Source organism: Cantharellus anzutake, assembly GCF_015039405.1.
Source record: "Cantharellus anzutake strain C23 chromosome Unknown EI90scaffold_177, whole genome shotgun sequence".
Classification (NCBI taxonomy): domain Eukaryota; kingdom Fungi; phylum Basidiomycota; class Agaricomycetes; order Cantharellales; family Hydnaceae; genus Cantharellus; species Cantharellus anzutake.
The window spans coordinates 83,566-147,793 of NW_024067127.1; the positions used below are offsets into that span (position 1 = coordinate 83,566).

Below are 64,228 nucleotides of genomic sequence, written 5' to 3' on the forward strand. Positions count from 1 at the left end.
GCAAAACAAAAGAAGGGATATGTTTCTTCATTTTCAGGGTGTGGGTGTGGGATGGGATACATGATGGTTACCCGTTCCTTTGCAGCATTTGCACGCTGTGGATTTGCACCACGCTCTTTATAGCTTTGATAATCATATCTCTGCAGAAATGCTAAATAGGACAGATTGCCAAGATTATGAGGCCGCAAGCTGTATTTCTCCCTGAGTGTCTTGAACTCTCGTGTTGCATTCTCAAAGTCAAGTGGGAGTGAAGGCCTTGGGAAAAGTGGGACAGATATGTAGGAGCATGTGGAATGGTGCATCTTCAGGCCATGGAGAAGGTGGCAGACCTCTTGTGCAGAAAAGTCTCGCTCAGTGATGAGGGTCTGAAGTAGCTTCAGATATACCCCTTGCACCCGGTCTGAAGCATTGGACCTGTCAAGGATGGCTTGTAAGACTCCATCATATGTTCGAGATTTGGATTCAGCCTTTGTGACATATTTTGCAGCATATGCCAGAACAGCACTGAAGCTTGTCATGGGACGGAAGTCAATGTTTCCATGCCATCCCAGGATGACAGTATCATTGTAGGAGTTCAGGATTGGGTCATTCCTCCTTGTACAAAGATCAATGATCCGTTTCTCATCCTTGACAATTTTAGTGAGCTCATCAAGGTCCTTTGGGAAGCCAAATCGGCACTGCACTTCCTTTGTGTGTTTGTTTCATCGCAAACAATATGAGGAAGGGCATTTGGAATGACGCTGAACACAGTTAAGGAGTTCTGCAAGTTCCTTCTGGGTGTCTTCTAGTAAAGTATAGGATAGTGAGGATGCGTGTTGATGGGAAAAGGCATGCATATCAGGATTCCAGGTTGACACAATTGGATCCCAGAAAGAAATGAAGTTCTGGATTGACTCCTGATCATCGAGGTCCAAATCATCCACAGGTGGTGCATCCCTCAACCAGATGAAGCCATGGACATGGCTACTCCCCCTAAACTGCCACTCATAACTAAGCATTTGATACAAATCAGACAACAGTACCAAGTAAACTGTCCATTGACTTACCGCCACCACATATCAACGATTTGGAACTTTTTTTTGAGGACTAAATCAACAAACAATTCCCATCTCTTCACAAAGTAGTATGCAGCAATGGCAGGATTGTCATTTAAGTCTTCTCGCCTTTTCCGATAGGCTGCCTGCTCCCCAACATCCTGTGATTCTGCCCACTGTGGCATGTGCTGGTGGAGGTCTGGCCATTGGAGGTCTGCAGCTGATGCAGTTATGAATGCATGAGGTGAACGGAGCTGATACATCATGGCGGTGAGTTCACTCTGACATGCCATCCAAAATGGTTTAGTTCCTGCAAGTTTCACTCCTGATCTGGAGACACGCTGAAGGAGCGGAGCTGGATCACCTTATGTAACCAGTTTCCTATGTCCAATAACGATATTAGAGTTTGTGCTGATTTGCGTACTGACCGTGTTTTGGTTGCCAAATATATGATTGTTCACTGTCTAAACAACAATAAACACCCCCCAACGATCTCACCTGATGTATAGATCGTCTACGGATAAAATTCTATATTGACTTTACTATGATTTCTAGTCAATATTACACCTATATTTACCACTTTTCAGTAGGATGTGATTTTCCTGATAATTTACTGAAGGAAAACTGCTAATAAAATAATTCCGCAATAAATGTTACTCAATACAGGAGTGACCAAACTGCTCTTTCTATCGCTTAGAGTGCGTGCTAGTTATCTAGCAGGTTCAGGATTGCTCACTTTTCTCCTGTGGTGTGATAACCAAGTATTGCTGAGAGATTATTCAATTAAGAAGTCCCTCCACCAAATTCTCACTAATTCTCACTATGACACTTTTGTTCAGCTGTGTCTAACTGACCCTAACTCACGCTTAGAGTGACGTGTTAGTTTTATATTAGCTAACAACTAATATTTGCTTTTATCTTTTGGAGCAAACGAACCAACCACTGGTGAGGAGAATTAAACTTTTATTTCTACCTGAGGTTTGAGAGGGGGCAGAAGCGGTGGCCTTTTATGCTTTTCAGAGGCCTCTCTACTCCCACGCCTCGCACTAGTTACATGTGCTACATTTGTATTATAGATAGTTCTAGAATGATATAGGGGCTTGGGCTGTGTAAGCTTAATAATGGACTTAGGACATGACTCAGCAATAAGTAATTCATTTCTTTGTCTTTTGGGTCGATCTCAGCGGGATCTTGTAGCGCTGAAGCTATGCTCTACGCCGCCTTAATTACGAACGGTTATCTTTAGAAATGACTCGGCTATAAAGGAACTTTCTAGACTGTTCTCTAATTGACCCCTTTTTGTGAAGCCACATCATTACTAATGTTCTAGAGCCTTCCCAATTAATTAACTGATCCGCGGACTTCTGAATCACTTCATGCTTATGATCCGAGATCCAGATCATCAATCATTCCTTTGTTCCGATTTATTTGGGCTTAAAATCAAAAAGTTTTGATGAATCATGGGAAAATATACAAGATCCGGTTTTTTAGCATTTTCTCCTCTTCTGATGCAATCAAAAACTGTCCGCCCACGCCGGGGAATACTCTATCATATGGTATTCGGTCCGCCAGACTTCCGGGCGCCAATATATTTCCCTTGAGTCACATTACCTTTTGTAAGAATTAGCAAATAAATATATATGAATTATAAGGTGTTTCGCCGTTTGAGCGATATCTCCGTCAGTTTTGAAGCTTTTAGAATGAAACAAAACCGTGGATAAAGTTAAGAAACAAGCCTTCCAGATGGTAAAGAGATTACAGTCAAAAGTTTACTGGTTCCCGAGATATTTACATTTCTTTCCCAATGTTCCTTCTTATTCTGCCGTCTATGTGCTATTTTCTTGTTGTAGGGATATATTCTTTGAATATTACACCTATGTCAAGTTCTAGGCATGATTGTAGTAGATTAAATCTCATACTACATGGGTGTAGATATTTTATAATGATCTTCTAATGTCTGCCCAGTCTCATAAAGATCATGAGATCTGTTAAACGTCTGAACTTGTCACCTGTTCGTTGACTATTCTGATAGATCATTGTTTTATTCTTTGAATATTATTTCTCCTACAACGCTTTGCTAGTTCCCTCAGCTGGTCAGGCCCAGCATCTGCCACCATTTCCCTTATCTGCTCAACTGTCCACTGTCGTTCATCTGGGTGAGTGGTAAGATACCATGAAGAGTCTTTTTTGGCCTGAGTGCGCATTATTGTGTTCAATGCCCAATAGCGAAAGCGAGGGTGTTTTGCAAAGCGACCATCCTCATATCGCATGAGGTGTGAAGCCCATTCAGAGAATGAGACTGGTTTTTGATGGGGACTGCAAAAGTCTGCCTGGCCAGAAGGGAAGAGGCTAGGGAAAGCCCTTGAGGCAATAGGATTGTCATGCCATTCACTGATTGGCTGGGACTCAATGTGCGGCATGAGAATAGGCCCTTGTCCTGCCTGTGCTGCCATGTGCAAGTTTTGGAGCTCAGAGACTCGCTCCTCATTCACATTTGGAACAAATCCTGATGTGAAAAGTGCCCTCCCCCCCTCTGCTCCATCAGTCTCATCTCCATTCGATGGCCCCAGGATATCATCTCCTTCATCACCTGCTTCACTGATCCTAATGGACTGTAGGCGGTGCTGGACACTACCACTCTCTGGAAGTTGGGACAGATTCTCCTGGCTAATAATGACATGTTGATATGCTGGGTGATGCTCAACAAGCCATTCTAACCACAGCTGAACAACATGGCGCCGAACATAGTAGAGATGCTGGACATCATGACCAAGGACATGATCTGGACCTCCCGTTGGATCTGGATGACTTCACACTCCTCAGGAAGGATGGGGAGCAACTGGCGAACTTCAGAAGTATCACGGACAAAGTTGCAAATGTGTCCAGAATACTTCATCTGTCCACCATACACAGTGTGGGCTTGCAATTGGGGCAAGCAGCATCTCCTCGATCTGTGTGAGCTCCAAAGAAGGATCATCCACAATGAACTGTGGCTTGCAGCCTGGGTCCATGGAATTTGCTGCTGTATACTTGATCGCATCCTTTCTGCACTTCGCACAATGTCCATCCTTGACTTTCAAGTCAAACCATGTCTCATGGCAAGCATCGCAGTGTTCCATTTGAACCTTCATCAGCTCTTCTCGAAACTTTTTTAACAGAGCATGATCATTGGCGGATACTGCAGATGCAAATCCTCTCATCAAATCTTCATCATTGAGCCTTTGATCCCACTGTGAATCTGATAGGTCTGGAGGTGAGGATGAAGGCAGAGGAGATAATGGCCTAGAGGGTGCAGGAGAAGGTTGTTCCTGTGATGAAATGGGAGATGAGGGGGGAGGTGAAGATTGATCCACCATTCGCTCCTGGGCTGCTTTTTGGCGAGCCTCCTTGTACCTGCGATCAGTGTCAATACATCTCCGACACCTGTTCCTATCTCCATCAAATGCAGAGACAGGTGCATTATGGCCACGATTGCATCTTTGCATTGGCTCTGGAGAATTATGAACTTGAACGGAATCTTGAGATGATTCATGATGATGACTTTGAGGCACAGATGAAGGCCCAGGAAGGGAGAAAGGCTCAAGAGGCCCAGAGGGTGAATACATGCCAACATCAGCTCCACCTTGAGCTGGAGACCCAATACGAGTCCTCTGGTGCTGTCTACGTGTCTCTTCAGGAGTATGTGAGAGATGGTCAGAGTGAAGTCGAGGACCAGCAGAGCTTGGTGGAGTGATTTCTGTGTAGAAAGTTATTCTGTGTATTCTACTGAGAACTGAATACAACATATGTAGTGTATTCCTAGGAATTTCAGGGGTTTCAGACCCAACCTGAGATTGGACATCCAGTTGTTGAAGGTCAAGGGCAAGCTGTGTCCCAATAGATGGATTTCGATTATGTTGGGATCTCTGTTGAGATGTCCCAGAAGAGTTGGGTGGTTGGGAGGGCCCAGCAACAGTTGATTGAGAATGGATTTGAGTGAGTGGTGTATGTAGCGATCCTTGGCTAGCTGCACGATTCAGCTTCTTCCTCTCATTTCTTCTCCTCATCTTCTCTGCATGGAGGATCTCATCCTCAGTTGGCATCTAAAAATTTATTTAAATTAACTCCATAAGATGTTAATTATAAATATCCTTGCACCCACAGCTTCAATGTGCACACAGTATAAACAGAAAAGGCCTCTGCAAAGGCAATATGCCCTATTACAGGCAAATTGAATAAATTTCCTATTGTGAAGCAGGGAACAGGCTCGCTGCACAAGTTGCAGTAAGGAGCAAGGCTGACGTATTTTCCAAAAGGAAAAAAGGGGCCAGGAATCCCTACAACTTGTAGGCTATGAGAGGTGCTGGTCTTAAACTGCTGAACTGATCCCAGTCTGTGCGGGCTAACACAGGGGCTGGGGGACAGGGGTCGCACTTCAGTAGACCTTTGAACCCTATGGATCTGCTCCAAATAGTACTACTTATACAAAATCCTAAGCCCAGGGCACTTAAGGCTTTGCAGAAAGGGCCTGAGAGCCAGTAGCAAGGAGTTGCAGAGAGGGAGAGAGAGGGCTGCAGCTTGCGCACGTGTATGTAGCACAGCCACAATATCACGGGTGAGCCATCCCTCTTATGTTGATAAGGTTAAAAGGCTACATAGAGCCTAAGTTTCCCTCAAAGTTAATAAATATATAGTTTAAATGATTGTTATGATTATTATGTATTTATTAACATACAACACTGCAAGTGTTGCCGCAATATTTTGTGGCACACACATTGCACGGATGAGATATACATTTGGATCCGATGTTGCACAGATCCCATGGGGTGGCCATTTCTCACGGGGTGGCCATGGGGGGGTGGGATTGCACTTTCACATGGTATATTCCCACGAAAAAAAAACTAACCCCTCTGTAAACAACGCCTCGCAAGCTCGGCCAATGAATGGAACAGAGGACAGCGAAGTTGGGAGGCAGAATGGATAGGCTGACAATCTAGGTGCACAGATCAGAATGTCAACATACGTATAAATCAAATATCAATAAAGGAATAATCAATTGTCAATAAAGGAATGTCAATAAGGAGCGGATCAACGGCGACCATAACAACCGCTAGTTAGTTAAGCGAGTGAATAGAATAAAACGGTACCAGCCAAATGGTTGAGGAACCCAAGTGGTGGCGGGAGAACGAAGGAGGCGCTGCTACGGGGCCATAGAACGGGAACCACTATCGGCGCCGCTAAGTGATGGGCAATGGCGAGATTAACGGGTGTGAGTAACGGCGCAAGAGTGGGGGTGCAGAAAGTGGTAGAGGGGCAGGGACTTTGCGGGGCCGTGACAGTATCCCCCTCTTAGGCCTGAACCCCTGAAGGCCTAAGTTCCACGGCGTGAGAGTTTTCCGGCAACTTCCGGGGATTTCGTTTCCGCTGGCTAGAATCAAAATTTTTGTTCATCACTCTTGTTCTCGCTTCTCAATACTTCCCACAATGTCCTTGGCGCGCGCTACCAACATTCCCAACCTGTCTCTCTGGGTGGACGTGGTGCTAGAAGAGTGCATGTCGGACTCTGAGGAGCTGGCGATGGCCAAAGCTTGTGAACGACACCTGCGTTGATTGCAGGCCCAGAAGGAGGAAGAGGATCGACGGGTGAGGGAGGAGGAGGAGCGTAAGGCACATGAGGCGGAAGAACGAGAAAGGAGGAAGGTTGAGAGGGAGAAAAGGGAGCAACAGGCCAGAGCCCAGAAGGAGTTGGTGCGAGCTCGACGAGAGAAGAGGTGCGCAGAGGAACCAGGCAGGGACTCGGCGCCTAACAAGGTAAGTAGGCCCATCTTCTTGAACTCATCTTTAATTAAACAATACTGATGGTTACTCTCGTTAGCGCCAAGTCGTTGAGGTCGAGTTACCCAGTCGAGAGCGGACCTCTTGTTCGCGGTGCGTCAGACATAAGGTCCGCTGCGTGCATGGTCCTGGTAAGGCCTGCCAGGAATGTTCCCGGGTGAGGCAGAGGTGTGACCTGGTCAAGCATGGCACAGAAACAATGCCTAAGCACTGCCGGGCTGGGTTGTCAGACCTTATACAAGAGCTTGGGGGGCTGAGGAAGGATGTCAGGGCTGTCAGGGTCGCGATCGAGCGAGTTGGTGAGCGGATTGGTGATATCCTGGAAAGGATCGTGGGATGGGTTGGTGAGGAGCCGCGTGGCAACATGAAGAGGAGGGGTGTGGTCGAAAGTGAGGCGGATAGTGGAGAGAATTCGGGTGAGGAAGACGAGGATAAGGATGAGCAGAGGACAGAGGAAGAGTCAGAGGGAGCAGTGGGTGATGACGGCAGCGATAACGGCGCTGGAGACGAGGCCATGGACGTGGAGGCTTCCAACGTTGGTTCGCCCTTGTTGTAATCTAGATCCTTCTTCCCACCCTTTTTTTTTTTGTTAATTAATTCCTCGTTCACTTCGAACTAAGCATGATCAGGGCCCAGCTTGCCTGGGTAGCGTGAGTGGAAATCAGTAACCAACTCTGAGGCATGTCCCAGCTCAGTAGCCAGTAACCAGGAAGTCTCGTCGTCCGTCCCTTCATAACCTAGTGTCATATCCGTGCATACCCGACCCTGACCCGACTTCCGGACCTCCACCCTCTTCACCTCCGGAGTCATAACCTACCGCTGCCGTTCCGATACTCACCTTCGGTCTTGGCAACACACCCCTCCTCTTACCTCTCCGACCCCTTCTCCGTCCGTTCCGATACTCATCTCGGACCGAACATCACCCTACTCGCCACCCTTCCTACAACTCCGCTCCCCCCTCACAACACCTCCACCCTCCCGTCATCCCCTATGCTTTCTCCGTCCATTCCGATACTCACCTTCGGACCTGACTACTCTTCCTTACCTATCCCCTCTCTCCTTCTTCCGTCACTCCTCCGCCACCCTTCCGCCAAGTTATGACCGTCCACCACTGCTCTGTACTTCACACTCAGGCACCGTTCGTACCTTACTCCGAGCCTCCGTCATAGTCCATACCTCGGACTTTGACTCCACCTCGGTCTTAGTCCATTGCACTGGTGACCTCATACTACGTAAACACCATTGCCAATATTCCTTGGACTTCCAACCCCGCCTCCATAACCTCCGTAAGCTCCGCAACCCCCCAGCTTCGTGGACCGCCTCCGGCACTCTCGCCGTTTGTAATGTATTTCTCGCAATTCCCCCTCATCCCTATTTGGACTACTGCTTCTTTCTATTCTAGCCAGTTAGTCATCACCCCCACTTCCCCTCATCCTCCTGCCCCTCTGGGCCTCGCCCACTCTACCTCCTTTCGGACGTATCACAGGTCTTGCCCTATGACCTTCGGTACCGCTCCGCTCCCTCTACCCTTTGTTCCCGTTCGGACGTCTTCGTTCCGATTCGGTCACCCTTTGTTCTCCTTGTGCTTTTGCCCCTTCCTTATATATATCGGTGCTTGTACATACTCGTCTGGTTTCAGTCCGAAATCGACCTGAAATGCCCCCAAGAGACTTCCTGCTCACCTACTGTGAAATTAAGGACCAAATGGACAAACAGCAATGGCACAGCGCTCCGCTTGAGTCGCTGAGGCCAAGGTCCCTCCATGCTAAGTCTCCGATTCCACTCCGGAGTCGTCCGTTTCCGCCCATTCTAACACCTAGCCAACATACCAGATAGAGTAGCTTACAGTTGCGGTGGCACCGGTTGACCTTGGAGTCTAAAATCTCAGAGATCTCATACTTGGGTTCTCCATTGACCTCGATTGGCAGCGGCAGAGTTTGTACACAGTTGGGAATGGTGTTTGGGGTAGACGATTCGAGCTGAGAGACATGGAAGACAGGGTGGACAGATTTCAGGGTATCAGGAAGTCGGAGGGTGCGGGAGTGTGTACCAGGTTGCGCGATGATCTCGAAGGGCCCAAGGTTCTTTTCCGAAAGCTTTTTCGAAGGTCGAGTAGAGCGGAAGTACTTAGCTTTGACATAAACTGAACTACTGACTTCAAATAGCGGGGCGGCCATTCGGCGAGCATTGGCGGGACCTTGGTAACGTTCTTGAGCCTGACGCATTTCTTCACGAAGAAACTGATGCAGGGAATCAAGATCCACGGAGTATTCCTGGGCATGGGCAGAGGAGAGGTCTCGTTCAGGATGGACAGAGATGGTTGGGTGATAACCCTTGTTGGCAAAGAATGGCGAGACACCAGTAGTAGCACTTGGCACGTTATTGTAGGCGAACTCGGTGAGAGGGAGCAACTCAGACCAGTTGTCCTGTTGATAGTTACAATAAACGCGTAAGTACTGCTCCAGTGTCTGATTCATGCGTTCCATCTGGCCATCGCCTTTGGGGTGATAGCCAGAGGTGAAATGGAGTCGCATGTCAAGGGCCTTACCCAAAGAACGAAAGAAGTGAGAGACGAACTCGGACCCTCTATTGGAAGTGACGTGCGCCGGAACCCCATGTTTAGAGAAGACGTGAAGGAGGAACAACTTAGCTAGTTCGGGTGCCGTGATAGTATCATGGGTCGGGATAAAGATGCATTGTTTAGAGAGACGATCCACAACTACTAGTATGGCGGTGAAACCGGCGGAAGATGGAAGTTGTTCGATGAAGTCCATGGAGATAGAGTTCCACGGGCATTCAGGAATGGGGAGTTGCTTTAACAGACCGTAGGGCTTGTGGCACGGAGCCTTGGCATGGGCACAGGCAGTACAGGAAGAGATGTAATCTTTGACAAATGAGCGAATGCCTGGCCAAGTGTACTCTCGACAGATTAGGTCGAGGGTGCGGCTTTGCCCAAAGTGTCCAGACAGGGGGTGATCGTGCTTATACCTCAGAATCCGCAGGCAGAGATTGTTAGCGTCTGGCACATAGATATGGTTGTCTAACCTAAGCAAACCATTATTATCTAGTGACCAGTGTGAATCTGCGGGAATCGGGGAAGTGAGGTGTTGGGCAACGGCGGGGTTGGCAGGAAGGGCGGCGATGATGTCCTGATGGATGGCCTCGACGTCGACCAGTGTGCCTGTGCGGAGAACAGGGGTGGAAAGGCAAGTGGCTCGAAGGGATGACGCGAGCTGTTCCTGGGTGAAGACCGGGCGGAAGTTTTGTGGATTAACGCGGGCATAGTCCCTATCCCCCTCTTTGGGATAGACGTCCCAGCGTCTAGTCAACGCATCAGGCTTGGCACCGAGTCTACCAGGACGAAAACGGACAATCATGTTGAATTGGGAAAGGAACTCAGACCAGTGGGCTTGCCGGTGAGTGAGGAGTTTCATGGTGAAGTATTCCAGGTTTTTGTGATCCATGACGACGTTGATGGGGTTGGCAGAACCTTCAAGATAGTGATGCCAGGAATGGAAGGCCTCATAAATGGCTAGGAGCTCCTTGTCGTGTGTGTTGTAGTTGAGTTCCGGCACCATCAACGTCCGCGAGCGGAAAGCGACAGGATGTATCTCTTCATCAGTACAATGAATAGAAATAATACCTGATATCGCATAGTCCGAAGCGTCTGTTTCAATGATTAGCGGGGCATCGGGGACCCAATGCATCAAGATAGGAGCGGAGGTGAAAGCGTCCTTGAGGCGTTGGAAGGCGGAGTGACAGTCATCAGAGAATACCCAGGGTACTCCCTTACGAGTGAGGTGGGTGAGAGGAATCACAATGTCGGAATACTCGTGAATGAAACGGTGATAGAAGTTAGCGAATCCCAGAAAGGATTGGATATCCTTTACTTTACGCGGCTCGGGCCAATCCTGGATGGCTTTAATTTTCTCTGAGGACATGGACAATCCATTTGGTGAGAGAATGTACCCGAGGTACTCCGTCGTGTCAGTATGGAACTCACACTTCTGCGGATTGGCAAACAAGCCGTGAATGCGGAGCCTATGCAGGACCTCGCAAACATGTTCCTCATGTGAGGCCATGTCAGCGGAGTAGATAAGAATGTTGTCAAGGTAGACTACCACACACACATCGAGGAGATCAGTGAAGACAGAATTCACGAACCGCTGAAACACCGCAGGGGCGTTTGACAGACCAAAGGGCATTACAAGCCACTCATAGGAACCGTAGCGCATGCGGAAAGAGGTCTTCCACTCGTCCCCAGCAGCGATGCATACCAGGTGGTAGGCGTGCTGGAGATCGAGCTTCATGTAGACTTGGGCACAGCTTGGGGCGTCTAGGAGGTCAGAAATTCGTGGGAGTGGATAGCAGTCTTTCTTCGTGATCTTGTTGAGGCCTCTAAAGTCGATGCAAAGATGGAGGGAACCATCCTTCTTGTGGACAAAGAGCCCGGGGGCGGCGTGGGCGGAGGATGATGGGTGGATGAATCCCGATGCCAAGTGCTCATCGAGGAAAGTGCATAGGGCCTCAAGTTCAGAAGGAGAGAGAGAGTACAAAGTACCCAGTGGTGGATGCGTACCTTCCTCTAGCTCGATCTTTAGGTTGAACTCACGGTGCGGCGCAAGTGTATTGGCTTTCTTCTTGCTGAAGACGTCTGCAAACTTGTGGTACACCATTGGTACGGCTGAGAGGTCAATAGGCTCGGGGGGGACGGATGGATTAGTAGCTGCAGCATGCAGCTCACTGAATAGAACAGAAGTGCTCACGGCAAACGCTACCGAGCCTTCAAGTCGACAGGCCTTGGTGAAAACCTTGGTGCTGACAAGCTTGATAGGTGGCGCATGGCTAACGGATGGAATGCTTACTGACAGATCGGGATCCAGAGGTTCAGCGGAAGCGCTTATAGGTTCTAGGTGGGATTGTGTCAGTGCTTGGAAGGTTATACTACTCGATACCCAGTCAATCGACAGATTGTTGCGGGCGAGCCAGTTATGCCCAAGTACCAGAACACACGTGCCATCTAGCAGAGTGACGTAGAAAGTCGACAGGATGACGACACCGGACAGAAAGCGGAGCGGAAGGTTGATGGCCTGTGTAATAAGGTTATTAGTAGTGCCATCAAACAGGCGGAGTTGAAGCAGGTCAACAGAGTAGGTTTCGAGACGGTTCTGATTAACAAAACTACTATCTACAAAACAATCGGATGAGCCGGAGTCCACTAAGGCAGGATAAATCCCTCCAGGTAGAGCAGCGGCAACATAGGCGGATTCCAATGACGAAGAAGAAGAAGAAACAGTGGAAGGAGGAAATATTTTTGAGCTGGGGACATTACCCCTTGAATCAGGAAACAAATGAGAACCAGCGGCATACCCCTTCGAAGGCGAAACAAATGGAAAGCCAGGGGCATTCCCCTTTGAGGATGGAAGTCGACCATAATAGAAATAGGAACGGAAAGAGAGTTAGGAGAAAGAGCGGATGTGTTAAGGCAAACCACTCGAAGCGCACTTTCGCGATTGTTACGACCATTCGAGAGTGCTGGACTCGAAAGATCGACGACTAGTTTTTTGCCTCGTCAGAGGCGTCGAGTTCAGCGTCGGGCATGTCGGCGATCGCCTGACGGGCCTTAGTCGCGTTGGAAGACGATTTTCGACAGTCCCTTGCCATGTGGCCAGGCTTGCCACAGAAGAGGCAGAGCTTGTTGTCGACTCGGCATTGACGCTCTTCAGGAGTGAGCTTACTGTCTTTTCCGAGTTTTGTCGGAAGGTCGGAGGTGAAGGAAGTAGGCTTAGCGCCGGATGGCTTGTCCTTAGGTGCCTTACTACCAGAGGCGGAAGCGGAGGAAGGAAGAGACAACGAGGTCGAAGAGTTCTTGTTGCCGTCAGATTTGGCGGGCTTAGAGGATGACGGAGCGGAGGGAGAGGCGGCGTTGTTGCAGGAAGGTCGTACGCTGTCTTGGCGGCATTCCCAGTAATGGGTGTCAAGTTCTTGTGCAAGATCACAAAGATCCCACAACGAATCGGGCCTACCAGATTGATAGATCTCATCTTTAAGGCGATCAGGCAACCCATCATAAAAAAAGAGATTGAAGCACACCTTCACCGTATCTGCATCACTGTGAAGCGTAATGGTTGAACTCGACGATGTATTTACTAATCCTTTGGTTGTCCTTCATGACCAAGTTTTTTAATTGATGCTCCGCGTCGTGGGCAGGATTGTGTGAACCAAAGTTTTTGCGGGGTTCCTCAATGAAGCGTTCCCAGTCATCTTCCCAGGGAGGTGCTCATCCACCAGGTGCGCGTAAGAGATCGGGTTCGAACCAGTTGAGCACGGAGCCCATTAGGAATGACTGAGCATGGATAACCTTCTTACAGTCGGAGCTAAACGCCTGAGGATGATCCCGGAAATTTAGTTGACACTGAACTAGGAACGTACGGAGCTTTTTTTGGTCCAACCCATCAAACTGGTTAGGCTTGCGCACCTTCGTGCGATAATTGTCGATCGAGGCGGGTGGCGGAGGTGGCAGCTGATGAGGGACATTGGATTGGGCGAGAGCCGCAATGGCTCGAGTTAACTGAATCAGGATGCTTGCCTCGTCTTGCACGTTAGCAGGATCATCAGGGTCAGGGTTGTTACCAACAGGACCATCAGGGGGCGGAACAACTGGGTCAACTGGTGGTGGCGGCCTTGACGAAGATGGCGGAGGATGAGGTGTGGAAGGGTCGGGAACTGCGGTGGCGTCAACATCGCCTTCCACTTCAGCCTCAGATCAGGACCTTGTAAAAACAGGCATTGACGATCATTGGCCTCTGCGGTCAGCTGTGAAGCTAGCAAAGGGTGTGTCGATGTCGAGGTCGTAGTTGTCAGGAATCCCGAGACCAGATTGGTGCTGTTGTGTGGAGGTGGATGGCTCGCGGGTCTGCGAACGAGTTACGTAGTGTCTAGAAGCCATTTGAATGCGCAGTGAGTTCGAATATACTGTCAGAAACTGTGTTCAGGGTGATCGCGGGAAGCAGAGCGGAGTACAGCGGCGTGAGTGGTCACTTAGCTAATGAACTACTCCGTTGCAAGGCGTCGTGGGGTTGGGACTTCAGCTTCAACGACTTGGCCAGAGCGTTGCACCACGTGTTCTAGGCTGTCCCGTATTTCACATTAGTGGGAAAGACCTTGCGGCGACGTTGACTTAAGCAGGGATGAAGTTGAGAGACGAACTTAGGATGAAAGTACTTGGGGGGGAATTCTAGTCGATATTCGAACTAAGGTACATCGACAGTAAACTACAAGTATAAATAAGAAAGGAGAACAGAGAAGGGACCAGTCGGTCCAGCGCGGGATGGGAGCGAGATGATAAGTACGACAGAACCAAAGAGCGATGAGGACCAGGGTAATGGAACAGAAGAAATGAATGGAACAGAGGATGGCGAAGTTGGGAGGCAGAATGGATAGGCTGACAATCTAGGCATGTGGATCAGAATGTCAATATACGTATAAATCAAATATCAATAAAGGAATAATCAATTGTCAATAAAGGAATGTCAATAAGGAGCGGATCAATGGCAACCATAACAACCGCTAGTTGGTTAAGCGAGTGAATAGAATAAAACGGTACCAGCTGAATGGTTGAGGAACCCAAGTGGTGGCGGGAGAACGAAGGAGGCGCTGCTACGGGGCCGTAGAACGGTGTCATATCCCGGAATCCCGACCCCGCGCACTCCCACCACATCACACCTTCCTAACAACCTCACCATCCCCTACACCATGCCTCCCCACTCTCCAAGTCACCTTCCCTCCTGACTGTCTCAGCTCCGGTCTGGTTGCAGCACACCGAACCTTGGCCACTCCCATCCCGGAACCTCGGTCCTGAGTCGGAACATTTGGAGACCCTGGATTTGCTCCGTTATCCTGACGGACCTCCGACATCCCGTGACTTGCCCTTAAACCATTCCTCCACCCACTTCATTTATTGGAGTCACCCAACATCCTTCGGATACGCAACTCCGCTTTCGGAGCTACCCGCATCCTTTGGTGATCTCCCCCATGTTATCACTTATTAGTCATCTTCCATTCTTAGCACGACTACCTTCTTACTACCATTCAGTCGGCTAATCCCCTTTACCCATTTGTCTTCCCCATTCATTTTCCGGCCTCCAACTCTGCCCTCCTTGGCCTGACACCTCGGTTCCCCGTTTTAGATATCGTCCGGAACCTTTCGGTACCTCTCGGTATCATTCAGTACCTTTCGGTGTTTTCCCCATTTTGTCATTTCGGGCTTTGACTAAAGTCCTTCCCATCCTCCTTTATAAATACACGTAGATTAGAACCTGTAGTTCCTCAGTTCTAATCTTGACTAAAATGCCACCCAAAGTCCCTCTGAGTGAATCCTGTCCCCGTTCTACAAGACACCTCAGACATAAGAAATACAAGGACTAACTGAGACGTAACGGAGGCACAGCGCTCCCTCCGAGTCGCTGAGGCTGCATCCTTCTTAGAGCCTCTTGTACCATCCAGCAGAACCAGGCTCCCTGAGAAGCTTCGGTTCACTACCGGAGCCCTCGGACCCCCCTCTAGTTGAGCTCCGCCTGCATTCGGACTCATGCATTTACCCCCTCTTCCACAACCTCGGGTTTTTAACAAATGGGAACCACTATCGGCGCTGCTAAGTGATGGGCAATGGCAAGATTAACGGGCACGAGTAACGGTGCAAGAGTGGGGGTGCAGAAAGTGGTAGAGGGGTGGGGACTTTGCAGGGCCATGACACTTCGGTTCACTACCGGAGCTCTCAGATCCACTCTAGTTGAGCCCCGCCTGCATTTGGACTCATGCATTTTCCCCTATGATCCGGGTTTTTGACAGAGACTACAAGCACCAGAGTTCAAGGGGGCTGTTACATGTGGATTCTGACAAGAGACTATGCCACATAAATGGCCCCTACTCCTTTCATGTTCTGCACAGAGTTTCTTTGAGTGAAAATTAAGTGGAAGGTTAGGGCATTTAGGCATTGCACAAAGGCAATGTCCCATGCAAATGCCATCCACCACAATCATATCAACCTCCTGATCATCATTAATTGTCACTTGCTGGTAGGAAGGAGTTAGCAAGGGAAAGTAAAAATAGTAAGTAGATCACATACATACTGCAGTTCCCTCTTGCAGGGATCGGTATGGGTGGAAGCACTGAGCACACCGATGAGCAAGTGCACCTTGGATTGTCTTGACAGCTCCAGGGAAAATTTTTTCTTGCATCTTTGAAGCCAAAGCTGTGATGCTTGTGTGTGATGGAAGAACAAGCTCATGATTGGTAGCTTTGCACAACTTGAGGGACTGTCATATCTGTGCATACCCGATCCCGACCCGACTCCCGGACCTCCTCCCTCACCACCTCCAGAGTCCTACCCTACCACTGTCCGTTCCGATATTCACCTTCAGTCCTGGCACCACACCTCCTCTCACCTCCCATTCCACCTCCACACCTCCATCCCTCTCCTGTCCTATCTCCATCCGCTCCGATACCCACCTTGGACTGAACACCACCCCTCTTGCCACCCTCCTACTACTCCTCCTCCCACTCCTTCCACTTCCTCCCCCCAACACCTCCATCCTTCTGTCATCCTCCTACTCTTCTCCCATCCACTCCGATACTCACCTTTGGACCTGACACCTTTCCTCTCCACCACACCTTTCCTCTCCACCACACCTTTCCTCTCCACCACACCTTTCCTCTCCACCACACCTTTCCTCTCCACCACACCTTTCCTCTCCACCACACCTTTCCTCTCCACCACACCTTTCCTCTCCACCACACCTTTCCTCTCCACCACACCTTCCCTCTTCCCTCTCTCCTCTCTCTTCCCTCTGGTCCTCTTCCACTGACCTCCTGCCAAGTTACAACCTTCCACTGCTGTCCTGGACTTCGTACTCAGGCACCGCTCATACCTTTGCTCCGAGCCTCCGTCATAGCTCCTACCTCAGACTTTGACTCCGCCTTGGCCTTAGTCCATTGCATTGGTGACCTCATACTATGTAAACACTATTGCCAATATTCCTCAGACTTTCAACCCCACCTCCGTAACCTCCGTAACCTCCATAACCTCCGAGCTCCATGGATCACCTTTGGCACTTTTGCCGCTTGTAATGTATCTCTTGCATTTTCCCCTCATCCCTATTTGGACTGCTGCTTCTTCCCATTCTAGCCAGTTAGTCATCATCCCCACTTCCCCTCATCCTCCTGCCCCTCTGGGCCTCACCCTCCTTACCTCCTTTTGGACGTATCACAGGTTCTGCCTTATGACCTTTGGTACTGCTCCGCTTCTGTCATCCCTTTGTTCCTGTTCGGACGCCTTCGTTCCGATTCGGATCCCCTTTGTTTCCTTGTGCTTTGCCCCTGTCAGGGCTCGGTCCTCAATCAGGGACAGCCCGACCTCAGGCCTAGGTGTGTGCAGTGTTCCGGGTGGCTGGGTGCTAGACCCTGTCCTCAGCTCCTCAAACTCACTGAAGGGACTAAGCAGGGATTGAGTTGATGTCAGGGCACACACCCTGACTAGCCCGGACCCGGACCCGTGTCCGGACCCGCTTCCACCTGCCGCACTTCCCGCACGCTCTGGACCCGGTTCCTACCCCTTCATGTGACTTCTGGGTATCCCTGGAAGTTTTGCTGATATTGTGGCCACTGTGGGAAGATGAGAAGTTAGCTTCCTTCTCATCTCCTTACCCACAGTAGGATTGTGCCCTGGATAGGGCTGGCCAGACCAGAGGCTGTGGACATAGGGGAGGGTCATGGGGACCTGGGAGTCATCCCCTGACAGTTGAGAAGAAGGGTAAGTTTCCCTATTCCCTGCTTGGCTACTATAAAAGGGAAGTGTACTGTACAGTTCATAACGTGACTCTGGGTAGAAGCCGAGCATGTTCCTGCAACTTGGAAAAGGTGTCACATGGGTTAAGGCAAGTTGCTCGCCTTGACCCACGTGATTTTTCCTGCAGGCTCACATGCGGGCTGAAGTTGTGAGAGATATGTAGGGATGGGGAGGTCAGGGAAGTGGGGGAAGTCTGGGAGGGTGGTTCTGGGGTGTGGTTGGGTGCCCTGACAGCGGGGTCAGGGGCTGATCCCTGACAGCCCCCTCCATTATATATATCGGAGCTTGTACATACTTGTTTTAGCCCTTAGTCTACTAGTAAAATCAACCTGAAATGCCCCCTAGAGACTTCCTGCTTGCCTACTGTGAAATTAAGGACCAAATGGACAAACAGCAATGGCACAGCGCTCTGCTTGAGTCGCTGAGGCCAAGGTCCCTCCTGGCTAAGTCTCCGGTTCCCCTCCAGAATCGTCCACCCTCACCCAGTTCTAACAGGGACTCATGTAAGACAATTAACTTCCATGCATGCTTTGGAAGCAGGGAAATCTTATCCTTCCCATATCACTGTGAATAGAATGATGCAAAGCCCTCAGATGACATATGTGCAGTATAACGTAGATTGGACTGGGTTTGAGCAACTTGCCGATTAATCCAGATATTACCTCCAATGTGGAGATAAGCTGCATCAGGATTAAAGATATTGGTAAGTTTCCCATTGATGGAAGTGCGATAGTGATCTGGAAAGTGAGATGTATTGCAGGACTGGCAGTTTCCCTCTGCAAGCTGGCCAATGTAGACACCATTATCCTCCAACATCCATATATCCACACATTGTCTAGTTTGCTTCAACCATCCACCACACACTTGGCAGTCAAAATAACTGGGTCCTAACAGGGTTGGTTGTGGATGAATGAGGTGTGGGTCTGAAAGGAATTCATGTGAAAGCCCAAGTCCATTTGCAGCTTCAAGGATAAGATAGTTCTGGGTCTTTTGGTCCAGTTGGGGAAGGGCAAGTGAGTCCTGGGAGAATAGGTGGGCACTGAGACGACGTATCCATGAAGATGGAAAGTTGGGATTAAGGGTTGCTTGGGATTGGAGATAATGGTGATGGAGATATTCCCCATTGCGCAGGATGAAAATAAGAATAACAGCCATAGCATAGCCCGTGATCCTTGGAGTTGCTGAGGTGAATGTCTCTGCAAGGCCCATTGCAGTTGAAGCATACACCATAGGCAGGAAACACAGGAGTACAAAGACAATGAAAACATTCCTCAATTTGAAAGGTAGGTACACATTGGATTTCCTAATGTTACAATCATTCTGCTCAAAAATTTGATTGAGAAATGACAAACTGAGAATTACTTATTCTGGTTTGGCTCCACCCCATTTGCCTTGAGATACTTGAGATATGTGATGATTTCTTGGAGGCTATGAACCTTTGTCTCAGAGTTTGGATCATCATATGCATACTTGAGGTCCTTGACTGGTTCATTGTCCCATACTGATTCAAGACAACGTGCCTGAGGGTTGTTCTGGAACTCCATGTAGGTACTGTAGATGATAAGATGGCAAGCAACAGTACTGTCACTACAGGAAGTCACAGCGATATAGAGCTCTCAGAGGGGGACAGCCTTTCCATGGCCAGGAAAGGAAGCAGGGATAATTGGAACAGATTGAGTGAACTCCTTCACAATTGCTAGCGTCTCATAAATGCTGTGAGCTGTTGTACAGTGAGAGTCCTTCAAAGCATTGAATTGGGCGTGCTTCTCCATAGTTTGCCACACCTTCCAGAGGTTACTGAGTTCCCCAAGGGAAGCCTTTCCAATTGTGGCAGAAGGGGCTGGTTCAGTAGGTGGTGTATATGGGATAGTGGGATTCATTGGATTGGGGTGAGGAATAGAGGGGCCAAGCTGAGTAGTTTGGGTAAGAGTGGATGTTGAGTTATAAATGTAAATAATCCTTCGATGTTCATGAAGAATATGAGATACCAGATTCATCTGAGTAAATCATTGGGAAAAAAATGAAACTTTGGGTTTATGACAGCTAGAGATAGAAACTCACTTGTAATCCAATCAGTGCCTAGATACTCCTGGGCAGTGGAAAGAATATCCTGCATCAAGACACTCCATCCATCCACTTCAACCCGAGTGGATGGCCAAGCAGCATGGCTATAGGGGGAAATTACATTGTTCCGTGGAGATGACCCAGGACCAATGAATTGGATTGTAACTTTCAATCCTAATAATGGGAGAGTTAATTCCTGGATAATGGGAGTATTTATTAACATTTAACATACCACTCAAAAGCTGAATAGTATCTTGTTCTTTGTTATCTTCATCCTGTTTGTTTCTGTCTTCATCAACATCCTCATCACTGCTGGGGATATCGAACTCTTCAAAGTCACCAGTTGCATCATCTCTGCTTTCAGTGTCCACTGCACTTGGAGCAGTATCCTGTAATAATAAGGGTTTACTCTCAGGTATGTATTAAGTAAGTTAAAACTTACTGAAATTTGAAGAGTTGATTTGGACTTTGCTGATTCAGACATGGAGTCAGAAATTGCAGTGACTCCCTCAGCAAAGTGTGTTTGCTGAGTAGCACCCTTCCCTTTGGAATCCTATCTGAAAGGGTTGGGAGTTGATTTTTTAAAGTTATTTTTGCAAAGAAAAATTGGCTCACATCTTGTTTTGCCCTCTTTCTTCCTGCTTTAGCTGCCTGGGCTGTAGAGGAAGGTGCAGTAGGGACTTTTGGTTCTGTACTTGCAGCCTGTTTGTGAGTTTGACCTGGAGGGTGTCAGGGCACACCCACCTGACCCTGCGCCGTGCCGCCCTACTCCGCTCCCCCGCTACCACTCCCTGTTTCTTCTTTCCCCTTCCCTTCTTTCTTTCTTTCTTTCTATTTCCGTTCCATGGCCGACTTCCCCTTCTCTATGTATTACTACACACTTAACCCCACTCCCCCGATCGCCACACCCGCCGTGCGCATTCCTGCTCACAGAGCGGCACACCTCCGGGATCTCCCACGGAGATACCCAGGGGAGTGTGGCTGTGCACGGGGATGATGTGGCCCCCCCCACGTGACCCCAGCCGCATGTATATAATAGCACCTGGGGTGGGAACAGAAGAAGCAGCCTTCTTCTCAACTTCCCACTTCAGACTAAGTGGTTGGGGACGCTCACCCCACGACGAGATCGCCGCTACGCACAGCCGCCACTCGTCCCACCAAGTCCCACACACAGGGACCTCGCCGCTTTCGGAGCTGTCCCTGACAGAGGGGCAATGGAGGGGCCTGGTGCTAAGTCATTATCATTATCACCTTCAGCCACAGTCCCAGTCCCATTCTTAGCAGCTGCAGAGGCTTCTTAGTGTTTTGTCACTTAGAGCCACTAGCCAAGGTTGAATCCTGGGCCTTCTTCTGGCTGCCTGAGGCTGGGGTGGGTTTAGGGGCTTGAGGAGCCCCTTTGTCATGAATCCTGGTGCTCCTACGCTGCCCAGTCTCTGATTGTTGACCAAAAGGGTGAGCCATGAGAGGTGATTGATATTCAAGCTCAAATAAAGCACAGTAGGGTGCAGTGATAGTTGTGTGAGTGTGAGGTGGTAGCAAGTGCGAAAGTTTGACACAGCCACATGATGTCACATGACAGTTCATAAGTGCTTGTGACATCTCATGACCCATCATACATGTTCATGGAGCATCATGAATGTCCATGATGCATCATGGGACATTATAGGATTTTACATGATGAGGAAAGGTCAAAATAAACATATGACACTTCATGACCCATCATGACAGGTCATGACCACTCATGAACCTTGTCAGCACATGACAGTTCATGACAATTTGTCACAGACTGTCATGAAATCCAAATTTTTGAATGTAAAAAATGTCTGATTCAATTCAATTGTCATGACTCCTCATGATTTCGTGACACAGGATTACACTTTTGGAGAGTACCTCCGAGATACAACAACCTGGGGAGCAAGGCTCCCCAGAACAACAACAACACCAGATAAGTGCCATGGACTACACAATGCATGCGGCACAAATGAGTGCTGCAAACCAACAACCATCCATGTTGCCAACAGGCACCACATACCCCCAGCCTCCCCAAAGGGGCTTCCAACCATACGCAGTGCAAACTGCACTGATGGTGCAACAAGCACCATTCCAGGGGCAGCATTTGCTGCTGCAGCCCCAGGCATACTCCCCAGGGAACTTCCCTGGCCAGATCAACCCCTGGATTGGCCAATTCAGCCCAGGTCCAACAACACCTCAGCCAAATGCAGGCTGGGAATCAGCTATCGCATCAGCAGTAGCTGCTCAGACAGGTCAGCTCCACCAGGAGCTGAAAGAGATGAAGTCCCTTGTAGGAGGGAGATGAGGGAGCAACAGTGGCTCCTTGTCCAGACCATCCAAATGGGCATGGTCTGATAACCCGAGGGCATCAGATGACACCTGCAACAATTGTGCCCATTGGAGGTGAAAATACAACAGGGCACAAAGAGATGCCAAGGGCATCTTCGCCTCTCTGAAAGACACAGAGAGAGAAGTCGATCTCCAAAAGAAGGAGATCAAATTACTAAAATGCGGGCTCAAAGAAGCATGTGCACTGGCAGACCTCGCTGCCAAACCCATCATGACAGGGGCCTCCCAGGTCAGGGGGAGGGGATACGGTGCCAGGGCACTGACTATCCCACCACCCCGTGGGCAGGTGACCCTGTCTGGGTTGCATAAGGGCCCGCCCTCAGAAGGGCAAACCCATGTCAAGGGGAAGAGGGAGAGTGGTAGGCAACTGATGGCAGACCCCAAAACAGGGACCACTGCCAGAGGCAGTGGGCTGCCGAGTACCTCAGCACCCTATGGGCAAGCCACCCTGCAGGGAAGTGTCCACATGTTATATGAGACCGCTGAACTCAATGAGTTCGGCAAAGTTGAAGCTCCAGTTGATGTAACAATCGACCCCAACTTCCCCATGAGGAGAATAGCGGGGTCAGTGTCAGAGTCTGGATTATTGTCGGAGTCGGAATACTGTCAGAGATCTGGAATGCTGTCAGAGACTGGGAATATTGTTAGAGTCTGGCAGACTGTCAGAAGACGGATAGAAGATGGATTGGGTTTCTGTCTGAGTCGAGGTCGGAGGTGGTGCAGAGTTCTGTTGGAGCGCGCGTGCGGACACGCGGGCGGAAATATGCGGCACGTCCGGAAGCGCTGTTCAAGGTTAGCAGAGTGGGATCGCGGCCTCAGCGACTCAGGTGGAGCGCTGTGCCCTGAGCTTGACGTTTGGGGGAGATCCCGTATTTACAGATTGACACTCACAGCGGACTTCAAACAAGACTTGTGGGTGGAGCAGACCTGTAGGAGGAGTGTGGACTCCGCAAGCACGGACTCAGAGGGGGGAAGCCCCCTTTGCAGAAGGAGAGACTCAGACCAGACAGGGGGGGTACTCTAGTTGATTTCAGACTAAGGTCCCCGAAAGTATTTACGGGATATAAATAGGCAGGAGGGAAACACAGAAGGACCGGTCAGTCCGGCGCGGTCCAGCACGGAAATAAGCGGGGATTGTCAAACTGAATGAAGGACAAGAGCCCGGGAAATGGGAGGCAATGAACTAAACAAAAGCGGATCAAGTGCCAATATTGACAGGTAATAAGAAGTGCATCAGCACATGGATCAAGTGCCAATATTGGCAAGTTAAGCGAATGAATGGATGAACAATATAGGCACTTGGCAAGGAATGAATGGTATGCTGCCAAGTGACAAGATGGCCAGAGAAAAGTGGAGGTCAGCGCGCGGCACCGATACAAGTCCGCAAATAAGCGGGGTCGGTGCGGTGCCGACACAGGTCCGTGAAGGGACATGGAAATCAGTGCGGTGCTGACAAGTCCGCAACAGAGGGTGGTCCATCAGTGCCATCACAAACAAGGGCAGCATGATGGCCAGCAAGGTCAGAGGGGAGTGTTGGCCTGACCACAGGGTGTGGAGGGCAACCAGGAGTGGCAGAGGTCCAGAGGGTGCGGAGGTGGGCAGAGGTACAGATGCGGGTGGAGGTCCAGATGCGGGCAGAAGTCCAGATGCGGGTGGAGGTCTGGATGCAGTGCATGGTTGATAGGGCAGGGGGCCAGACATCGGATTGGGGGCTGGTTAGATTGGGTTTCGGGTCAGCGGATTCGCCTATCGGCATTGATTCGCCGCTGACGGAGCCCCAGGATTTGTCGGTCATGACAGTCAGAAGTGGCACACAATGCTGCATATGCTTGGTGGACAAGCATGAGTGGAAAAGAATTCATACACTGGTACGAACAGGCTGAAGCTGCCTTCAAAAGTGGCAAGGTACATAGAGTCCTTCACAGAAAAGCGAAGGAAACTTCTTGGGACTCCCGAGTATTGCAAGACTCGTGGAGGAGTACAATTCCCTGGAGAACAAGGGAAAAATCTCCTGGGAAAGTCTAGGCAAAGCTGCCTATATAAAGTCCCAGTTCAAACCACTCAGGACTCCTGAGGAACGCGCTGCAAGAACTGCGGAGCGGGAAGTGAAAGCTCCCAAATACTGGGAAAGAGATGCAAGTCTCTGTGCGGGACAACCAGGCCAGCGACCACCCCTCCCCACAGGAAGAACGGTAGACCTACTGTACTCTACACCTGAGCCAAGCAGCTCAGGAATGCAACAACCTGCTCCCACCCAGGGAGCACCCACTTTGTCAAGCCCACAGCTTGAATGTAGCCCAGGCTACATCATTGCATCCGATGCAGCAATCAGATGTCCAGATGAACAACCTGGAGGAAAACCCTCCTCCAGGGTAATAACTCTACCCTTGAGGAAAGGGAAAGTGACATGGTAATACACCATTGAGGTGCCCATGAAAACACCTTCCCCCAACTTGAGGCCCTGCACACAATATTGTATGCGAGGAACTGCAAGTAACAATTGCGGAAATCTCTACTTCGTCAAAAAAACCCACATCCACCACCACTCATGTGTAAACACCATTTACACATGAATCCTCATGGAACAAGTGAGGAACACCAAAGACATACAACCTTTGGGTCGAAATTCATTTTCAAAAAACTCCATTACTTTCCTCTCTGTGATACCCATGTATCGCCATTCACTTCAAAGTGATGACCCCACACTCATTTATTCCCAAAAATTTTTTTCTCTCTCTTTCACCGACATGTACAAATTGCCCACTTTAAAGTGGCAACAATAAAACACTCATTGATAATTTCAAACTCAATGTAACTCATTTTCTAAATTTTATTCTCTTCATCATCAACCTTGTATGCATTGCGAATGCAATGCAACGGGGGAGAATGTCAGGGCAATAGCCCCGAACCCCGAGCCATATGTAATTAAAGATACATATAGTCACATGGGTAAGCGGGAACCTCTGGTTAACTGCTTACACACCACCGTAAAATACACACCATTGTATCACTTATGGCTCTGTGTGCTGAGCTACCCACTGAGACCTCACACACAGCCATGCACTGCATCTGCACCTCTGCCCACCTCTGCATCCTCTGCACCTCTGCCCACTTCTGGTTGTCCTTGACACCCCTGTAGTCAGGTCAACACACCCCTCTGTACCTTTGCTGGCCATCATGCTGTCCTTGTTTGTGACAGTACTGATGGACCACCCTCTTTCTGTGGACATATTGGCACTGCACTGATCTCTGTGTTCCATTTCATGGACTTGTGTCGGTGCTGCATGCTGACCTGTAAGGAGTGGTAACCCCACCCCTTATTTCCCATTACATAATTGTATAATTGTCTTGTAATAAACATGTATATACAAAGTACATACAATAGTGTGGCAAAGTGGAAAGAGCAACTTAGCCTTTCCTCCCATACTGTTGCAAATAATAACTTCATACAAGTTACTTTTGTTGGCAGCCTGAGGAACTAGGCTAACCAGGGTTGGCACCTACACCAACCCCTTACATGACCCCACTTTTCCTTTGGCTTTTGCCACTCAGCAGCATATCATTCCTTGCCAAGTGCCTATTATGCTTATTTATTCATTCACTTAACTTGCCAATATCGGCATTTGATCCACTCTTTATTGGCACTAGGTCATTGGTCTCATTCAGTTATTGTTCTTCCCATCAATAACCCTTGCCACTTATTGTTTACTGATTCCTTCCTTGCTTCCATTTCCCAGGCTCTTGTCCTTTATTCAGTTTGACAATCCCCACTCATTTCTGTGCCAGACTGGACCGGACCAACTGGCCCTTCTATGTTTAGGTCTGGGCTCAACAAATCTACTACCCACTCGTTGTGGGCTAAACTGCTGCCCTTATTCCTACTGTTGGAATTCCACACACTCTCACCAACTCTAGCACATCCTAGCACCTTAGAGAAATTGGGGGAGGGGAGAACTTCTTTTCAAAAATCTGGTATGTACAGGATTATATCTAATAATTATTTTTAGAAACAATAGATGGAAAATATTGGTGCCATATGGCACCTGAGTACCTTATTAGGTGAAATAATAAAAAAAGGGTAACTGTCATATCCATACATACCTGATCCCAATTCAACTTCCAGACCCTCCACTTCACTGCCTCCGGAGTCCTACCCTATCCCTGTCCGCTCCGATATCCACCTTCGGACCTGGCGTCACCTCCCTCTCACTCCTCTCCTCACTCCTCTCCTCACTCCTCTCCTTCCATCCCTCTTCTGCCAACCTCTGCCAAGTTACAACCTTCTGCCACCATCCCATACTCCGTACTTGGACACCGCTCATGCCTTTGCTCTGAGATTCCATCATGGTCCCAACCTCAGACTTTGACCCCACCTTGGCTTAAGTCCATTGCATTGGTGACCTCATTCCACATAAACGCCATTGCCAATATTCCTTGGACTTCCAACTCTGCCTCCGCAACCTCCAAGCTTCACAGGCTGCCCTCAGCACCTTCACTGCTTGTAGTATACATTCTGCACTTCTCCCTCATCCTTATTTGGACTACTGCTTCTTTACATTCAGTCAGTTAGTCATCAACCCCACTTCACCTCATCCTCCTGCCCCTCTGGGCTTTGCCCTCCTTACCCTTTTGGATGTACCTGTCAGGGCATGCCCCAACATGCCCTGCCTGACCCCCACTCTGCACCGCTTCTCCCTCCTCTCCCTCCTCCTTTCTCCTTTCTCTCTCTCTTTCTTTCTCTCTCTCTTACATGGACCACCTTTCCTGCTGTTCAATGTATCACCAGTGTGCATGCCCATTTCCCCTCCTGTATCTTACCATCCCTATATCGCCACTACCACCGCTACACTCGCCCCGCACCCACAGCGGGCCCTCTCAGGACCTCCCACGGAGGCACCTGGAGAGCCATGGCTGTGTGCGAGGGTGACATGGCGCGCCCCACATGTATATAATAACAGCTGGAGTGGGAACTGAAGAAGTAGCCTTCTTCTCACATTCCCACTTCAGACTAAGTGGTCGGGGATGCTCACCCTGCAACGGGATTGCCGCTATGCACAGCCGCTATTCGTCCCACTGAGTCCTGCACGCCAGGACCTCGCCGCTTTCGGAGCTGTCCCTGACAGTAGAAGAAGGCTTCAACCTCATCTCCCCCACCTCCCCTGCTATGGTGACCAAAGAGCAGTACGATGAACTGCTGTCCCGATTCCAAGAGCTCCAGGCCATCGTAGAGAGCCAAGCTCAAAACCAGCCCCCAGCTGCACCTGCACCGGTTCCAGCTCCCACACCAACACCCACACCTGCCCCCAGACCCAAACCACTCAAAGTTGCTCCCCCACTGCCTTCTCTGGAGCAGCCAAAGACCTTGACCGCTTCAAGGCCGAATGCAGCATATATTTCCACGTCTGAGCAGCGGAATTCCCCAACGCCCTCTCCCAGATCCTCTTTGTCCTGTCCTATATGAAGGGAGGGACTGTGGGGGCATGGGCGATGCAGCACACCATCGCGCTACTGATGACAGGCTCCCCCCAGCTCACCATGGATGAGTTCAACATGGAACTCAACACCATGTTCCAGGACCCAAACTGCGAGGCCACAGCCAGACAGAAGCTGGCCACTCTGCGGCAGGGCAGCGACTCCGTGGATAAGATCATCCAGGAGTTTGAGATCCTCGGACCTGCCTCACGGCTAGGGGACATGGGGCTAGTGGATCGCTTCAAACAGGCGATCAACTCCTGGCTCCACAAGAGCATTTACCGCCTCTGCCCCATGCCAACAACCTGGGCTGAGTGGAAACGCGAGGCCACCCTCCTCGACAACCAGTGGCGGCATTTCCAGGCAACGCAACCCCACTTAGCCCCCACCAGGCCCCCACTCTTGCCCCCAAGACCCCCACTCCCTACCACTCTCTCGCAGCCATGCCCCCTACCTGCTGCCACTGCACCCCAGCCCCCCATGCCCCACCCCACAGCAGGAGCAGGGCCACAACCCATGGACCTCGACCGCTTGAGGATCAACCAGAGGCGAAACGGGCTGTGTTACAACTGCAACACACCAGGGCACATCACACGGGATTGCCCACAACCGAAAACCCACTGAGCCAGACAGATGCACCCCGAAGACCTCAGAGCACTCATGGAGGGGCTGAGACAGCTGGTAGACGAACCAGAGACAGAGGGAGAAGGGCAGGAAGTGGAGACCCAAGAGGATTTTCAGGATGGCAACCGGTGAGGGACGCGCCCTGGCTGCCTGCAGGCGATAGTACTAGCTTGTGTAGATACTGTGAGGCGCCTAACCCAGCGCCGATATCTAAATTCCACTGAGTCATCACCAAGAAGAAGAGGAAAAACGTGTCCTCAACCAGCAAGGGCAGAGAAGCCCCAGAGATGGTGCCGGAGATAGTGGTCCCACCACCTGCCATCTATGTGTTGTCCAAACAGCCCCCCAGATCCCTCAACCTCACCATGAAGCTGACTGCCTTAACATCCCTCGCCAGCATCTCCATGTCAGTGCTCCTAGATTCCAGAGCTACAGGGAACTTTGTGAGCCCCAAGTTTGTCAGAAAACATGGGCTTGAGACAACCCCACTTCCCCAGCCCATCCCTGTGCACAACGTTGTAAGCAGGCTAGGGATCTAACCCACTAGGAAAACAGGAAAGGATGGGGACCAGATTGGTATCCAGCAGGTCAGGAAAAAAAGGGGTAATGGTGATAATGGTCTGGTGCGGTGCGTGGGTGGCTCTAATCAATCTCTCACCCCACCTCTCTGGGTGACACTAAAGTGAGGACTGATCTAGAGGTCTTCTTACTGATGTTCTTTGTCGTAATACTCCCTACTAGCTTGGGAGGGGCAAACTCGGTGGCTTCTAATCCAAGGGGAAAAGTAGATACATCCTCATGTACAGGTATATATGAGAAATGATCAAATAAAAATGATAAAAAATATCCGATGTGCCCCATGTGCTTAGGTGGATCATATGGGCAACAAACAATATCGGAAAAAGAAGGGAAAACAATAATCAAGAAAACAATAAAGCAATAAATGATTTCCAGCCAAAAAATACCCAACTCTATCCATCGCCAATGAACTCCCGCTAATCACGGATCCTAATACTCCTAAATGACGCGTTTCCAACGGTACCAATATCGTCCAAATCGGTGCAGTGGTTGCTGAGATAAGTGAAATCCAGTCTGAGTGTGGCCATGCTGCTGGGTGGGCATGGGAATTTGGTCTGTGAGGACTGGGAATGTGTCTGGAAAAATGGGGAAAAATCATGGAAGGGTAGGAATAGTATATGAGGATGTGTACGACGTGTTTAGTGAAGTGGGGATGTGCAGGGATGGGGAAATTGCGATATTCAGTTCGTTTGTGCACTACCGGCTGTGCCTGCCTACAACATCAATGGAACCCCAAATGAGAACGGAGCCATAACCGAGGAGCTAGAGGCCCTCCTGACATTCAGGTGACACACAGAGCGGGCCCGCTTCGCCGTCGCGAACCTTGGGAGGCAGTCCCTCATAATAGGACACTCATGGCTGCTACACCACAACCCGGAAGTGGACTGGACACAACAGAAAGTCACCATGTCCCACTGCCCAACATCCGGCCAGTTGATATGAGCGCGAGCTGGCTCAGACCCTGCAATAGAGCCCGGGGATGGGATCTACGCCGCTATCATCCCCCTGGAGTGGGGACATGAGCTAAGAGTGACTACAACGCCATTGCAGTGGATGGCCCAGGAGGCCTGTGAGCTGGAGGCAGAACCCGCACAGTTTGAGGCACTGGTGCTGGAGCAGTACCAGGACTTCTGAGATGTATTCTTGAAGGAGGCTTTTGACCAGCTACCTCTGTGGAAGCCCTGGGACCACACGATAGACCTGGCACCAGAGGCCAAACTCCCAAGAGGGAGGACCTTCCCCCTGTCGAGGCCAGAACAGAAGGAACTAGACGAGTTCCTCCATGAGAACCTGTGGAACGAACACATATGGCCGTCCAAGTTCCCGATGGGGGCACCAGTCTTCTTTGTCAAGATGTCAGGGATGCGTCCAGGGTGGAGGGGGCCCAGATGTAGCGCCCAGCAGAGGGACCCTCTCAGGGAGCGAAGCAGGTGTGCATGCTGATGGGCCTGATCTGGGACTGTAGTCCCTGGCCACTTAGACTGAAGTGGAAAATGTGAGAAGAAGGTTACTTCTTCAGTTCCCACTTCAGGTACATTTATGTACATGCAGCTTGGGTCACATGATGGGTGCCACGTCATCCACAGAGCGAGCCACAGCCATCCAGGTGTCCCCATGGGGGATCCCAAGGGCATCCGCTGCAGGTGTGCATGCTAGGCATAGTGGGAAGTTGTCCAGGGTGTCTGAGCTGGATGGGTCAATAGTACAATGATACAAGGGAAGGTGGTCCATGTAAATAGAAAGGATAAACAGAAAGGGAGAATGAAATAAAGGAGAAAGAGGAAAGAAGGAAAAGGGAGGAAAGAGAAGGAGGGGAAGAGGGAGGAAGGAGGAGGGAGGAAGGATGGGTAGCAGGGAGCAGGTGAGGTGGGCCTGGGTGGGCCCAGGTGGAGCCAGGTCAGGCAGGTGTGCCCTGACACAAGAAGAAGGATGGGTCGTTACACCTGGTCCAGGACTATCGCAAGCTCAATGAGATCACGGTGAAGAACTCATATCCCCTTCCCCTCATCTCAGCTGTCCTTGCATGCCTCCGAAACGCCAAGTACTTCTTGGCACTAGACCTCCACTGGGGGTTCAATAACGTCCGCATCAAGGATGGCGATGAATGGAAAGCGGCATTCTCGACCAACCGGGGGCTGTTCGAGCCTACCATCATGTTCTTTGGCCTATGCAACTCCCCAGCAACGTTCCAGACCATGATGAACAATATACCCCGAGACTTCATCAACTGGGAGGTTGTCATCTGTTACATGGATGACATCCTGATCTTCACTGCTACCCTGGAAGAACACCAGAAGGTCGTCCATGAGGTTCTGGAAATGCTGCGAAGTGTCAGGGATGGCTTGAGGAAGGCAGAGGTAGCGGTGTAACGCTCGGCGCTAGCGGCCCGGACGGCAGCGGGGCAGTGAGACCGTATAGTGGATAGCCCTTACTTGGGCTTACATCCCTGTGTGGCTTCTTAGGCTGAAGCGGGAAATGGGAAGAAGGTTACTTCTTCGGTCCTGCTTCGGCTTAGTTTATATACATGTGTGAACGGGTCACGTGGGAGTGCCACGTCACCTTCGGACAAAGCCGGGTTACCGTGGGTGGCTCCATGGTCGATCCCGAGTGTTGGAGGGGAAGTACAAGTAGGAGTGCGTGGCGCGTCCGGTGTGGCGGTGCCCCTACAGGGTGCTCAGCGTCGGGGGCGTCCGTGCTACAAGTGTAGGAGAGAAAGAGAGAGATCGTCTATATAAAGATAGAAAAAGAGAAGAGGGAGAGAAGAGAAAAAGAGGGTGAGACGAAAGGAAAGGAGGTGGCAGCGGTGGCGATGGCAGCGTGCCCTGACATGAAGAAGGAAGCTCTTCCTGAAGCTGGAGAAGTGCAAGTTTGAGTGGACCTGAATCGAATACCTCGGCCTCATCATCGCCAAGGGCAGTGTCACAATGAATCCCGTGAAAATCCGTGGAGTCCTTGACTGGCTGACCCCAACTAAGGTCAAAGAGGTGCAGTCCTTCCTGGGGTTCGTCAACTTCTACCACCAGTTCATCAAAGATTTCTCGGAGATAGCCTGCCCCCTCCATGCATTAACCCACAAGATGAAGACTTGGGCCTGGGGACCAGACGAGGACCATGCATTCTGCACCCTCAAAGATGCTGTTGTTGTGGGGACAACTCCATGTACCACAAAAAGTCGGATTCTGTGGAATTTGGTCACCAACACGCAGTACATATCCGCTGACGCTCACGATACTTATTCTATCACTATCCAACACTCCTTACACTCATTCCATATTTTTCCTTATTTTCCCCATCATTCCTGACAACCCCAAGCAAAATTCCCATGCCCAACCACACCGCCAATTTCACCCCCTCTCCAGACCTCCATACCCACACTCACAACCCAGCCGTCTTTCCACCCGATAGTGATGCTCTACCACCCTTCTTCACCCCCGGAGCATTTCCCAGAATGGCAATCCCATACCTGGATGGTTCAGCATGGAGTATACTCTCACATGGTCTTGACAGCACCTGTCAATGGCCACATCTCAAGAAGTACTGCACCAAATGGGACGAATAGGGGCTCGTTGGAAAGCTGGAGACGAGGAGATTGCTGACGGGAGGATAGGCGGGCGCTGTGGCGAAGTGTTGCGGAGATAACTTTCACAATTTCCATTTCGGATCCGTTATCACATATTGCCCATTCATTCATATTTCTTTTATTGTTTCTTTGTTCCCAATTGGATATTCATCATTTACGGTTGCCTAACGGCCCGTTTACATTCCCCCATGCCATTCATTCCATTTCAAACATATATAAACTAGATAACAGCTTGTACATAACAAGTTAGTATTGAATAGACCCGTGAAGGGACAAGCAGAAGTTGCATCCAAGTGGCAAAGACACCATCCACGACCCTAACGCCCCCTCTGAGCTAGTTGCTCACGTCTAAGACCCCTCACATCATAATACTCAGCCTTGACATCCAAGAGAGACGTAGGTGAGTGTTTGTTTGAGGTTTTTGCAGACTCGGTAGCGCCCCAGGACCAAGACCCGGCCCAACGAACCACACCCGTGCACACTACCACCCTCCCCCTTCTCTCTGTCTCGAGTCTAGGCGATAGACCCGTTACACCGTCACCTCTGCCCCTGTCCTTGCCTTCCCTGCTGACATGGGCCACTTGTCAGGGCATACCCCGACATGCCCCGCCCGATCCCTGCTCCGCCTCCCCGCTCCGCACCGCCTCTCCCTCCTCTCCTTCTCCCTTTCTCCTGTTCTCCTTTCCTCTCCCCTTTCTTTCTCTCTTTCTCTTACATGGACCACCTTTCCCTCTGCTCAATGTATCATCGGTGCACACACCCATCCCCCCTCCTGTATCTTACATCCCTACACCGCCGCCGCCGCACTCGCCTTGCACCCTCAGCAGGCCCTCTCGGGATCTTCCACGGAAGCACCCGGAGAGCCGTGGCTGTGTGCAAGGGTGACGTGGCGCACCCCACGTGACCATTCCCGCATGTATATAATAACAGCTGAAGTGGGAACCGAAGAAGTAGCCTTCTTCTCACATTTCCACTTCAGGCAAGTAGTGTAGCTTCCCCTTTTAATGATGACTCACATTTCCACTTCAGACTAAGTGGTCAGGGACGCTCACCCCGCAACGGGATCGCCGCTACGCATAGCCGCTACGCGTCCCACCGAGCCCCGCACGCCGGGACCTCGCCGCTTTCGGAGCTGTCCCTGACACCACTTCAAGCTCGAGTGTGACGCTTCCAACTCCACAACTGGTGCTATCCTCTCTCAGCTCCAGACAGATGGAGAATTCCACCCAGTAGCCTTCATGTCAAAAAGCTTCACAGATGTGGAATGCAACTATGAGGTGTATGACAAAGAGATGCTTGCAATAGTGCACGCCCTCGAGGAATGGTGGCATTTTCTGCAAGAAGCAGAGGAGAAGGTTGATGTCTACACTGACCACTGCAATCTAGGGTACTTCCGCACCACACAGCGCCTGAACCGGCACCAAGCATGGTGGTCGCTCTTCCTCTCTCAGTTCCACTTTACCCTCATCCACTGCCCAGGAAAGCTCATGGGGAAACCAGACACACTCTCACACCGTGCTGACAACCTGAGAGGTAAGGACGACAACGAGGGGCTGACACTCCTCCAACCAACCTGGTTTGAAACCCGCACGACAGAGGTGATCTCCATAGAAGGAGAAGAGATGACTATCCTTGAGAGGAGCCATGGAGCGAGGGACCTGGATGAGAGTGGGGTGAAGGTGATGTGAGAACTCGGAGAAGGGAGAGTTAGGTCAGATGAATGGGAGAAACAGGGGGAGCTAGTCCTATACAGGGGAAGAATATACGTCCCCAAGGACCCACAGCTCCGCCATGACCTGGTGCGGCTACACCATGATGCACAGGTGACGGGGCACCCAGGGCGATGGAAGACCCTGGAACTCGTCTCCCATGACTACTGGTGGCCCCAGATGGCGGAGTATGTAGGATGCTATGTGTGTGGGTGTGACACCTGCAACCGCATCAAGTCCTTCCCCTCCCATAAGGTCGGAAAGCTCATCCCGAACAAGGTCCCCACATGCCACTGGCAAGTGATCTCTGTCGACATGGTAGGGGAGCCTCCCAAGTCGAAGGGATACAATGCCATTCTCGTCATAGTGGACCGCCTGTCCAAGCGCATCCACACAGTCCCTATGGTGATGATGGTGGACTCAGTGGGAATCACGCAGCTCTTCCTCAAACACATCTGGAGACACCGTGGCCTACCCGAAGAGATCCTCAGCGATAGAGGAAGCACCTTCATCTCCTGCTTCTCGAAGGAACTCGCAGACCTCCTCGGAGTCAAGCTCACCCCCTCAACACCCTACCACCCACAGATGGACAGACAAACCAAGCAGGTAAACCAGGAGATAGAAGCCTACCTTCGAGTGTTTGTCAACCACTGCCAAGACAACTGGGTGGACTGGCTCCCACTAGTGGAGTTCACCTACAACAACCGTGTCCACTCTGCTACCTGCCAAACCCCCTTCGAGCTCAACACCAGGCAACACCCCAGGATGGGGACAGAGCCCACACGCATGTCTGAGGTGGAAGCTGCAGATGCGTTCTCCTCAAGAATGATGAAAATGCAAGAGGAGGCGAAGGCAGCGCTGGAGCATGCAGCAGATGAGATGGCCTGCTACTACGAGCACAATCACGGGGCAGCCCCTACATACCAAGAAGGCAACCAGGTCTGGCTTAGCACCCAGAACTACACGACTGACCGTCTGACCAAGAAGCTAGACCACAAGTGGATTGGCCCCTTTGAGATCACCAAAGTCATCTCCCCCACCACTGTCAAACTCCGACTCACCACACGACAGAAGGGGATCCACCCAGTCATGTCCATGACGAACGTCAGGCCACACCACCCCGATGAAATTGTGGAACGCCCCACCAACCCATGCCCCGGCCCAGACCTCATAGATGGGGAAGAAGAGTACAAGGTCGAAAAAATTCTGGACTCCAGATGGTGGTGCCAGAAACTCTGGTACTGTCACGGCCGTGCATTCCAGCCTGTTAGCCGCCCATCCCGATGCCGTTCCCGCTATGCGAGCGTGAGCGCGAGCCCCAGCCTCAGCCCTATCCTCCCTGAGGACTCCCTGCTCACTTCCCCGCTTGCCCCTAGGCTCCCCTATGCTTGGCCGACTCCCCCACTGCTGCACCAACCTTCCCACCCCGAGTCCGCCTCCGGCACCGTGCCCAGCGCGACTCCTCTACCCCGCCCACTTGGCCCCTACAGGGCCGCTATCATCCCTGCGCCTGACTCCGGCCCAACTCCGAGTCCAGCGCCACTATGATACCATCGCCGCTATCGCGGCCCTACGCTCTTTCCTTTATTTATCTGTTATTGTTTGTTTTGACCTTCGGTCATTGCCGGCTGCTATGCGGCCAACCCCGCTCCTTATTCTTGTTTGCTTCCGGACCCTTCGGCCTCCGGCCCGGGTCCGCTTCCATTCATTTCTTCCTCCTATATATATCCTGTATGATACTTTATTGTACCTTAGCTCTAATATCGATGTGACCACGACCCCTAAGTCCTGACCCCAGCAAGGCAACCCCAGTGAGTCTGAAATGAGGGCCAAGAGACAGCTAGGGGGCACAGCACTCCCTTTAGAGTTGCTGAGGCCGAATGCCCTACCCTCGGGCCTTGTTCACGGCATCATGGCCATCGCGGCCTATAGCGGCCTGCAACGGTGACCTTCGGTGCCGACCCCGGACCAGTGTCTAACAGGTACTTGGTAAAGTATACTGGCTGGCCAAACTCAGAGAACCAGTGGCTCGCATGTGACCACCTGACCCATGCCTCCAACCTAGTGGAAGACTTCCATTGGATGCACCCTCACACCCCAGGGAGAGAAAGAGAAGACCACCCAGCCACTTTGAGGCGAAGCAGCTTAAGGAGGGGGTGATGTCAGGGCATGCCCCAACATGCCCCACCCAACCCCTGCACCGCTCCCCAACTCTGCACTGCTTCTCCCTCCTCTCCCTCCTCCTTTCTCCTTTCTCTCTCTCTTACATGGACCACCTTTCCCACTGTTCAATGTATCACCAGCGTGCATGCCCATTTCCCCTCCTGTATCTTACCATCCCTATATCACTGCTACCGCTGCTGCACTCGCCCCACACCCACAACGGGCCCTCTCAGGACCTCCCACAGAGGCACCTGGAGAGCCATGGCTGTGTGCGAGGGTGACGTGGCACACCCCACGTGATCAACCCCACATGTACATAATAACAGCTGGAGTGGGAACCAAAGAAGTAGCCTTCTTCTCACATTCCCACTTCAGACTAAGTGGTCAGGGATGCTCACCCCACAACAGGATTGCCACTATGCACAGCCACTATTCATCCCACCGAGTCCTGCATGCTGGGACCTCGCCGCTTTCAGAGCTGTCCCTGACAGTACCATAGAGTCTAACCCATGACCCTCAGTACCACTCCATTTCCGTAACTCCCTTTGTCTCCATTCAGACACCTTTGTCCCATTTCGGACCACCCTTATTTCCTTGTGCTTTCATCTCCCCATTATATGTAGGTGCTTGTACATACTTGATTAGACCCTCAGTCTAAAATCGACTAGAAATGCCCCTAGAGACTTCCTCCTCACTATGTCTGAAATTAAGGACCAACAGGACAAACAGCAATGGCACAGCACTCCCCTTGAGTCGCTGAAGCCAAGGTCCCTCCTTGCTAAGTCTCTGGTTCCACTCCGGAACTCTTGCCCCATTCTAACAGAGAGGGGGCAAGGACCTCCTGAAGCCACATGCACTTCTGGCACTCTCTCAGCTCCAGGAGATGGTTCCAAACTTCCTGATGAAGACCACATGGGGAAACACTAAAAGACATTGCAAAACCTACATACAGATTTCCAGAAGCAACATAGCATATTACAAGAATCTATTTATGCTATCAATTTACAATCAATACAGTTTGGACCCTTTTCCCTCAATTCAATAATAGTAACCCATGTGAAACCAGCCTCTATCCCAACAGAGGCTGGTAACCTGCCTACCATATCTGCAACATTGGTGCCCCAACCCTGGGGTGACAGGATCACACCATGCCACCAAGTACAATGCCTGCATTGGAAAATGAGCCAAGAATGCCAGCACAATCCACCTATCACCCAGATACTCCATACAGGAGAAAAATACGAAACCTAAAGTGAATCATGAGTTAAGACAAGGTTGGAGTGCCTGACTTCCACATACACACACGTCGGTTACTTCTCGTAATTATGCTTGAATGGATCGGATTCGAAGACAACTTCCCCGCTCGCATCCCATACTTCAAGGAATCCATTTTGCCGATCACGATTTACGAAGAGGATCTCGTCAGAAAGGAGTTTTTCGGGCATGTCCCACCAGGCTAACAACAGGGATAATCAGTTTCCATTCAAAACAAGGGGGGAGAGAATAGACGCACAATGGTACTTTTCATGCTGAAAATGAGTATAAAGGCACTCGAGAAGATAAGGGCGATATGTATACGAAAATCTACGCGACTTCGAACGGGTCAAGGATGGAAGGTCACCATTCGCATCCCTCACAGCACGAGAATCCGCAGAGATATAACCGAACTCGATAGTTTTCAAGCGCTCCACACGCTCTGTGATGAGTCCTCCTCGTTCTCGGCGCATGACGTACCTGGCGTCCGGAGGGTGAGGAACGACCGGTGAGAAGACAACCGCTCACCCAACGTCATAGATTCAATGGTCACTCACCTGATGCTATCAGCCTTCTCGAACCCCTTGCTCTTCACTAGCTCATTATCAAGTGCGTACGAAACCGCCAACTTCTTGTCGAACCACGCGAATCCATAACTCCCATATCTAATCTCAACTTTATATTCAAACCCTCCCTTAGAAAATTTATGCCAAGACCTGCTGCCAGCACGATCTATTGATGGGAGCGAGTGTTTGTGGGGGGTGCTATGAAGTAGAAGTCTGTCCCGTAGGTCCGTTCTTAACGAAGGGACCGTGTGTTCCACTATACGTTCACCATTTGGCTGCTCTTTGTTTGGTGGAGGCCTTGCCCTTGATCCACTCGCCTCGCTCGCTAAAGGCGAATTACGAATAAGGAGCCAATCCGAAAGGTGATAAGCATTTACGATAGAATAGGTGCCAAGCTTTGGCGAGGAAATGTATGTGTCGTGGTTGTTCATGGCGTAAAAGGTAAGGAATGTGAGGTTTTTGTTCGTAAATGCGAAATGAGAATATTCTTGTTCCTCTGTTCACGGAGAATCAGTGGGTATTCGGAAGGAGAAAGGGAAAATTCTTTACCAGCGTCTGTGTTTATCCATCTCCCATCTTCCTCAGCAGCTCTAAATGCCTCCAGACTCCTTAAAGCGGGATATTTCAAAAATTCATCGACAACACTCTGGGAATGACGGAAGAAGCAGAGATGTCCGGGAAGATATAGAAGGATCTCGTCTAGATAGTGCTGAGCGGAGGCTACGATGATGTCAAACTGAGGCGCCAGATCCCATGGGACTGATGGCAAAGTAGTCAGCAAAGCTAGAAAGGGGGATAATGCACATACAGTTCCGCTCAAAACTGGATCCAATATGCGAGGAAATAAGCCATAGAAACGTTAAGCGATACACAACGACTTACTTTCCCCACATTGTATCCAGGTCACCCCAGCCCCTAGAAAAGTCATAATAAGAAACCGCGAAATTCGTCAATGAGCTTGACCATGGACTGTACCATATCGGAGTATCTGGGTGAATGTAGTCATGGAAGATGGCAGCCCTGAAGGGGCGAAAATGAGATGAAACCTGATTGGTCAAAACGTATGTTACGTCCAAGCAAAACGCATTCACATTCCATGAAAACACATACCCTGTCCCAAAGGCCAAACCTCTTCAAGTCGCTAGTCAGCTTCACGAATTCATTCTGACTGCATTCCCATCCGGGCAGTCCACACAACCACCTAGCATGGCGTTCGTAATACTCCTCCAAAGAAAAACATACTTCGCGAATATTCGAATTATCTACCTGAGGAGCCATGGGGCCGCAATCAACTCCGTGTCCTTCTCTGTCGAATTTTATAAGAAGCAGATCAATTGTTGGGTTTGCTAGGACAGATGCAAAGTAGGTGTTCATGTATATGGGTGTCTTGCCGCCTGTGGAACTCCACATGACTATCATCGTTATGGGAGATGGGCTTTTTGGGCGGTGAGGGTACAGGACCTGGCTGCCCAGCTGGGAGCGAAGGGAGGAGGAGTAGCTCGAGTCGATTGGTAGATGTGTTTGAAAAAGCAGAAACAAGACAATGACGAAGAACAAGGAGAGGAGAGGAGGTCTTCTGGAGCGGAAAACAAGAGGAGACATGATGTGTGCAATGTATGGCTTCTAGGCGCCAAAACTAGTGTTGGTGGCGAGCGAGTAGCCTGTGAGGTTCGGTAAGAAAGAAAGAGGTGCTGTTGGAACTGAAATTATTTACAAAAGTTATTCTAATTTGCTGTCACTGACAATTTGAAATTGCCTGCCAACCAATTCATTCATACTTCGTTCGGGTCGGAGAAACGGTTTTCTTTTTCCTGTTTCTCCGACCCGAACAAGGCCTTAATGCGCCAGTTTCAGTAACGCGAGTCAGGAGAAACAAAAGAAAAGACAAGAATGCAGCGTTCATCAGCAACAAGCGTCGTGGGCTAGCATGGGCTATGGCTTTTGTCGCAAGAAAAGTAAAACGGCCGTTCAATTGAGATTGGGCAGGTCGATCAATGTGGTCCAGCATGCATATCATGCTCGTATCAATTATTGATATTATGTATACCATTTGTCCATATGGTTCACAGTCAGCCGGGATTGCCCATTTGATGGGACTCATATGACTAGAAAGGTTGCGAAGCAACCACGACCTTGCTTGCAGATCACATGCTACTGCACTGCTAATCACGAGTCTGACGCTTTCTCACGCACACCTCCAAATGATAATGATATTCTGAATTGAATCAGCAGTTGAATGAACAGAGGAACTGTCAAATTAAAGAGATAATTTGTGAGGAATCCAGCCGGCATTGCCCCGTTCGGAGGGAATGCATGTGGTCGCGTGATAATTCAATATGGGGTAATAGTAGGGGTCCGGGTGGATCGGATAGGATCGAATTAGGATCAGAAATCCCGGATTGGGACAACCTCCCAATGGCCAATCCGGATTCGCCGGATGAAAATCCCGGATGATCCTGGATGATCCTGGATAATCACATCTTAAGATTTCTTTGTATTTTAACATGTATTTACCTGAATTCCGATCATACAATAAATTTGGAAGCTATTCAAATGCTATTCATCAATGTAAAGTGTGTTGACACTGTGGGAAACAGTCCTGACACCCCTTTACATGGTGGTCAGCATGAGTACAGACATTGAGTCACCCCAAAAGACTCGTGTCCAAAAAAGTATTTTGCATTTTTCTCGATAATTTACTGGTCAATTTAGTCTCAAATTGTATATTCTGGAAGCTATTCAAATGGGCTATCCATTGGTGTAAAGTGTGTTGACACCGTGGGAAACAGCCCTGACACCCCTCTGGACAGTGGCCAGCATTGTGCACAGACAGTGAGTTTGGACAGCCACAAGTATTTGCAGACTCACACCCAAAAAAGTATTTTGCATTTTTCTCAATAATTGATTGGTCAATTCACTCTCAAATTGTATATTACCTTGCTTGCAAGGTCTCTTTTGCATACACAATTCGTGGGAACTTTTAGTTTCCCACATGTTGATATTGGTTTCTTTGGACCACATGTCATCAGCAAAAGTCTGTTATGCTCCGGAGCATCAGGAGTGGCTGGAGCATGTGGGAGACAAAACAGCAGATTGGGCACTCCTGGAGCCAATAGTGTTCTCCTGGGAGGGGGTTCAGGAGCAGCTGGGAGTGGTGAGGAGTATGCAATGTGCCAGGAGCAGTGGGAGGAAAATTTTGGTCTCTAAAAAGTTGAAAAAAAAAATTTAGGGAAAAAACCAAAAAAATTCAGGAACTATAGTGCCTTTAAAGTGCTTTCAGGACATATAATTATTTGTGAAATTGAGGAAGAAATGATGGAGAAAAATGGAAAATACTTTCGGAGACCCGAGAAGTAATGAGAACTGAATTGATGGGAAAGTCTGAAAATTGAATAGGAAAGTGAGGGGAAGCCTTGTAGCATTGTTATTTTCTGCTGTTGTGATTTTCCCTGATTGTTCTTGGTCTCACTCCCAGCTGCTCCTGGACCCTCCCAGGAGCTTTCAGGAGCTTCCAGGAGTATTGAGGAGCAGCTGGGAATGAGACCAAGAAGAATTGGGAAAAATCACAACAGCAGAAAATAACAATGCTACAAGGCTTCCCCTCACTTTCCTATTCAATTTTCAGACTTTCCCATCAATTCAGTTCTCATTATTTCTTGGGTCCCCGAAAGTATTTTCCATTAGCTGCTCCTGGACCCTCCCAGGAGCTTCCAGGAGTATCTGTCATATCCATACAATTCCGACCTCTGCTCCGGGCTCCCGGAACTCCAAACCTGACTTCCGGAACCCTACTTCCCTTCCATCACCTCCTCCTTGCCGACTCCCAAGAGGTTATCCCACCTCTGGCTCTGACACCACCTTTGGTCCGACTCCAGGACATTCCGGGTCCAACCCCAACCTTGACACCTTCCAGACGAGTACGCAAACCTATGCTCCCGACTCCGGACCTCCACTCCGGAATCCCGTTCACGTCTCCATCTCCGGAACCTCCGGTCTTAGCTCCGACCTCGGACTTTGACCCCACCTCCGCTTATACCCATTGTATTGGTTAGCTCATTCCATTTAATTACGTTTGCCAATATTCCGGAGTTTAACTTCCGGGTTCGGACTTTCCGGACTTACCTCGGACCTTGCAACTATTGCATTGTCCTATTCAATTCCGCTATTCTCCCTCATTCCTATTTGGGCTGCTGCTTCCTTTCTATTCAGTCAGCTAGCCATTCCCCACTCCCAACCTCCTTCCTTCCTCCTTGGGCCTTGGCCCTTCATTCCTCCTTTGAGAAACACCATTGAGTCAAACCCTTGACCCTCGGTGTTGTTCCTCTTTCCATCTCCCTTTGTCTCCTTTCGTCCTACCCTTGTTCCTTTTGATTCCGGACCCCTCCTTATATACAATGTACCTAGTAACTTGTAACCTCAGTCCGAAATTGTCAGGGCCCGGCCCTCGTTCCGTGACGGGCCCAAGGGGGTCCTCCGAGTCGCTGGGGTATCTAGTCCCAGTCCGAGGTCTTCAAACTCACTGAGGGGGCTAGCCCCAGCCTTCACAGGAAATGAGTTGCTACGCATTTAGGAAGTAGCTTAGTTACACTTGCCTTCACAGGAAATGAGTTGAGAAGAAGGGTAACCTTCTCAACCTCCTGTGAAGCCGCTACAAAAGGGAGCCGGGAACTATACAGTTTTCGGCTCTTTGCCGACTTTCCATAATTGGCACCCCCCGTGGGAAGATTCTGGGCGAGCAGCTCGCCCAGAAAGTTCCCACGGTTGTGGCTGTGATGGTTTCTGGGCGAGTAACTCGCCCAGAACGTTCCCACGGTCTGCATGCATGTGGGATTGTGGAACAGTGAAGGGAAAAATAGGAGAAAATGGGGGAAGGGTACCTGAGGGTGTGTGGGGTCAGGGGCTGTGCCCTGACAGAAATCGACATGAATTCCCCCCAAGAGACTTTCCCTCTGCTAGATCCGAAATTAGGGACCCCTAGGACAACCAGCAATGGCACAGCGCTCCGCCTGAGTCGCTGAGGCCGAGGTCCTTCCATGCTAAGTCTCCGATTCCATTCCGGAGTCGTCCGAATCCGCCCCATTCTAACAGTATCCAGGAGTATCCAGGAGCAGCTGGGAGTGAGACCAAGAAGAATCAGGAAAAATTAGAACAGCAGAAAATAATAATGCTACAAGGCTTCCCCTCACTTTCCTATTCAATTTTCAGACTTTCCCATCAATTCAGTTCTCATTATTTCTCAGGTCTCCGAAAGTATTTTCCATTTTTCTCCATCATTTCTGCCTCAATTTCACAAATAATTATATATCCTGAAAGCACTTCAAAGGCACTACAGTTCCCAAATTTTTTTTTGATTTTTTCCCTAATTATTTTTTCAACTTTTTAGAAGTCCCTATTTTTCAAATTTTCCTCATTTCCCTCTATATTCCCCCCTCATTCTCCCCCTCATTTCCCCCCTCATTCTCCCCCTCATTTCCCCCCTCATTCTCCCCCATTTCCCCTTCCTCCATATTCTGCAAGTCCAAAAGTGATTAAGTTGCCAGATTAATCATATATCAGGCCATAAATTTTGACTGTGTATTGGTGAGTCTCAGTGTCCTTGATGTATAGTGTAGTGTTTGACCTAAATGTTAAGTAGTGTCTTGTTGTGTTAGTCTTGTGGTAGGAGGTATTCATGGGGAGTCTTCCCTCTTTTTTTTCCTTTTCATTTTCAAATGCTCCAGGAGCTCCCAGAAGCTTCTCACCCCTATACATTTTGAAGCATTAAATTGTATTTACTGGATATGTTTGTGCACAAAGCAATGCTCCATGCCCTCCTGGGAGTGCCCTGGAGTACCTGACCAACTCCGGAGGAAATGAGCTGTTCCTGGACCGGCCAATCTCCTCCTGATTCTCCCAGTGCTCCCCATACTCCAGAGCACTCAGGAGCATAACAATTTTTTGCTGATGTTTATAAATTCTACAATGGAATGCAGCGACATTGAGACTTGTGAATTATGCCCCCAAAGTGGAAACACATTGACACAGATGTCAACACAACATCTGAAGCTCCGATCAATGGTAGCAAACGATGTCGACCTCCCAAAGGAGGACCCACTCATGCAGCCACCGCTCCTACTGAGACACCATCTGAGCGGGCTACTTGGAGGTCCCATGATGAGGCAGAGCTCATCCACCATCTTCTTGAAGTTAAGCATGCAGGTGGTACTTCTGATATTGGCTTCAAGGACAAGGTCTGGAATGGTGCCTCAGCACACTTACTTGAGCAGTGTGGGACAGTCTTCAAGCCTAGTGCATGCAAGAACAAATATGGCAAGGTGAGTTGCTAGTTGTGGCATCTCAGCAAAGTATTGACTATACCTTTTCCACAGTTAAAACAGATATATTGGGCAGTCAAACAGCTCTCAGAACAGTCAGGCTTCCCCTGGAGTAATGAAGATGGTGCTGATCTAGGACCAGAAGAAGAGCAATTATGGATTGATTTTGTTGCAGTAAGTAGCTGCTAGCCCATATCTCTTATTTGCGATGACTAATTGCTAATAATGATATTTACATTACTAGGAGTGGCCTCTGGCTGCTCCATTCCATCAAAAAGGGTGGCCACTCTTTGATGAGATGGCAGAGATTAATCCTAAGCGTGCAACTGGATGCCAAGCATTCCACACAACCAAGATGCCAGAGCCTGAAAGCGAGGACACCGAACCCACTGCTGATGAACCAAAGGTATGTTGACACTCCTTTCAAGGTCATTGTCATATCCCGGAATCCCGACCCTGCGCACTCCCACCACACCACACCTTCCTAACAACTTCACCATCCCCTACACCATGCCTTCCCCACTCCCCAAGTCACCTTCCCTCCTGATTGTCTCAGCTCCGGTCTGGTTGCGGCACACTGATCCTTGGCCACTCCCATCCCGGAACCTCGGTCCCGAGTCAGAACATTCAGAGACCCCGGATTTGCTCCGATATCCCGATGGACCTCCGACATCCCGTGACATGCCCTTAAACCTCTCCTCCACCCATTTCATTTATTTGAGTCACCTAACATCCTTCGGATACACAACTCCGCTTTCGGAGCTACCCACATCCTTCAGTGATCTCCCTCACGTTATCACTTATTAGTCACCTTCTATTCTTAGCATGACTACCTTCTTCCTTCCATTCAGTCGGCTAACCCCCTTTGTCCATTTGTCTTCCACATTCATTTTCCGGCCTTCAACTCCACCCTCCTTGGCCTGACACCTCGGTTCCCCGTTCTGATATCGTTCGGGACCTTTCGGTACCTTTCGGTGTTTTCCCATTTGTTGGTTCGGACTTTGACTAGGTCCTCCCCATCCCCCTTTATAAATACACGTAGATTAGAACCTGTAGTTCCTCAGTTCTAATCTCGACTAAAATGCCACCCAAAGTCCCTCTGAGTGAATTCCGCTCCTGTTCTACAAGATACCTCAGACATAAGAAATACAAGGACTAACTGAGACGTAATGGAGGCACAGCACTCCCTCCGAGTCGCTGAGGCCGCGTCCTTCTTAGAGCCTCTTGTACCATCCAGCAGAACCGGGCTCCCTGAGAAGCTTCGGTTCACTACCGGAGCCCTCAGACCCCCCTCTAGTTGAGCCCCGCCTGCATTCGGACTCACGCATTTACCCCCATTCCATCATGGGTTTTTGACAGTCATGACTTATATATGTCTGTAGGATGCTGACAAAACCAAGAATTGGTCATGTACCCCCTCCCCTGAACGACTTCACAAGCGCCATGATCTTGGCTTTGAGGACAATATTGACCCCGATCTTCTCAAGCCATCTCCCTCCCTCTCATCTCTTCCCTCCATCCCTTCAACTCATCAGTCACCACATCCTGAATCAAAAAGCTCATTTGTTCAACATGCTGTCAAACTCGAGGCACTACCAAAACGAAAGCATACAATTCCACATTCCAATGCCGCAATTGGCTTCACTGCCCTAGCTGAGTCAATGAGTGACTTCACCAAGGCATTCATTGCTTCCAGCTCTGCCTCATCTTCTACTATCCCAACTACCCCGCAGCGGAAAATTCAAGCTGCTACTCATGCTCAAGAGATTGAGGATGAGTTGGATGATGAAGAATTGATGATCCTTCTCAATGTTCTTCAGGAGGAGCCATATGTGGCAGACATCTACCTCAGCCTGAACCGTGATAGCTTGCGAAAGAACTGGGTCAGGAAGAAAATAGCCCATCTGGCAGCACCAAAATTCCAGTGATTGGGCAATCCTAGTATTTGTTTCACATCATTCATATATACTGACTTCAATGAGTTGACAAGTGCTGTTGGTAGCTAATCCACATTGCTTGAGCTATACTATCGCGAATTCCACTTGCCCGACTGCTTTCCTGCTGAGTGATAGTACCATGTTGAAGTTCCCCAAAATCACCTGAGGTAATGTCCATACTGGCCACTCCAAAAGTGTGGATTTCATCAGCATCATAAAATTGAATGAAGTTGTGGAGACAGCAGAGTGCAGGAAGAATTCGAGCCTGAATGGCCATTGGATATGAAGGTGCATGCTGGAGGATTGCAAAGTGCTTTTTTACAATTCCAAAATTGCACTCCACAACATTCCAAAGTTGAGCATGTCAAAGGTTGTACAATTCTCAATGGTTTTGTGGTCTGTAGGACAGCTGAGATGGGTAGTGGGGCCACGAAATTGACTTACCGAAGTTGACTCCACCCAAACTCTTGTAAGTGATATCTTTCTTTCCGGTAAGGAACTAGAAGTGTATCGCATGCACCAAATCTGGCATCTGCAAGATACATTTTTCCGTTTGGGATAGGCAAATCTGTCATGTGTGCATCACGGTACATTGCCATATCGACAATTGACCCTTCCCATCCACTGAGCACATATTGGAAACGGAGATCAAATGAACATGCTGCCAGGCAGTTCTGGGAGACACCCCCTTTGCGGTTGCGGGATGCTTCGTGCTCTTCTGTGGAAGGGTTGCAGGGAAGGTGTGTACCATCAATCACGCCAATGACATCTTTGAAAAATGGATAAAATTTTGGATTGGCGGAAATTTCAGGTGGAGTAGGGGTATTAGGCTAGGCATACATATTTGAGGTAGAAGGGAGGAGACAATAATACACAAAGAACTTTCTTGAAGTAACTGAAGGGTTGTTAGCCATGCCGCACAAACAAGATTTGATAGAAACTGACATCAAAACTGTCTCAAATGAATGTTGGAACCGCTCTTCAATGAGCCTTATTGAGAGTCCGGTTACCACAGAATAGAGAAATATCGCGGTGTGCTCTTCAACAGCAAGATATTTAGAATTTGTCATGCCCATGGACCGAAATTCAGCAACCAGACAACGGAAGACATGCTTATGGACCCCAAATTGGCTGTGGAACTGACCTGGGTGTCCATTCAGCAAATCCCGAAGCCAATCTTCACCCCGATATGGTGAGTCATGGTAAGGGCATTTGAGAATACTGTACTCACACAACCAACTACCAGTCATGCGTCACAGAGACCTCCCGAAATTCAGGGTCTGTCACGCGTCACAGCCGGTTGGCGGTTGGGTGTTTGGGTGTCATGCCAGTTTTGCTGAGGCAAGGTGGCTGTGCAAGGCAATTCAAATTTTCCATTTCTGGAATGTATTTACATTCAAAAACAGAAAATTTTCGTTTGGTCTTCCAAGTTTCTTGTGTGCCTTGCTCGCATTCCATGGCCAAGTTCCTGCTCATGAATAGGCACAGGGAGTATGTGAACCTTGTAAATTTGTTTGGAGGACTGGAAGTGTAAACTGGATAAATTCAGTGACAGACAAGTTCCCGTCTGGAAAGTAGGATCCAATAAAATCACCCGGGATGTCGCTATATGAGATAGTCTCATCCGTACACAAAGCAATGCAGTGTGCAAGGGTAAAACCGTTCATGAGATGATGCACAGATGCTCAGAAATTTTATGGGGGTGGTGTTTTCAAATGTTTAAATTTTAAATTCAAGGTGGTTAACAATTTAATATAAGCAATATAATTCGGACAACTCCGCAGCGCCCTGCCGGTTGGGTGTCACGCGTCACAACGAGTTGCCGGTTGCCGTTTATATCACGTGACAAGTCACGTGGCTGACTAAGCCGGTAGTTGGTCGTGTGAGTACAGTATAGCGATGGTGGTAAATTTCAGCTGCTGAAAGAATCCATTGAGATATGATCAACCCAATAAGCAGTTGTTGATGCTTGGCACGTTCACATTGATCCTTTGTAATGATGCATAAGCGCCATGATATGATTATAAATAATAGTATTTTTCAATACAGGAAGAAACTAGCTAAGTGGAATTCCCCGGGGGTGGGCAGTTTCTTTGAGAGCGTCAAAGAAACTGCTCAAAGAAACTGGAAGAAACGGGTTGAAGAAACCAGTTTCTTCAACCCGAACGAAGCCTAAGGAGGTATCGGAACCCCCCCTGACTACGATACCAAGTTACATTGATCCCGTGATGAGTAATAGGTGTAAAATTGCACTTGTATAAGGATGGACGCATTCATTCGGTCCGTGCCGTGGTGAGAAAAGGGAACTGGGTTTCTTTGCTTCCGTTGGTTACTTAATCATTTATCCCTAGTAATGGCTGAGGGGTCGGGTTTCCCTATTGCATCCTTCATCGACTATCTCGTCTCTGGTACACGCGTTCTCCTCTCGAAGAGTGACCACTTTTGCTCACATCGTTGTCACATTTAAGCTCCTGGCCTGGACCCTTCCAGCATTAGCGTGTATTCCCTTATATCTTGTGTTGACGTTTTGGCACCACAATATGCTGCCGATGTAGCGAAACGCGGCCTCTTCGGGGAACTCATAGCCTTAGCGAAAGGAGCCCTTGCAAAACGCACACCCTTAGATGGTTCGAATCCTCCAGTCACTTCCATCCCCTCTAAGCCAAGTGATGCGCTTTCTCAGGATGGGATGTCACCCGGAAGACATCTACACGTTCGGTCCCTCGAAGTGGTCTCTTTTGGCTGTGCACTGAACAGGAATAGGCGGCTCGAACGGTTGGGTGAAGCTGTCTTGTGTTTGAGCATAACAAATCTGTTGGAGGACTTCTTTTCTGAGCTAGAAACATCCTTTGTGATAGACATCAGGTCAAATGTTCTTTCGGATGCAGTCCTATGCGACATTGCAGACAGGTGTGAACTCCCCGGCTACGATCCCCGAAAGACCGGTAGCGAGTACGATCTTAATCGTGGTATGACACTAATCGTATGGCAACGCAGTTTTTGCACTCATAGATCGTCTCTAGCAAGGATGCTTAAAGCCTATGTTGGAGCTGTGTATACGGAGCAAGGTTTTGACGAAATCCATCAGTTGATCATAGAAATATTCACGCCACCGGTCTATGCTTTCTTGAACGGGAAAAGGTCGTCAAAGACTATGGAAGGATCTTTGACGCCCAATAAGCCCACCAGCTGTTTAGACCCTTCAAGAGACGCCGCAAGTTCCAACCTGAACAGTGTACCTCCTGGGGATGTTGGCAATGGGAGAACCCCCAGCGGTTTCCTGCGCATCCAATCTCCCCACTTGCTTAAAATAGTCTTTCTTGGCCGCGGGACCACAAGAAGTCAGCGGCTTGAATGGCTGGGAGACGCTTTCTTATATTTCTCCGTAACGCTCCTGCTAGAGGCCTTCTTTTTCCAGTCACGCACGTCCCATGTATCGCATATCAGGGAGTGGGTGCTTTCGAACGCCTTCTTTTCCAAAATGGAAGAATACTATTGTCTCTCCACCTGTTCTCCCGCCAAAGGGCGCTCCCTCAATAGTGGTATGGTAACAATCACACGATAGCCGAACAATGCACTCATGCGTTGTTTCCAGCAAGACTTTTTGAGGCTTACATTGGGGCCCTTTACACGGAGCAAGGTTTTGATAAGCTTCATCAGTTCATTGCAGAAGTTTTCACGGAACCACTTTGTGCCCTGCACGATGGCGTAATGAAAATAACGGGGTTGGGGATAAGCCACGTTTCAGCGGAAATCTACACGGGCACACCCCCCCTCGACGGGCGCTGGTTTAGTACCAAGATTCTCGCCAATGACTGCTGGCTAGGCGCCAAGCTTAGCACCGAAACCGAAAAAACACGTCTGAGCGACGGGTCTCAGCTCCACACCTCGCTCCGACCACGATCTAGAGCCCTTAAGGACGGGAAGACGATGAATGGTACTATGCTTACACTGGTGCGTTTCAAAACTGAGTTCCAACTAAATTGGCGTATATTTACGTTTTTTGTTAGGGTTCCTGGCAGAAATTATCGGAAGCCCGTCGGGAAAGCCGGCGGCGTTACGCGACTCGACAGGACGACCAAGCTCCAGATCCTGCCGACACGACAAGCAGAGACGACGCCCCCGATCAGATGGATGAATCGAGTGCACCTAGTGCTGGCGAGGATGGCGAGGCCTTCGAAAAGGCCAAGCCTCTGGTGCGTACCAACCCTGACTCCAGTCGAACAAATATATATACATATCGTACAGCCAAACACTGTCTCCCAGCCAATGATCACTCCGCCAAAAGGAAGGGAAATACAATCCGTGCTACCTTCTGGTGTACAGGAGTCTCAGGCTGCAGTCCCTGAAAAGCCATCGACCAGACGCAAAAGCAAGAAGAAGGCTGAAAAAGAGGACCTTATGGAAGTGCGCTTCAAACAAATTGCCTGCTGTATCAGTGTGATATTAAAGTCAATCACTCGTAGATTCTCAGTTCATTGTTAGAAGATGCTGAGGAAGTGCCCCACGCCGGAGAACAACAGAGCACAGGCTCGGAAAATGCGAAAACACCTGGTAAACGCAAACGAGGGGATGAGGAACGAACCGCAATCATGGCGACGGTGCATCGGCAGAAACGTCGAAAACCAAGAAAAAGAAACGGAATGGATAGCTGATCGACGTTGAAAGAAAAGTATTAGATATGATATACCTACTGTTGGAGTGCATATTAATTACTCTGCCATTTTTTCGATTCCCGGCTCATCGTCACATCCCCTTCCCGCCCCTGTCTCAACAAACGTAATGCAATTGACCATGTAGATTGCAATGTATGGTCATATGCAAGGGGGACTAGGAGATAGCATCGCGTTTTAATTTTACTAAAGAAGTTGTGGTCGTTAAATCAATAATGCGTCCAGCCATTGTAGCGCGTTGTACCAATTTGCCTATGCATATCTACGCGTTGATCAACATCATGCTGCAGCGAGCATGCCTGAGGGGCCGACTTTAGCTAACAGCCATCTGGATAACTAATAAATATTATATCACCTATACGGCCCCAGGCAGTTACATGAAGTATACGTATAGGCGCATGTTATTCTATTTAATCGATGCAAGGTCTCTTAATTGCTTGCCTAGTGCTTACCAGTTTCTTTAAACATCACTCACGACTCGACAACGGTGCCGTTTCTATTTTCCAGCCTCTGGGCCTCCGCCAACTTTCACCCTTCCGTTCCTTCCCACTCCAAACATTCCTTTGCCACACCGGACTTCAGTAGAGGATAGCAGCTTGAAAGAATCGTTCCCTTCTCAAAACAAAATACACTGCTCGCTTGTGAGGGAGTTCGAATTCCTATCAATTCATAAACAGGGTGGCGGAGCTTCCGTGCTTAGCTAGCTTCACGGCTGAGAAATGAATTGAAACAAAAACTTGCCCGATTGAACTCTTGAGGGAGATAGGTAGCAAGCAACGGTATGATGGGCAAGTCGAAACGGGGTTCGCCCATGACAATATTCGTCCTGGGGTCGCGGAGAAAACAGAGGTGCTTGAGTGAGACCATCACAGCCGTAACTACCAGGACAGAATGTCAAGTCCCACGGAGAGTTTTTTTCCTTGGGAAAAGACTCGCTTACACCTCCTTCTTCCCCGGAACTTCTCCTCTCCGACAAGGTAGTGAGTCCCCTGGTCCCAAACTCCAGGTGTTGCCCCCGATCCACCCTCAACACCTCTCAAGAAAGCCGCACATCCATCTTCCAAGCTCCAAGCGACCTCAGCATATCCAGCCATCTCACCGTCCCACTCCACAATCACACTCATTGAATGTCGGTCATTGAGCATCTTCTCCAAATACCTCTTATGATGCTCGTCGTCCCCCCTTTCTCTCCACCCCTCGTTTACGCGATCACTATTTTGCCATGTAGCGTATTTTCGGAAGGTCCGTAGGTTGGAAGGATTGAGATGGCGGAGGGTTAGAGTCGAGTTGAGAGAGATGATGTGTCTGCGATAGAGAATCGCATCGGGGGGCGGCTTGGGTGGGCGGAGAGGATGGGTTGTTAAGATTGGCGGGGACATTGAGTTGGTGAAGCTTACGATTGGGGGGAAGGTCGTCCCGTAGGGTGATGGGAAAAGGGCTGGGTGTCTGAGCCAGTGAAGACCCGGAGGGATTCCTGCTGCTTGCCAGAATGAGGAACGAATGAGAATAAGGCGGGTGTGAATAGATTCGGTGGTTGAGGATGGGTTTGGATTGGGAGAGGATGACCAAAAAGTGGCAATAGGTGTGTTTGGAGGGGAGGGAGAGGGATCCGGTGCTGGGTAGGCAAGACCTGTAGTTGTCAGGAAGAGGGAAAGATCAGAAAGGGTTTCATTGGTGAGAGATGGTGAGAGGATGACTGGAAGTCGTTCCGACGTTGTGCGACGGATCCAAAGAGCATAGAGCGTTTTCCAGAAATTTTCATTGGATATATCGCTTGAGGGGGATGTGAAGATGAACGCGGGGACGGGAGAGTGTCTTTCTGATTTAAAGAGGCCGGGTATGGAGGTGATGAGTGTGTGGGAAGGGTCCGAGGAGAGTTTGTATAGCCCTATGAGTCTGGGATGCTCCCCACTGACAGAAGATGAAGAGTGTTCGTATATGGAGATCTGATGAAGATCTTTGTCCTCTGTAACTGTTAGCTTTGACTCGCCATCTGGAAGGAAGAAGGTGAGCGTCAGTGGCGCATCTTTGGCGTCATGTTGGAATAATTGCGGGTCAGAAATGACTTGTGGAACATCTGCCATGAAGAGGGCAGATTCTAGGGACTTAAATCGAATCTAGTTGCTTGGCGAAGTAGGGTGTAGCAGCAGAGGACATGCTGAGGGACCTAACGATATCTGATAAGTGGATGAATTGAACGAATCGATCCGAATAACTCCGAGACGGCAAGTTGCGGACGAGGCAAATGACTGGGGGTCAGGTTCAACTGGCATATGCTCTCATGTCAACTTGGCACGAATGGACGGAAATGAAGGGTGCGACGGGAGAGGAACTGAAATTCATAAGCGAGAAAATCATGGGGTTCGCTTGCAGCTGTGTTCCAGGAGTAATAGGCCTCTGAATATTCACCCTCGAACTCTGCCAGTACTTAACAACTCACGAATCGTTGTTTGATTTCTCGAGTTGTTTTGATCCTCGTGAGATCCGCCGGGACTCGGAATCGGCCTTTACCGATTGAGTCTGTTCCGGAGACGACCGAAGCTGAAATAATCAGATAAGATGAGTCACAATGAATTACTTGCTCACCGCTCCGCGGGCATAAAGTTCCCTCCCCAATAAAACCACTCAACGAGGCTACCATTCCCCCGCTCCCTTACCACCCTTCAGACCATGTCTTCAGCAGCATCGTCAGCAACAGACATCCCCACCGTTTGCATCTTGGGTGCTTCGTATGGAGGTCGGCCTGCTCCTCTCACACCTCTCGGCTGTAATGGCGCTAACTCATGCATGCTCCTTGATGCGTTATTTTCCTCAAACAAGGCCACCGAGCTGTCCAAGTCCTCGTTAATAGTCTTCCTCATGGCTGGAGAATTGTTGTCATCGAGCGTAACACGTAAGTTTGACGTTCGGACGAGATAACCTCTTTGACGTGTAACCGTTCTTTCTCAACTTGTAGGCATTGCAATCGTAAGTACATCCAGCTGCATCCGATGGCCATGAGCACTTATGAGTTGTTCTGTTCAATCAGACCTATACGTCTTCCCCCGTATAGCCGTCATACCAGGGCACGAACATAAAGCTTGTAAGCCACCAAGTTTCCCGCTATCATGCCACTTCAATTTCTCCCCGCTAGTCATACCCTACACCAACATCTTCAAAACATCCCCAACACTCACCACTCCACAAACTCCACTGGCCGATCCGTCTTCACACGTCCTCATCCACGGTCACGTTACGGCGGTTCACCCCCACTCCGTTCGATACATCTCCCTCGACCAAGGCGCTTCGTTAGAGGAGCGTCAAGTCAGATTCAATTATTTAATCTATGCACTAGGAAGCCATTTACCAGCACCCATCAATATTTGGAGCGAAGAACCTCTGAAGAACATAGTGCGTCCTTTTCTCCTCTTCTTTGATCGTGTGTTGATCCCATCTCTGTTAATCCGAAACCCTGATTCAATGCCAATGGGGATGATCAAAAAACCATCACGTCGCTTTCAATTATGTAGCCCAAGCTCCGAAAAAAATATTCACTTGGACCACCTACCCCTACAGGCTCTCACGCCCCCACAACAGCGTCAACTCCATCTACACCATCAACCATAGCTTCTCGTTCTCCCACAAATTCGCTGTTCTCATTTGCACCCACAATAAGCAGCGATTCTAGTACGAACGCCACGAGCACACCGGCACAGCATGCTCCTCACAACCGCGAACACCACCATCATATCCCAGCGTCGATTCGTGCGCTTGGAGGATTGACGATCCCTTCAACACCTTCCCCATTCAATCACGTTCATGATCAGAGGCATTATACCCGTGTTAAAGACGAGAAGTTTGATGAAGAGCTAGAGAGACGACTCAAGAAATTGGCAGTCCGGCCGGGCCGTAATTCTCCTTCGTCATCATTTTCATCCTCATCCGACCTCGATTACGAAGAAGCAAAATCAGAGAAAGAAGATGACGGACAACCCTACGTCCTAAATGCAGCTTCCATTCTTCAACATGGTACCAAGCCCGAAGGCCTTTTATGGTTACGTTCTGCGCAGGAAAGAGTGAAGAATAGTGAAAGTGTATTGGTGATCGGAGGAGGTGCATTAGGTGTACAGTTCGCGACGGATATCAAAGGATTTTACGGAGAAGGGAAGGAAGTGACGCTTGTCCATTCCGGAGACAGATTGTTGCCTAGATTTGACAAGTGGATGCATGAACAAAGTGAGTCGTCTTTCCAGTCATTCGAAGCGGGGAATTCAGATTGACGATCTTGTGGTTGGTTTCCATAGTTATTGTTCAGTTGGAACGGCTTGGTGTCAAAGTTTTGTTGTCCTCTAGGGTGGATCTGTCGAGCAAGACGGAACGGACGCTGAGGACCTGTGATGGACGATTGATCAGTGCAGAGTTGATCGTGCGTATCCACTTCTTTGAGTTTGGACCACATCAATGATTTGCTTGCGCATATCTAGCTCCTTTGCACCGGTCAGAAACCAAACACCTCCCTCCTCTCCAAGATAGCCCCCCACAGCATTAACCCTAGAACAGGTCTTGTTACTGTACTCCGCTCGATGCAAATCGGCTACTTTGAGCGACCCACTCCCCCTCCTGTTCCTTCTATTCTCGACGACGCTCCGCTTGCGGCCGGTTTCACCTGCGCCAAGGGATTACCGGAGGATGAATGTCTGTGTAGGGGGAGTAATAGGTTTAATTTTAAACTTCCAAAGGGTTTGGCTGGGCCTTCGGATTCCCCATCCCATCATTCTATTGTTTCTGGGAACCTCTCCAGCAGTCCTACCACCACCCTCGCCACCTCTGATATAACGATGGGAGGAAATTGGGGCGGTGAGATTCACCTCTCTTCGCCGTATCCGCATATATTCGTTATAGGTGACGCCGCCGATGCATTTGGGGCGCTCAATGCGGGCCATACAGCTTGGACTCAGGCGGAGGTCGCTAGTAGGAATGTGATAAGGATGATTGAAAGCGGTGGGAGAGCAAAGGTTGGATCGAAGCCCCCTTGTCAGGACAGAGTTCTGGAGAAGGGGGCGAATCTCGATGATGGACCTCCTTCGATGCCGCTGCGGATCAAATTGACGCCCATGGGGAATCGGAACAAGATTTGGCCCCTCGATCCTGCCGCTTCCGCTTATGACTCGACGTCGAGACGTTCACAGGAAACTGAAGACAGAGAACTTCCCGAACTTGAACACTATATAGCCCCGCCACCCAGTATCAAGATTAGTATTGGACTTGACAAAGCGATTTATCAATCTAAAGGCAATGTTGGATTCAAGGGGCCTGAGGAGTGTCCCATTGATTTAAACGCGGGGGGATGTGGAAGAGGAGGGGGTTGGGGACGGATGATATGACGATTTGAGTCACTATTCTGGTGATCTCAGTTCGGGCCGTGGTGAAGTAGCCTCCGTCTGAAAAGGTGATAACTTATTTTGCTTTCTTGCTACATACATTACTTGCTTTCAACCTGCAAAGCACAAACTACCATCCATTTGCTCTTAGAGCACGTAGATCGTGTTAGGATGTTAGGCACATTAATTCTTCTTTCCTTCGAAAATAATCTATGTATTAATTATTGTAGAGATATGATGAGTTTTCAATCTAAATTATTTGCATGGTCGTTGCGGTAGCGCCTAGAAGTGTAGCTAGCTCTATATACTCGCTCTGCTAGGCAACTCCCCACTGGCACTAACTTCCCTGAGTTTATCTTCTCTGTCATTAGTCTCGTTACTGGACCCGCTTAACATTTGGCACTTTGTGCGCAATGGGCGACCTGGAACTGCGAGGTAGCGTGGCGACGACCCCGACAAAAGTCGAAGCGACCCGGCACGATTTCATATTTGAACTGCCTCACGACCATTTGTCACACAGGAATAGACATGGTCCATGTTGGATTCGCTTTGAACGTTGCTAAATGGTTGTCACCTCCTTCCGCTTTTTATAGTTCGTTCTCGAATAATACTGACTCATATATCACAGGTCAGCAAGGAGTTCATCCGCGGTCCTCAGTATTCTCGAACTTAACTCTCTAGCTGTGTTCAATCTAAAGCAAGACTGACCTTGATCCGACATTTTATGGATGGACCAGTCTGGAGAATATTCGAGCGTACGGGGCGCGCGCGAGATGGGGCGAACGAAAAATATTGCTTTGGCTGTTAGCAAGCCATCTAATAAAGGGAACACTATGCCGTGAGAGAAAATATCATACAAGGTTGTTCTCGGGGAAAGATTCGGAGGGAATTAACAACGAACTGCGACCTTGAAAAGGGTCCTTGCGTGTTGGGAAAGTGCTCGTGAGAGTGAAAGAGATTAATAAGGGACCTCGATGAGGAAAATGGGCCGGCGATTCAGTCAAACAAACTTGCCTGGAAAGGCAGTGATGGTCCCACCTTTGTGAGAACCCTTCATATCCTAAATGAGTCTTCGGCTTTCTTCAACATGGTTCCCATCCTGATTCGCGTGCTCGTCCCCCCTCTCTGAACTGGAGTATGACTTATGCGTGCATCCTTCCATAAGTGGCGATTGCTCATCGCACAATCCATGAATGGGAGAAATACTAGGAGCGTTCACGTAAGGCTTCGGTTTGGATGAACGAACCCTCCGTGTGTTGCTTAGGAGATATGTTGGGAGCAGGCCCATCTACCGTTGATAGCGAGGATGGTGACCGGGAGCGGGGGCGTCGGCGTTCGGCGGGCAAGGAGGTGCCTTCTATGACGTTGTGAGTGTCACCCAGGTATAATTTGGAAGGAAAAGGGCCGCGATAATGGGGGGAATTGCTAATGATTTGGGAGTGCAGATGGTGGAAGGTGAGTTGTCGATTAATTGTTGGTAAGGCGGAAGCGGCCCATGTAGGTGTCGTCAGATGAATGTCCATATCATTTCCGATTCGAAGTGGAAGCGCGGACCGTATCAAGTCGTTCCGTTTACGGAGCAATGATGAGTATGTCCCAAGAGGAAGAAACATTATTGCAGCGACATGGTTCAGGATCCGTGGTTGAGAAATGAAAGCAAGTCCGTTCGGAAAGGAAACAGCGATGGGACGGGATGACAAAGGAAATTAATGAGAACCGCGGTCCGACGCAATAGGGAGTTCAAAAAAAGAATGGGTCCCAGATGGAAATGATTCACACGTTTAATCAACTACCTCAAACACGAAGGGAGAAAGTTAGCCACGCACATAAGAAAAGAGCCCAGAGCCACAATGGACGGGCCGTCTCCTCATAGGCTATTCATGACCAGACGCCTTCAGTTCTGCGTCATTCCAGATGGACCATCTTAACGACTAGCCTTTAATGACGCCTTGCCGTACCGGGTCATTGTACGGGTACTGTCGTACTTTCGAAATAGAGCCAAAAAGTTCTTGAATCTCCTCGTTGGTGAGCCATGGCAAATACTTTATGAGACACGGAACCAGGGTAGTTCGCCACAGCTTCGTAGCTGTACAACCAATGAGCGCCAGAGCGGGGACGCGAGCAGAATGGACGGACCAGTTGCACTCCCAGTAGCAGAACCAAACTGAGTGCATAAGGCCAAGATCGCGACAACGCTTGCAAGGTCAGTATGCGGTACGCTGGCTTGGGACGCAACGCGACTCCCCGCAACATTGAATGCACCGCCAGCGCCTATGAGAACCTGGGATGCGACCTAGGTGTAGGATAAAAGGGTTTTGGGTAGAAGAATTGCGCAGGTTGGCCGTGGAGTACTGGGCATATTACTTACTAGCCAATGCGAACTCCAAGAAAGAATGGATCAGATAACGCTGAGGATGGGCTTTGAGATACTTACGATGCAGTACCTGAGCTGCAAAGCGTCGTCAAGATCATTCCCTAGAAAAGGGAACAATCAGATGAAGGAATCAAGCACGTTCGGTGGGGTACACTTGCATTAGTCGTATCGAGAGTCCCGTAACTTGGAGTGTCTTGTATCTATGAGTGTACCGCTGTATGAGACCAGCGACAGGACCCAGGATGCACAGAGAGAATGTGGTTGCATTGTTGACTTTAATGAAAGATCGGCCTCCGGTGTCTGACCAATGGTGTGAGCGATACTCACAATAGCTCCACTCTCGGGGTGTCCTGGTGTTCCGATGCTATGAATAGATTCAGGAAGATGGTATAAAAAACTTACCAGTCCTTGACGATATAGACATAACTGGAGAGGTAATTCGTTCGCATCCAACCTGACATCTACCAAAGCTCGTGAGCATCCAGCTCAGAGAAACCGAAAAAGAAAAAACGGGAAACCCACAAAGTACAAGAAGTCGATGAAGATGATGATCAACAATGTGCGGTTTCGGATGAATCGAGATGGGAAGAGTGGATATTGAGTCCATAGTCGCTCATTTAACATGAAAACACTGATGAATAACACCCCCAGCACAGTCATGACCAGCATAGAGGCTGATCCATCGGTCGGCAATTCAAATGCAAGCATAGGAGTGGAAAATGATGCTCAACTGTCATCTCGAAGAGTGAAGACCGCCTACTTACGGTGAGTCCAATCTCGCTGCGCACTCTTCGCAAGTGTCAGAGGCAATAGCAATAACGAGAAGCTTATCCCAATGAGGACCAGTCCCCCGAAATCCATCCTCACTATGACGTTCTTGAGCCTATTCCAGTAAGTCCCATCCTCGTCTTCCAGTTGCTTCGTTCCCGCAGCTGAGCAATTGGAGGGGGAATTCTGGGATACAGACTGCATTCGACGGTGGTGGTGTTTGTGATGGAGGATGTATATCGCGGGAGCGTGACAACGGGGAGGATGATCACGAACATCCCGTCTGAATAATAGTTATGTGAACTAGGAAAATATCCTGGAGGAAGGACGAATGACTCACATCCCCATCTCCAAGCATTCCTCTTCAGGACAGCGTTGACGATCTCCGCACCGATGAAAGTGTTCACAAGGAAAGGCAACCCCGTCAAGCTCAGTACAAACCCTCTCCATTTAAGGGAGCTTATATCAGCCACAATGATGTCTGTGACGAGGTTCAAGCCTGAGTGGCCCACAGTATACAACATACATCCAGTGATGACATGTGTGATCGAGGATGAAAGTGCAATCATGAGGTAGCCCGCAGTATAGAACACCAGTGAGCACATGCAAGCTGAGGGACGGGAGATAACATCTGCAATTTTCGCTATGAATGGTTTCGATACGCCATCTAGCGAGCAACGTCCAGAACATCATGTTGTCGCCACAGAATCGACGGGCACCACCCTCATGAGCATGAAGAATATGAAGGTTTTTTTTTTGGCACTCACTAATGATGCTTTCCACAGTGAAGATTGTTCCGATACTTGAATGCTTTCCATACGCGCTCGCGGCGATTGGGAGGTAATTTGGAGTTATGTTTTGATCCAAACTGTACACATAGGCTACAGCGGCGACAGAAGCGTACAGCCAACCGATCGGAAGACCACTTTTTTCCGTAGTGAGAGACCCCATTCGAGAATCACCACACTCGGCATCTCGTGCTGGAAAATCCTCGTGTGGGGTTGGAAAAGATAGGAGTGCATTGTCCTCGACATTCGGGTTGAATTCAACATAGTATGGAGTATTTCCAATTACAGGGGGAGAAAACAGAAGTTTCGTCTGGAGTGGAGTGTGTCGGGCGCACTGGAGAAGTGTTAGAGAGGGGAGGTAATTGTAGTCTGTCCGGGCAGTGAAGACACTAGGCCGATTACGAGTTGATGTTCTCCCTCTCAGGCATACCTCACGCTCTTGGAGAGGCTGCTTAGTGTTCTTTGATCCCCGCTTGAACTCATTGGGGTGAAAGCTGGAGTAAGAAGATGGAAGGGATGGCACGCGCTTCGTGTTATGAGGAAATGGCACCTATTCGTGTTTGGGGAGGCGGTCCCTGTTGATCCGGCAACCTACTTGCAACAACAGTATTCCGTCACAATGAATTAATACATATCTGATAAGCCACCGATTATTACGGCAATGTCCTCCCATTCAAACTTTTAAAAAACCGATTTTTGCTACAAACCAAACTGGGTGATGTTGCAGGATTCCGCTTGCTCATATTTATCATGACATGCCAGTACCACCTGCCCCATATCACCCATGGTCCCAGTATGAGCCTTGGTGGTGTCCATCAGTGAGGTACTTGTGAGGCGCCGAGGCGGTAGTCTTTCGCGCCAACTGGACAACTGTAGGCTGTTATGGTCGTGTTACCACGCTGAACCTGTCTCGTTTGGTTCGCACGCATCTCTGCACGTGGTCTCCGGAAATCTAGCAGGATGCACTTGTATATGAATCATCGAAAGAGGCGCCGTTTTTACACCGTCGGAAGCCATCCGTTCATATGAAAGTTCTATCCTTTACGGCCCCCCACGCTTCGATGGTATCTGAAGAAGGAACGAACGCATAGGATTCCACTGCTCTTGATATACCCAGTTGGGGATAAAACTGAGTGGACATGTATCCTGGAGTCCCTTTCCCACGGTAGGGGACAATTTCACTCACACAGGGTTCCCGGTGCCACGGTACAAAGATGCGCGTTGCGGAGTGGCGTTTGGTGAGCTTGCCCGCCCTTGGTAAACAACCTCTGTGTAATCCCGAAAACGACAGGGAATTGATTAACCACGTACAGAGGGAAATCGACCTCTTCAATTTTCTCTTACTCTAGCTTGGACCGAGATAGGGGTATTGAACCTGCTTGTGACTAATAAGCTGAGGCGGGGTAACGGATGATGATGCTAGGAAAGCATAGATAGCCTAGATACGCTGTAACTGATCTGAGTCTGCAATAGGGGCGGGTGCAGGGGCATCCCGAGAGTCCATACCCCCCAAAAACACCACACCCGTAAGCGGTTCGGGCTCAGTAACACCGCGAGTCATAAGCAAGGACCACAATTCGATCTGGAAACCTGCTGAGCGACGCGCGGCTAAAGCACTCTTCGACATCCAAAATGTCGCTGTCTAATGGCAGCTCGTTGAGTATGAAATGCGTACAAAACCCGTCCAAATACAGACCACGTACCTTGGATTGACGATGCCATTCCAACGTGGAAATCATGATAACATCCGGCTGTGGTCGAAAGAACGATAATGCTGGCACCGACGCTGAGGATTTTGCGAGCCGAAGAGCAAGAGCATTGACGCGCTCTGATCCAAGGATAATCATGTCCGGGTAGACGGAAGAGAACGTAATCTGAAATGCCCCAATATCGCAGATGGACAGCATGCACGGTGAACAGACCGTGAATGGTAGGAGGAGCGCCCATAGTGTGGTCGCTGTCCTGATTTCGTCCAGGTACGGACCCAGAAAATTTTTGTACCAGGGGTTGCTCCCTAAGCTTTCTCAATGGGACTGGGTTCTCAGTTGCAGGCACGGCATCTGTCACGGCACGATCCTCGAGAATCCTCTCTATCACGTCGGCGAGCCAGTGTGCAGGGCTAGTGATTTAGGGCACATTAAAACATACCATCAGGAGCAATGGAAATAGACATACTATCCGATATCCGCTAGCCTTTTGACGAACAGCAAGAAAGCATGAATATTCAAGGGTTCCCTTATGTGCGTTGGGACGGGATAGTCCCAAGGGACCGGACGCAAGGTTTTGAACAGAATATCATACATAACTCGTGTTATCCTTTGCCTACTCAAGAGTTTCTCCCGGGGCACTGTGGGGATACGAGAAAAAGCAATATAGTTTGCCATGTAAGAATACAGGGTTTCAGCTTTTACACCGAAAGCGCCTTCAACTTCGTCCAGCGAGACCCCGGTATACCTAGACAACAAGCTCAGCCACCTAACAAAATCAACCGCGGTGGACGCACGTGTATATATAAGAGCTCATGGAGATGTAGAATGGACCTCCTATCCCGTTCTCAACAATCCTGTATTAAGCAGGCAAGCGAACATGATGCATACACAAGGATGAGGTTTTAGGAGAGCATTGGCTACGGTGAATGTTGTTAGTGCGCCTCCTCTTAGATGAAAACGATTAAGATAAGATCAAGGATGAGGTGGGGGCCTCATTACGTATAATCAGGGACGTTGCTTAGATGAATGCGATCGTATAAAATGGGCCATTCAGGCTCACGTCCCAACGACGAAAGGCGAATGGACTCCATTGCACGAAGTCCATCGCTAGCGATCAGCTCGATCATCAAACTGCTTGGATATTGGAATGATTTTCTGACCCCCTCAGCAGCGCGAGAGAAAAAGGCAACGGAATAATCATATAGGGAGGCTGTATCGTCATCAGGCTTGAAATTCTTTGGCACTGAGAATTGAAGAATTCGCTGGCAATTCTGAATGGATCATGGCTCAGAGAGCCGCGCCATTCAGGAGCTGAAAAGTAGAATTAGCACCAGATGACCATGTGAAAGATGAATGACCTGCAAGTGAATGTTATATTCGGGAGCCATGTCCTCTGAAAGAGCCAAGGGTCAGTACTGCCGTTATTCCATACGACAGAAGTACGCACCAGAATAGCCTTGCGGGCCAAATTTACCTTCTCAGCTAGCGGCTTTTGGTACACCGCTCGAGACCTGTTCATGACCTCCTGAAGGATTGGAGGTTCTTCTGACATAAGGTGAGTCGGCGGCCAAAGAACTCGGAGCTCATTATAGAGCGATCTCTCATTCACCGACCCCTCCATGATGTCGAGATTTTCGAACACAGTCTCCAGAACGCCGGTGTCCATCATTCCCTCAACGATCTTCTTGGCCTCAGATGGCCTCTCCCCTTGTGCGATGAGTTTCTCCTCCATTTGAGGCGCTATCATCGATATCATTGCATCACGCTCGGAAGCTGCTTGGTTCTGCAATTGGCTGACATCATTCCCCGGCAACCCCAGCGCTTGGAGGTAGGCCAAGTTCCCAGATTTATCAAGGATACTGGAGAGGCGATACTAGGTCAGCGCGAATCAATGCCGAAAAAATACATATACGAACTGGACTCCAGAAGTAATATCTTCGACGGTGTGTTTTTTGGACGCTTCGTTCAGCCAATAATTTATGGTAGGCCTAATTCCTTTAATGGTGGAAGGCTCGAGAACTACCCATTCGAGGTTTGGGTTTGCATGAATTTTAGCGATGATGTCCATCAGAGTACGGTAGATTCATGGGGGCATCGCGCAAGACCAGCTACATGTCTCCAACAGTCAGAGTAACGAAGGATGAATAATGTGGTCACTTACAACACAAAGTGCAGCATGGCCAGGAGATCCAGTGCCCTTTTATTCGTCTGGACGTGTTTCCCAGGGAATCTTGCAAGC

General features: G+C 49.5%; 10 protein-coding genes across 10 annotated transcripts; 3 read left to right on the top strand and 7 right to left on the bottom strand.

Annotated features, from left to right (window-relative positions):
• Window positions 1–15,745: 15,745 nt before the first annotated feature.
• On the bottom strand, window positions 15,746–16,051 carry EI90DRAFT_2826382 (uncharacterized protein; the record flags this gene model as incomplete). The annotated part of the gene is made up of 2 exons (XM_039053589.1): window positions 15,746–15,922; window positions 15,980–16,051. Coding segments are annotated over 2 exons (249 nt in total), but the record flags the coding sequence as incomplete, so codon positions are not given.
• A 2,445-nt stretch (window positions 16,052–18,496) lies between these two features.
• On the bottom strand, window positions 18,497–20,298 carry EI90DRAFT_3184936 (uncharacterized protein; the record flags this gene model as incomplete). Its single annotated transcript, XM_039066376.1, has 7 exons — window positions 20,201–20,298; window positions 19,991–20,147; window positions 19,756–19,932; window positions 19,378–19,534; window positions 19,057–19,245; window positions 18,559–18,997; window positions 18,497–18,529 (listed from the first exon to the last, which is right to left on the bottom strand). The coding sequence occupies exons 1-7, from the start codon at window positions 20,240–20,242 to the stop codon at window positions 18,497–18,499; spliced, it is 1,194 nt and encodes a 397-aa protein (XP_038908167.1). The 5' UTR covers window positions 20,243–20,298.
• Window positions 20,299–37,547: 17,249 nt separating this feature from the next.
• EI90DRAFT_3092695 (uncharacterized protein) lies at window positions 37,548–39,785 on the bottom strand. The gene is made up of 8 exons (XM_039062449.1): window positions 39,177–39,785; window positions 39,042–39,112; window positions 38,949–38,981; window positions 38,875–38,888; window positions 38,616–38,825; window positions 38,058–38,562; window positions 37,760–37,980; window positions 37,548–37,702 (listed from the first exon to the last, which is right to left on the bottom strand). Exons 1-8 carry the CDS (start codon window positions 39,666–39,668, stop codon window positions 37,557–37,559), a joined length of 1,692 nt encoding a protein of 563 aa, XP_038908168.1. The 5' UTR covers window positions 39,669–39,785; the 3' UTR covers window positions 37,548–37,556.
• Window positions 39,786–44,059: 4,274 nt separating this feature from the next.
• Window positions 44,060–44,569, top strand: EI90DRAFT_3022835 (uncharacterized protein; the record flags this gene model as incomplete). Its single annotated transcript, XM_039057821.1, has 2 exons — window positions 44,060–44,380; window positions 44,435–44,569. The coding sequence occupies 2 exons, from the start codon at window positions 44,060–44,062 to the stop codon at window positions 44,567–44,569; spliced, it is 456 nt and encodes a 151-aa protein (XP_038908169.1).
• A 4,327-nt stretch (window positions 44,570–48,896) lies between these two features.
• EI90DRAFT_3092701 (uncharacterized protein) lies at window positions 48,897–49,227 on the bottom strand. The gene has a single exon (XM_039062450.1). It carries the CDS (start codon window positions 49,216–49,218, stop codon window positions 48,997–48,999), a length of 222 nt encoding a protein of 73 aa, XP_038908170.1. The 5' UTR covers window positions 49,219–49,227; the 3' UTR covers window positions 48,897–48,996.
• Window positions 49,228–50,053: 826 nt separating this feature from the next.
• EI90DRAFT_3092703 (uncharacterized protein) lies at window positions 50,054–51,221 on the top strand. Its single transcript, XM_039062451.1, has 4 exons — window positions 50,054–50,271; window positions 50,328–50,513; window positions 50,566–50,724; window positions 50,784–51,221. The coding sequence occupies exons 1-4, from the start codon at window positions 50,248–50,250 to the stop codon at window positions 50,970–50,972; spliced, it is 558 nt and encodes a 185-aa protein (XP_038908171.1). The 5' UTR covers window positions 50,054–50,247; the 3' UTR covers window positions 50,973–51,221.
• Window positions 51,222–51,568: 347 nt separating this feature from the next.
• On the bottom strand, window positions 51,569–53,074 carry EI90DRAFT_3147776 (acyl-CoA N-acyltransferase; the record flags this gene model as incomplete). Its single annotated transcript, XM_039065553.1, has 3 exons — window positions 51,569–51,649; window positions 51,732–51,868; window positions 51,931–53,074. 3 exons carry the CDS (start codon window positions 53,072–53,074, stop codon window positions 51,569–51,571), a joined length of 1,362 nt encoding a protein of 453 aa, XP_038908172.1.
• Window positions 53,075–53,300: 226 nt separating this feature from the next.
• Window positions 53,301–56,528, top strand: EI90DRAFT_3294623 (uncharacterized protein). The gene is made up of 10 exons (XM_039067440.1): window positions 53,301–53,351; window positions 53,416–53,727; window positions 53,811–53,883; window positions 53,947–53,957; window positions 54,019–54,072; window positions 54,124–54,380; window positions 54,500–55,205; window positions 55,274–55,395; window positions 55,454–55,826; window positions 55,872–56,528. Exons 2-10 carry the CDS (start codon window positions 53,661–53,663, stop codon window positions 56,351–56,353), a joined length of 2,145 nt encoding a protein of 714 aa, XP_038908173.1. The 5' UTR covers window positions 53,301–53,351; window positions 53,416–53,660; the 3' UTR covers window positions 56,354–56,528.
• Window positions 56,529–58,281: 1,753 nt separating this feature from the next.
• On the bottom strand, window positions 58,282–60,443 carry EI90DRAFT_2950629 (major facilitator superfamily domain-containing protein; the record flags this gene model as incomplete). The annotated part of the gene is made up of 10 exons (XM_039055395.1): window positions 58,282–58,436; window positions 58,487–58,643; window positions 58,879–58,997; window positions 59,052–59,074; window positions 59,127–59,185; window positions 59,247–59,398; window positions 59,489–59,642; window positions 59,702–59,775; window positions 59,833–60,159; window positions 60,260–60,443. 10 exons carry the CDS (start codon window positions 60,441–60,443, stop codon window positions 58,282–58,284), a joined length of 1,404 nt encoding a protein of 467 aa, XP_038908174.1.
• A 1,275-nt stretch (window positions 60,444–61,718) lies between these two features.
• On the bottom strand, window positions 61,719–64,057 carry EI90DRAFT_3022840 (uncharacterized protein; the record flags this gene model as incomplete). Its single annotated transcript, XM_039057822.1, has 10 exons — window positions 61,719–61,922; window positions 61,984–62,154; window positions 62,203–62,242; window positions 62,265–62,370; window positions 62,429–62,454; window positions 62,486–62,734; window positions 62,784–62,843; window positions 62,989–63,260; window positions 63,437–63,848; window positions 63,906–64,057. The coding sequence occupies 10 exons, from the start codon at window positions 64,055–64,057 to the stop codon at window positions 61,719–61,721; spliced, it is 1,692 nt and encodes a 563-aa protein (XP_038908175.1).
• Window positions 64,058–64,228: the final 171 nt, after the last annotated feature.

Excerpts from the sequence above, each read along its gene's own strand:
- EI90DRAFT_3092701 (XM_039062450.1), bottom strand. The coding sequence starts at position 49,218 with ATGTCGCATAGGACTGCATCCGAAAGAACATTTGACCTGATGTCTATC.
- EI90DRAFT_3092703 (XM_039062451.1), top strand. The coding sequence starts at position 50,248 with ATGAATGGTACTATGCTTACACTG. Across the intron at positions 50,272-50,327 it reads ATGGTACTATGCTTACACTG|GGTTCCTGGCAGAAATTATC; the intron begins GTGCGTTTCAAA and ends GTTTTTTGTTAG. Across the intron at positions 50,725-50,783 it reads AAAAAGAGGACCTTATGGAA|ATTCTCAGTTCATTGTTAGA; the intron begins GTGCGCTTCAAA and ends AATCACTCGTAG.
- EI90DRAFT_3294623 (XM_039067440.1), top strand. The coding sequence starts at position 53,661 with ATGTCTTCAGCAGCATCGTCAGCAACAGACATCCCCACCGTTTGCATC. Across the intron at positions 53,728-53,810 it reads CTTGGGTGCTTCGTATGGAG|GCCACCGAGCTGTCCAAGTC; the intron begins GTCGGCCTGCTC and ends TCCTCAAACAAG. Across the intron at positions 54,073-54,123 it reads AGGGCACGAACATAAAGCTT|TCATACCCTACACCAACATC; the intron begins GTAAGCCACCAA and ends TCTCCCCGCTAG.
- EI90DRAFT_3092695 (XM_039062449.1), bottom strand. The coding sequence starts at position 39,668 with ATGTCTCCTCTTGTTTTCCGCTCCAGAAGACCTCCTCTCCTCTCCTTG. Across the intron at positions 39,113-39,176 it reads GGTTTGGCCTTTGGGACAGG|GTTTCATCTCATTTTCGCCC; the intron begins GTATGTGTTTTC and ends TTGACCAATCAG. Across the intron at positions 37,981-38,057 it reads GAGAAGGCTGATAGCATCAG|GTACGTCATGCGCCGAGAAC; the intron begins GTGAGTGACCAT and ends TCCGGACGCCAG.